Source organism: Piliocolobus tephrosceles, chromosome 11 (assembly GCF_002776525.5).
Source record: "Piliocolobus tephrosceles isolate RC106 chromosome 11, ASM277652v3, whole genome shotgun sequence".
NCBI lineage: Eukaryota > Metazoa > Chordata > Mammalia > Primates > Cercopithecidae > Piliocolobus > Piliocolobus tephrosceles.
In genome coordinates, this window is record NC_045444.1 from 116,491,021 (window position 1) to 116,563,109 (window position 72,089).

At 43.2% G+C, this 72,089-nt stretch overlaps 1 protein-coding gene across 3 annotated transcripts; it reads right to left on the bottom strand.

Moving 5' to 3' along the window:
• Window positions 1-2,909: 2,909 nt before the first annotated feature.
• On the bottom strand, window positions 2,910-39,094 carry SLC16A14 (solute carrier family 16 member 14). 3 transcript variants are annotated; one of them, XM_023193928.2, is made up of 5 exons: window positions 38,649-39,094; window positions 28,902-29,174; window positions 18,275-18,418; window positions 13,954-14,931; window positions 2,910-5,917 (listed from the first exon to the last, which is right to left on the bottom strand). In XM_023193928.2, exons 2-5 carry the CDS (start codon window positions 29,158-29,160, stop codon window positions 5,766-5,768), a joined length of 1,533 nt encoding a protein of 510 aa, XP_023049696.1. In that variant the 5' UTR covers window positions 29,161-29,174; window positions 38,649-39,094; the 3' UTR covers window positions 2,910-5,765. The 3 variants fall into 3 exon arrangements, with proteins under 3 accessions (XP_023049696.1, XP_023049697.1, XP_023049698.1); XM_023193929.2 differs by lacking the exon at window positions 38,649-39,094 and adding an exon at window positions 37,138-37,274; XM_023193930.2 differs by lacking the exon at window positions 38,649-39,094 and having other exon boundaries at window positions 28,843-29,022.
• Window positions 39,095-72,089: the final 32,995 nt, after the last annotated feature.

Sequence of the window (72,089 nt, forward strand, 5' to 3'; positions counted from 1 at the left end):
ATAGCAAACATTCCTGTTTCCTGGTTTTTTCTTTCTGAAATTCATACCAATGGTGGGGCATATTTGTTTATTAGAGGTCTAGGGGAATCACTATTTAAAACTGTTTGTGTTTGAAACCCAAGTTTCAGAACTGTAACACTAGCACTTGTAGTCTGTATCTTTCATTTGACAAGTGGTCATTCCTAGTGAAAGTTCTTTAGTTCTTTTTTTTTTTTTTTTTTGAGACGGAGTCTCGCTCTGTCGCCCAGGCTGGAGTGTAGTGGCCGGATCTCAGCTCACTGCAAGCTCTGCCTCGGGTTTACGCCATTCTCCTGCCTCAGCCTCCCAAGTAGCTGGGACTACAGGCGCCCGCCACCTCGCCCGGCTAGTTTTTTGTATTTTTTTTAGTAGAGACGGGGTTTCACCGTGTTAGCCAGGATGGTCTCGATCTCCTGACCTCGTGATCCGCCCGTCTCGGCCTCCCAAAGTGCTGGGATTACAGGCTTGAGCCACCGCGCCCGGCCAGTTCTTTAGTTCTTTAATTGTTTTATTGAACTTTTCTACTTATTTTTTTTTAGATGGAGTCTCACTCTGTCACTCAGGCAGGAGTGCAGCGATGCGATCCCAGCTCATGAACTGCAGCTTTGAACTCCTGGACTCAGGTAGTTCTCCCACCTCAGCCTCCAAAGTAGCTGGGACTACAGGTGCACACCACAACACCCAGCTAACTTTTTAAACTTTTTCGTAGAGACAGAGTCTCACCATGTTACCTGGGCTGGTCTCAAACTCCTGGGCTCAAGCCTCTGCCTCCCAAAGTGCTGATATTACAGGCATGAGTCACCACACCCAGCCCTCCTTCTTTCATGTTATTTATTACATCTTTTTTTGTTTGTTTTTGAGATGGAGTCTCGCTCTGTCGCCCAGGCTGGACTGCATTGGCATGATCTCGGCTCACTGCAGCCTCTGCCTCCTGGGTTCCAGCGACTCCCCTGCCTCAGCCTTCCAGGTAGCTGGGATTACAGTCACACGCCAACATGCCTGGCTATTTGTTGTATTTTTAGTAGAGATGAGGTTTCATCATGTTGACCAAGCTGGTCTTGAACTCCTGACTTCAGGTGATCCAGCCACCTTGGCCAGGGGATCCAGCCACCTCAGCCTCCCAAAGTGCTGGGATTATAGGCGTGAGCCACCACGCCCGGCTATAGTTTCATTTAAACACATCAGGATTCATTTCCCTTGGCTTTGTTATCATTCTTCCTGTGCTGGAGTATTGGTTACTTGTTCATGCAGGCTGCTTGAGGGCAGGGGCTCTGCATTAGCCTGCCTTGCTCCTATAGAGCCCCAGTCCACATTTGCTGATTGGAAAAGGACCGAGTAAAAGATTATACACTGTGAAGGCTTCATAGATAGTAATTGACCAGAATGCTGTATAAAAGGAAATAACGAGAGAGGTTCAGGACAAGTATTTGAAATTCATTGGAATATTTTGCCCTTAAATATGTTAAGAATGGGTGTGCAATTTTAATATGCACAAGAATTAACTGAGAAGCATATCTAAAAGGAAGATTTACTGGTCCCATTCCTAATTCTCCAGGTTTTAAGTAGGCCCAGGAATCTGCATTCAAAATAATTTTGGATACAAGTTTTAAATTGAAAAAGCATTATGGATATAAGAAAAAAAAAAATCAGACCTACCTTAGTCCACAGATTTTCTTTCCTGGAGCCAACAACTGCTAATGTTTTCTTATGCTTCTTTATGTTTCTTCCCAGCAATTGAAAAAAATTTTCAATTCATGTCTAAGCCTATTATATATATGAATGACTTTTTTTTTTGGTAATGAAAATATATAATTGGGGGCATATTAAACACATTGCTTTATCTTGCCTTTTTTGTTCTCTCGAGACAGAGTCTTGCTCTGTCGCCCAGGCTGGAGTGCAATGGTGCAATCCACCTCCTGGGTTCAAACGATTCTTCTGCCTCAGCCTCCTGAGTAGCTGGGATTACCGGTGCCCACCATCATGTCCAGCTAATTTTTGTATTTTTAATAGAGACGGGGTTTTGCTATGTTGCCCAGGCTGGTCTCGAACTCCTGAGCTCAAAGTGATCTGTCCCCCTTGGCCTCCCAAAGTGCTGGGATTACAGGTGTGAGCCACCACGCCCAGCCTATCTTGCTTTTTTTTTTTTTTTTTAAGCACTATATCTTCAGACTGTTTCCAAATTCTACATATAGATATGCCTTTTTTGTTTAATAATTCTACAAATTCTACTGTATTATTATAGGTCTATACTTTAAAATACTTTATACTGTACTTTAACAGTTATACTATACTTTAATGGTTATCTACTGGTAGACATTTACATTATTTCCAGTCTTTTATTTTTTCATTTTTTAAAATTTGAGACAGAGTCTTGCTCTGTTGCCAGGCTGGAGTGCAGTGGCGCAATCTCAGCTCACTGCAACCTCCACCTCCCGGGTTCAAGCGATTCCCTTGCCTCAGCCTCCCGAGTAGCTGGGACAACAGGTGCATGCCACCATGCCCCTCTAATTTTTTGTATTTTAGTAGAGACGGGGTTTCACCATATTGGCCAGGATGGTCTCGATCTCCTGATCTCATGAACCGCCTGCACCCAGCCCAGTCTTTTATATAACAAATGATAAACAAAAAATCCTTACATATTAGTCTGTGTTCATATGTAGAAAATGATGTTAGAAATGCAATTGCTGGATTCAAAGATGTGTGCATTTTAAATTTAATACTTAGACTCAGCACTTTTCACAATCATTCTAAGTGATTCTGTCCACGTGGTTTGTGAACACACCTAGAGAAATAGTTTTTCAGGGGAAAGAATGAAACAAATAATTACCACCTACATTTTAGGAGTGTTCTCTGCGAGGCCAACAAAATAGAAATGTTATACAAAAACTCACTGACCGTCTTCAAAGAGGACAACATTTATTTAGTTGTATGTAAATAAAAATTACTTGGATACATGAGGGGAAAATGATAAAGCACATGATATAAATATACAATTAACCTTTTATAATATCTTCAAAGAACGGCAAATAACAAACAGGAAATATTTGCAGTAATTCTTTACAATATTCTCTTTTACTCTGTTGTCAACATGAATACTGCAAGCAGGTCTCTTTTTTTTTTGACAATGGGAACTTCTACTCATTTGGTAGAAGTCGCCACTTTCAAAAACATAGTAATGTCTTGTTTTTCTAAGACCACCAGAGCGAGCAAAAGAACCAGCAAGTAGGCAAAGGTCAGGCGCAAAACTGCACATTTATTTTGGTAACCTAAGGTGTGCGGGAGAAGTCTGTCGGCCTCCGGCGAAGGAGGCCGGCAGAGTCCCCCCGTGGGGCTCTGGGACGGACTTCCCACAGTCCCGACATCCCGACAGGACTGCGGCTGTGAGAGGACCGCGTGGCTCAGTGGCGGAGAGTGGCTTTTCTAGGAGTGGGAGGGCAATAGGTGGGGCATGGGCGTGTCAGGGGCGTTCCGCAGGTGCGACCAGGTAAATCTTGGTCTCTTCAGATTGACGTCACCTGGCGCATGCCCAGTTGGTCTGCACCCTCCCTGGGCGCCGGCTGCATTTTCGCGCGCGGGGGAAGAGTTGGGGGCGGGGATGAAGAACCCGGAAGTGCACCGTCTTGCCTCGGTTCGTCCAAACAAGTAAGTCAACACACAACTGTACAAACTGAACGTGAGCAAGTCTAACTTAGATGTAATTAAAGTCGAGTCATTGGATAAAATGTTTATATTGATGATACACAACCAGCAGTGCAAGCATCCAAATACATTGGCTATAGCACCATTTAAAATATTTAACACTGCCTCTTGTTAATTTGATGTTGTCGGAAAATGAAAGTAATGAAGCAATGTAGTTTTTAAAACATATAACATGTGTTTCAATCTAATCATCATAATTCTATGGCAAATTACATAGAGAGAGATAGAGGAGGGAGCAATGCCTCAGCTTTAAGACTGTCTTTATCAAAATAGAGAGCTGGATTCTTTAATAGCAGCCAAAGCTGTAATGGTAACACATAGGTTGTTGTGTTGAACCAAATGGACTATGACATGCAATCTGTTGTCTATAAGAATGTGCAGGCAATTCCCGAGTCATTGGAGGTAATATTGAGTGTATATATTAACCATGTTTTTGTTTCTCCTTTCCATTAGCTGCCTTTTATTATTTTGGTGGTCCTTTCATGATACGACCCCTCCCACTAGACATCAGAGCAGGAATAATGGAGATGGAACAAAAAGAGAACTTGTCCATTGAATGCCTTGTTAACAGCTCAGAAGGGTATGGTTGAGTATAACTGAAACTGCTGGCTACAATTACGCTTGGGCTGACATTGTTTGCTTGCAATTCCTAGTAGCATTCCTGCCTCTAATTGTCAATGATAATTGAGAATGGGCTATATTCACTTTAGATAAATTTGACCTAAGACACTGGCAATGATATTCAAGGATTTGTGTGGGTGTGATGATCAAATTGTGAGTAGAAATTTAAATAGATTTAAACTATCTGTAAACAACTAAGGCAGTCGGAAATTTCAAACGATCTGGGAAGAACATTCTACAGTCTGAAAAAGTTTGGCTTAGAAAAATAGACATCTCAGATAAAGAAAGGGTATTATTAGATGTCATGGATCACAGTCATCTTCTGTATGAAATCAATCAAGAGAACTATTTTTAAAACTGTGCCACGCTCAGGCAAATGAATGGTCTATATAACAACATGAGAGTCTACAGATAGGCTATTTGTTATCACTCCTCCAATGTCAGGTGTGGCACAGACATCTACACTAAGGGCATTCCATTTATTACCCTCACATATTTTGGATTAGCAACATTCCTTGGAGATGATTTAACTATTAACTTTATTTGTCAGTTAGCAATTAGTTCTATATTACATTTTTTGGGCAGAAGAAACTCAGAAAAAATATTACAGGCCCCAGATCATGTTTATCATCTAGGAGGCCAATGATATGAATAAAAGTGCTTGAATTGTAGCCCTTTATTTAATGTTGTGCGTACAAATCCGGCTTCTGCTAAGGAAATCATTACTGTTATTTCTTTGTTAAGGTTTTATCTCAAGATTTCATTTATAACTGGATAACAGTGAATTAAGATTAATGGCAAATGTCTTCTTTTAGAGGAGGATTTATGAAGCCCGATCCCTAGCTGCAGAATTCCCTCATAAAAATACAAGCTGTGTTTCTTTAATTGTACTAAATTGTATTACCTGTGGAATTAGAGCTTGCCTTTGTTTGATGCTAGTAGATCAATAGCTCCCTGTAATAATTAATTTCTGAAATCTAGTCATATTCTTGTGCTTGAAACCCATTTATCTGGAAGCTTTCTGGAAGCACACAGATACTTCGGTTTTGTCTTACAAAGAAGTGGTTGAGTTGAAAAGCTTTTATTCCCTGTGTTTGTTTTAAAAGCTATATTTAAAAACCTAGTTCCAGTAGATGACAAGAGAATGATTTTGATAAGGGTATTTCTACCAATTATTTACTAGGCTGTCTTTGAACAACACTGTCATCTCTAGAATGTATGTAGTCCTTAATACCTTCCAGCATTGCATCTCCCCAAACAGGGAGGCAGTGCTGCTTACAAATGAGGCTGTGACAATGGCATTTACAAATGACAGTGCCAGTTACTATACAAAATGCTTTCCCACGTCCTGTCATAGGTGCCTCACAGCAACCATGTGAGGTAGGCATGAGTATTACAATGAAACCTACGCGGAACATTACATGATACTAAACATGTGCACCATCCATGTATTTTCTTCTGGATTGTTCTATAATTCGAATGCACGGCTGAATAAGTAAAAAGAGTATTCCTATCATGTAAAGCAAACCACATATGTAGAAGGAAAAATCATATTTTTGCGTGATGTCATAGATCCACCCTACAAAACAAAAAAGAATATATTCACTGTTATGGAGTTGATACAATAAAAGTCAAGACTATAAAGCAGGCATTTATTGCTGCTATAAATGTTTCTAAAATAATTTATATGTCATTTCATACCAATAAAATGTTTCATTTATCCATTTCTTTTCCTTTTTTTTGTTGTTGTTTTTTATATTTTTTGGTTCTCATTTAGCAATTTTTAAGGGTGTGCTATACACCAGCGTTCCCCGTGCCTGGGGAGGGCTGCATTCATAAAGCCATTTGGTTGCTTTGGAAGGCATTTGAAGCAATTCCTGGCTGACTCATGGGGAGAAACTTCTGGTTCACTCGAAGGCCCTCACAAGGCCAGTAGTGAAAAGCGAATCCAATGATTTTCTTTTTTCACAAGTGCAAACACAAATTTTTCTAAAACCTACAAAAATGATTCTAAAGTTTTCAGTGTGTATCAAAAGAGGCTGGGCAGAAGACATTTGATCTTTCATTCATTCTGAAGTATTTGAGGGCACACATCTGTTCTAGAAAGAATCAAAATCTTCAGGTGTTATAAAATTCACATTTATAGTCACAAAACTTTAATATTTATATTTATAAAACTCTAAGTTGCCAAAGATACTGCCATAGATGCTGACTAAATTATGTTATTTTCAAATAATAATTTAATATTATAATTTAACAGCTTAATATAATCATCTTATTAGGACATTCTGTAAAATACCACTATATTTCATGAATTCTAAGACACTGATGTGCCATTATGTTATATATCAGTAAAAAATAAATATTCTTGTGAATTCAAATATGACTCAGTATTTCCTCAGGACTTTGTAAAAGGCATTCTAATTTCAGACGTGAAATATGAGAAAAACATGTCTCAGAATCTATGAAATCTGTTTCCTATATTTCAATGATTAATTCTAAGAATGGGTCACAAGTCATGGTTCCCACATAGTCAACTACGCAAACTGAGTGGATTGAGCTACATACAAGAGTTTTATTTATGGTAAAAATGCCACATTTTCCCCTTTTAGTAAGCACATTAGCAAAGACTTAAAATATAAATGATTTAATGGCCAGGCTCAGTGACTCACACCTGTAATCCCAGCATTTTGGGAGATCAAGGCGGGCAGATCACATGAAGCCAGGAGTTCGAGACCAGCCTGGCCAACATGGCAAAACCCCCGTCTCTAAAAAATACAAAAATTAGCTGGGTGTAGTGGTGCATGTCTGTAATCCCAGCTACCCAGGAGGCTGAGGCATGAGAATTGCTTGAATCCAGGAGGCAGAGGTTGCAGAGGAGCCAAGATCGTGCACTCCAGCCTGGGCAACAGAGCAAGACTCCATCTCAAAAAATAAAATGAAATAAAAAAAATAAGATTTTATGATCAAACATAGTATTCCGTGGCCACTTTTCAGAAACATCTTTAAAAAAACTAATTGGCAAATGAGTGCATAAATGCAACTTAAACTTCTCCTATCAAGAAACAGCCACACAAAAGCAACTAGGAAAGGTGTAAACCAGTCCTTCCGACTTCCTGGTTGTTATCTGTTATCTCTTTGTTTATTGTATCTAGTGTGTGATGACTATGCCTGGATTATCTATTTACAGGGATCAGTCAAGGCATTCATAAAGAAAAACAAACAATAGCATACAAATTTATAATGCTTTTTTACAAAAGCAACAAGTTAAACGGTATGAATTTTGGATCTACTTTAAAAGGAAACCAAGTTTCTGAATTTGTTATTTTATGTAAAAAACAGAAATGAAAAAAAAATCTGACTCTTTAGAAGTGGCTCAGTAAAATGCTCTATCATCTTTTCTTAATCTATAATTGGAGACAAGAGGGACAAAAAAGATTAAACATAATCCAAAAGTAATGCTTCAGCTTCAGAATTGAATGGAAAGGCAATTGACACTGACCTACAAACAAAACACACCCAACTTCTACTCAGTGTTACCAGTTGGCAACTGTGGACAATTGTGAATTAGGACAAAATGAGCAATTCACTTGCAGATAATGCAGAGTGATCTGTATCAACAGAGTACGTGATGGGAATAACTGTAATCTACAATTTTTAAAAAATCAGTAAATACAAATGAGGTTCCCATAGTCCACTTATCTCCATATGAAAGTTGACCAGGTCATTTTAACGGCTAAATCCTCGCTTTCCACATGATCAAGTGATTGAGAGCAGGAATGATGACTCTAAGTAACAAACACCTGAATGCTTTGTTTCAAATGGCTGAAACAAGTCGAACTATTATTGCTGCCTAACATGGACCTCAGAAATGGGACAAAATCCTACGTGGCTAGAAAATTAAGCTGTATTTCATTCAGACTATTTATTTGCTTTTTGGTGGAAGTGGTTGATTATAAGCTCCAGGTTCTGTGATGTGGCCCCTGCCTAGCTTTCTCCCAGCACAAGCCATGCTGAATTTGTTAGCATCTCAAACACATTTCTCTTGGCTCTTTGAACATGTCCTGTTCCCCCTTCTGGGTGGAATTATTATTATTATTATTATTACTATTATTTGGGACATAGTCTCACTCTGTCACCCAGGCTGGAGTGCAGTGGCACAATCTTGGCTGACTGCAGCCTTCACCCCCTGGGTTGAAGAATTCTCCTGCCTCAGCCTCCTGAGTAGCTGGGATTACAGGCATGTGCCACCACGCCCGGCTAATTTTTGTATTTTTAATAGAGACAGGGTTTCCCCATGTTGGCAAGGCTGATCTCAAACTCCTGACCTCAGGTAATCCACCCACCTCAGCCTTCCAAAGTGCTGGGATTACAGGCGTGAGCCACCGCACCTGGCCAAATTCATTATTATTATTATTTTTAATGGCCCTTTTTCCTCTAAAAATATAAACATTTGTAAAAGCATCTCCACATGCCCAAGCTTCAAGTGTAACTCATGTCAGTTTTTTTTTTTAAAAAAAGCACACCCAACTTTACTGAACAATTTAACATAGCAGAAACTGTAGGAGTAGTCCTAACTTTCATGTTAAGTTAATCCCATAGGTTTTCTCCAATCTTAGGATTTATTTATAAATAACTCTGGATCCTGCCATCTCCCTTTGGTGCCTGTTTTAATATTTCTGCTAGTTTGAATTCAAACCCAGTGAGATGTAAAGCAGGTCAAGAGAGACAGGACTCTACCAGGAGCTTTGACCCTCAGCACATATTGACACAACTTTTTCAGAGAGAAGACAGTTCCCACAAGCTGCCTTCCTCATGCATCCTTCACCACCCCTCCTGGAGGTCTGACCTCAGTTCCTGGGTTTGGAACCTGGGATTCTTGGCAACCCAGGATTCTTGGCAACCCTCATCCAAGCACCAATTCAAACCTATAGCTTCAAAGTAAAATCTGGTTCCCTATTAAAGTACATTTTCTTTTCATTTGAGTCTGTCAAATAAGTAATGCTGTTTTTCTTATTAATTAAATAAGGGCCCCGGCTTTTGGTGGAGAACATTGCAAATTATTAAGGTGTTAGATTTTATGTGACTGGAAGAGATGTGTGTGGAATATTGGTCAGTCAAATCTGATGGCTGAGGTTTTGCCATATTATACACTGAAACATCTAGGAAAGTATGTACTACTATTACATAATTTTGTATTTTATTTTATTTTAATTTTGAGACAGAGTCTTGCTCTTGACATCCAGGCTGGAGTGCAGTGGCGTGATCTTGACTCACTGTAACCTCCGTCTCCCAGATTCAAGCAATTCTACTGCCTCAGCCTCTCACGTAGCTGGGATTACAGGTGCCTAATTTTTGTATTTTTGTAGAGATGAGGTTTCACCATGTTGGCCAGGCTGTCTCCAACTCCTGACCTCAGGTGATCCGCCCACCTCAGCCTCTCAAAGTGCTGGGATTACAGGCATGAGCCACCGCACCCGGCCTATATTATATCTTTAAAGGGATTGAACAAAACGCCCAACAATATTATAAATAAATTAGATCAAGAAGTCCATGCTGCTGAAGGACATGGTTGAAATGTCTGTTCAATATCTCTGATTGTACATTCTTGAAACTTTTTTTTTTTAAAAAAAGGAAATGTGAACAGTAATTTTCCTTGCAGCAAACCCAGCTAAGCAATAATTTCTAGTGCACTTCGAATTTCTAGCAAGAGTGTAATGTGGTCATTTAGTCACTCATGTTGCCAGTCGCTCTGAGCCTACAGTGCACATAAATGGTGGCTTGCATCTCATTGCAATGTTGGCTCCTTGGTCTGGAAAGTCAATAATGAAACATCATGCAGGTAGCCAACGAATGTTGTTCATCATTCCTTAGTGCATGGATTCAATGGAAGATGAAGAAACCAACAAATGCAAATAAAGAAAGTCCCCTTTAGCTTGCTGGCCTAGACAGGCACATCCGAATGTTGATTTTGGGGTTTCCATAGCACCATATGATACGCATCATAGAAGGCTCCCAACCATTAACACAACGATTTCTGTCATCCATGGTGGATCCCATTCCACTACAGAACCCACCTCTAGGGAGGAACCTCGAAGCAGTCAAGAGATAAGACCTGATGACTGAGGGGTGGGTATAACTCCCTGTCCCCTACTTGTCATTCCTCCCTCTTCCACTCAAGAAAGCTCACTAGAATGCAGATGAATGGACAGCACAGGACCACAGGGATGGGATAAGGAAACTATCCTGGCAAACTCTGGTGCTTTGACTAACATTGATTACGAGAATTACTCAGGCCACACCTCACAGTTGTGTCGTGACGCTGCCATTGAAATCTGATGGATCAAGACAAAACAACCCTAGCCTGCCCATTTGAAGAAAGTACCCCTGGATTATGCAAAGAACCATCAGTGACAGAGTCCATTTATGCGTATAATGGATCTGAAGGACCTCCAATAAGAGGGCGGAGGAGCAACTACTAGGTCCCCATACCTCCAATGGATATTTAACATCTCTAGCAGGCACCATTGGCTGACTGATTGAACTGCCAATCCCAATTCTTTTCTCCTTTCCTTCTTCTAGTACAGAGACTGGAAAGCAAAATACTCCATTCACAGCTCCCCTTGAAGCTTGAACTAGCTGTGTGATATAGTTCTGGCCAATCAGATGTAAGTGGAATTCTGATGGGACTGAGCCTTTCCCCACTTCCTTCTCCCTGCTATAAATGATGATGCAGTGACTGGAGATACAGCAACCATTATGTCACCATGAGGCAGTTAATATGAGGAAAGGGCTAACAGGATCTCTGAGACATTGCCCCAACACCCTCCAGTCCCTGAACTCTGTATTTCTGGTTATGTGACAGAAATATGCTTAAACCATCATTGTCAGGACGTTATAATCAAATGCATTCTGACCTGACAGAGAATTTTACATAATGAGATCAGTGAGCAATTTTAGACCTTTCAACTGCCAATATAGTTTGCTCCGTTGCTGTAGCCATTTTTACTTAAAAATGCTGCATCTGCATCTCTGTGCACAGGCAGACACCAGGAGCAGCTTGCTCCAGGAGGAGCCCTATATGTAGCCCTGGGGATTCCTAAGGGGACTCTTGTACCTTAAACCTTTAGTCAGCCGACTGCCGGTGTTGTCTGCTGCATAGGCAAAAATCTATGATTTCTTGTACTTTAGATTTCAAGGGGATTTAAAAGCGTGTTTGTTGGCACAAGCTCTCTGCCAGTGGGGGTCTTAAGGGAGGAGGTGACTTTATGACTTATAGAAAGACTGGGAAAAAAGGGGCAGGGAGGGCTTTGTCCTGTACCCATGGGATTCCTTCACCCACTGGGGAGAGATACTCCGGCCAGAGGATATGAGAATAAAGAGCCTGTAGGGCCCAGACAGGAGGGTGCTTGGGGGTGGCTGGGGGAGGGGACATCTGAACAGGTGAGGCTCCACTGGGTTAGCTCGAGGCTCTGCACAAAACCTCTAGCAGCTCTGACAATCACTACCAGCCCTGGCTGGCTGGCTGAGGGCCACCACCAGAGAGCACCTTTGTATTGGCATTCTTCCCCAGCCTTTGCCATGCTATGCAGACTCCTATCTCCAGTTCTTGGAGAGAAGATAGACCTTGTTATCTTCACCCAGCAGCTGGTGTCTTGGGGCATGAGTCTACCTGCCCAAACCTGACTTGCCTTTCCACAAAGGCACTGGCCCAGACACAAGATTCCCTGATGCCCAAGGCTTCTGGTATGCCCGAATACCAAGTTCTCTGGTGAATTTGCCTCTTGTAAATGAAGGGAATACATGACAGAGATCGTATCCTAGATGTTGCCAGCTAGTGGCCTTCAGGCCTGTGGTAGGCAGAATGCTCCTATCCCTAATTTCTCGACCCCATGAATATGTGACCTAATTAGGGCAAAAGGGACATTGCAGGCGTGATTAATTCAGGACCCGGGCTGGGGAGATGATCCTGGATCATCTCCCCAGGTGAGCCCAGTGTAATCATAGGCACCCTTATAAGTGAAAGGAGGTGGCCGGGCATGGTGGCTCACGCCTGTAATCCCAGCACTTCAGGGGGCCGAGGTGGGAGGGATCGCAAGGTCAGGAGTTCGAGACCAGCCTGGCCAATATGGTGAAACCCCATCTCTACTAAAAATACAAAAAAATTTAGCCAGGCGTGGTGGCGCATGCCTGTAATCCCAACTACTCAGGGGGCTGAGGCAGGAGACTTGCTTGAACCCAGAAGGTGGAGGTTGCAGTGAGCTGAGATCATGCCACTGCACTCCAGCTTGGGTGACAGAGGGAGATTCCGTCTCAAAAAAAAAAAAAAAAAAAAAAAAAGTGAAAGGAGGTGGCAGGAAGTTCGAATCAGAGAGAGGTGGGAAGACATTACACTGTTGGCTTAGAAGATGGAGCAAGAGGGTACATGCCAAAGAATGAAAGTGGCCTCCAGATGCTGGAAAAGACAAGGAAACAAATTCCCCCCTAAAGCCTCAAGAAGGAATTCAGCTCTGCTGACATCCAGAACAGTAAGATAATAAATCTGTATTTGTGTGTGTGTGTGTGTGTGTGTGTGCGTGCTTGTGTGTATGCATGCATGTGTGTGTGTCTGTGTGGAGATGGGGTCTCACTTGGCCAGGCTGGTCTCGAACTCCTGGGTTCAAGTGATCCTCCTGCCTCGGCCTCCCAAAGTACTGGAATTACAGGTGTGAGCTACCACGTCTGGCCAATCTGTATTGTTTTAAGCCACCATAAGTTTCTGGCAACTTATTACAGCAACAATAGGAAGCGAAGGTAGGGCTGGATTGAGTCCATGGATGTGTTTTGTCACCTGCCACATGGTGTTTTGGAAATCTGTTAGTGCTACCTAATAGTACAGATTCTTAGCTTCCCTTTGGGGAGAAACAACACCCAGAAGATCTGGCAACAATTCTCAGTATTTCTTGGTGACAGAAATCAGCTGGAACTGCCCAGAGGCCACCTTCTTCAAATGGGTAAGGAGCCCAGCAGTATTCCATCAACCCATCCGCTTTATTTCCTCACTCTACCAGCCTGACTGCCTTATCATGTGGATAGGATCAAAAGTTCATCTACATTTCATCTACATTCTACATAAAAGAATGGCCTTGGCTGGGCACGGTGGCTCACGCCTGTAATCCCAGCACTTTGGGAGGCCGAGGTGGGTGGATCACTTGAGGTCAGAAGTTCGAGGCCAGCCTGGCCAACATGGTGAAACCCCATCTCTACCAAAAACATAAAAAATTAGCCGGGCATGGTGGTGTGCACCTGTAATTCCAGCTACTTGGGAGGCTGAGGCAGGAGAATCGCTTGGACCTGGGAGGCAGAGGTTGCAGTGAGCTGAGATAGCACCACTGCACTCCAGTTGGGGCGATAGAGCAAGACTCCATCTCAAAAAAAAAAGAAAAGAAAAAAAGAAAAGAAAAGAAAGAATAGCCTTTAACTTGCTCAAATGTATAAATCAGAAATTAGGGGGCAGGAATGGGAAGATAAAAGGAGCATGTGCACAAATGGAAACCTCCTTCTTATCTTGGACTTTATAACGGAACACACCATATCCACATGCACTCTGAGCTCTTAAAACCTCACACAGTTTACCTGCAAAAGGTGGTCCCAGCAACGCAGAGATGCCATTAGCACAGATGATGATGCCGTAGGCATTGGCCAGGTGTTCAATGCCAACCAAGTCTTCAGTCACTACAGGCATTAGGGAGAAATAACCACTGGAAAACCCTATCAGTGCGCAGATGACCGCCAGGCCAGCGTACGTGTGCATCAGCGGCAGAATAAAAATACTGAGGACAAGGGTGAAGTTGGCCAACAGGAAGACGTTCCAAACACTGATGCAAGGTAAGTCGGCTATGACGCCCAGGATCACTTTTCCGAAGATGTGAACTATTGCTATAATTGACGTCAGAGGGAAAATGTCGTTTTGCTCCGATAAGTTATACAAATTGACGATTTCTGGGAGGTGAATGAAGGGGATGACAAAGCTGCTGTATGCAAACAAAGCCCAGAAAATAAAGGCTACAAACATTCGATTGGTAAATAGAGAGGCTGTCCCAAAGTAGCCCGAGTACCAGTCCTCGAAGCCCTTCCTGACTCTCATGGTGAGCCAGCTGACCGTCTTCAGAATCCGGAGAGCCCACATATTCTTCCTGTGCCCGGCCCGATCGGGGCACTCCTGGGCTTGCAGGTCGCCGAGGGTCTCCTCGTTCCCGGGCCCACCATCCTTCTCTTCTGTTCTTCCCTGCTGTCCAGCTGACTTCACAGATTCCGTGGAGTGCGCCGGCAGGACGCGCAGATCTTTCTCTCCTGGGTCGTTTGGGTTTCTCCCAGGAGAGAGGGGCCTCATGAGCGCCCCACACACACACAGGTTTAAGGAAACGGCACCTTGGATCAGCATGGCATTCCTCCAGCCGTACTCTGCGCACAGGTACTTCAGCAGCACAGTCATCAGGAACGTACCGAATCCGGTTCCCGTGGTGCTGAGGCCCTGGGCGAGGGCGCGTCTCTTCTGGAAATACCTGCCCACCATGACCACCGCTGGCAGGTAGGCCATCCCGCTGCCCAGGCCTGCACAGGCCGACAGGGGAAGAAAAGACACGGTGCAACGTCAGTGGCCATATCCAGAATTTGCAGCAAAGATCACTTGCATTTCCTTAATTAGCATCTATTTACGCTTGTTTATTTCTGACAAAGCTGTAACAGTGATTATTTAAAAAGCAGCCCCCAGGGATAAGCGGCAGAAAGACCATCCAGCCAAGCAGGTTTCTAGCCCGCCATTTTTCCCAACAGGCTTTGCGGCACAAGTTCCTCCAATAACAAAATGGAGCCGCATTCTCACATCAGAAAAATATAAGCTTCAGGCAGGCAAGACAATGTATTTTCACCACTGGTATGCCCAGGACTGCCCAGAACAGACAGCATGTGTTTAGCAAGTTGCTGGGAGAATGAATGGCTTCTCTGAGGATCTCTGCCGTCTTAAGCCTCCCCTGATTGCACTATGTGTCCAGAGACCCCAACCTGGCTCCTTAGTCTCAGCAAAAGGAGTGTTTATTTCCTCACCTATAACACAAAAACCCCAGTGCTAGCCCTATTCATTGGACGATTATAGGGAAGAGTTTCTAATGTACTCAGGGAAAATATCTGACTTTTTTTTTCTTTGAGACAGGGACTCACTCTGTTGCCCAGGCTGGAATGCAGTGGTGCAATCACAGCTCATGGCATCCTCGAACTCCGCAGGCTCAGATGATCCTCCCATCTCAGTCTCCCAAGTAGCTGGGACTCTCACCGCGTGTGGCTAATTTTTGTGTTTTTTGTAGACACGTGGTTTCACCATGTTGCCCAAGCTGGTCTCAAACACCTTGGCTCATGCGATTCACCTGCTTTGGACTCTCAACGTGCTGGGATTACAGGTGTGAGCCACCGCTCCTGGCCAACATCTGACACTTTTAAAGAACCGTTTTCACCAGAGGAATGTGTTCTAGTGATCTATTGCACAATATGGTGACTGTACTTAGTCATAATGTATTGTATATTTTTCAAATTGCTAAATGTAGATTTTCAGTGTTCTCATCACAAGCATGTGAGGTGATGGATATGTCAATTAGCCTTATTCAATCATTCTACAATATATACATGTATCAGAACATCACATTTGACTCCACAAATATTTACCATCGTCAATTATGACTAAAATAGAAATACTAAAAATGTATTATGTATAATGAGGGAAAAAAAGAACTGTTATCAGGTCCTTCAATCAATGGTTTTTAAACTATGCTTCAGAGGATACAGAAGTGCTTTATGTGTGTATGTGTATAGATATATATTATAAGAAGCAACTTGGGATTTATATGGACAGTAGGTTATTATGTTCACTTTCTCCTCCTATCAAAAGATACATACTTGAACTTATATGTTTTTTATATATGTGTGTGTGTGTATATATATATATAAAATCACATTGACCTATTAGCTAACATTTACTGAGCACTTTGCTTAGTGCTTTATACAAATTATGTCATTTAGTGGTTTCAACAACCATGTAAACTAAGCTCTTCATTATACCCATTTTGCAGATAAGGAAACTGAGGTGTAAGTAGGTTAAATAACTTGCCCAAAGTCACACAGATAATAGCAATGAAAAAAGAAAAGCCAGAATTCCAAGCTAACTTTTAACTCTTATGCTAACACATTCATTGTAGCTCTGTACTCAAAAAGAATGTCAAACTGGGCCTGGCACGGTGGCTCAAGCCTGTAATCCCAGCACTTTGGGAGGCCGAGACGGGCGGATCACGAGGTCAGGAGATGGAGACCATCCTGGCTAACCCGGTGAAACCCCGTTTCTACTAAAAAATACAAAAAACTAGCTGGGCGAGGTGGCGGGCGCCTGTAGTCCCAGCTACTCGGGAGGCTGAGGCAGGAGAATGGCGTAAACCCCGGAGGCAGAGCTTGCAGTGAGCTGAGATCCAGCCACTGCTCTCCAACCTGGGCGACAGAGCGAGACTCCACCTCAAAAAAAAAAAAAAAAAAGAATGTCAAACTGGAGATTCAGTTTATTTAAAATGCAATTGTACAAGTAATTACTCATCTGTGTGAATCACACTACCTGTTGATAAAGGAAATTGTGGCTGCGAATATATTTTGCATAATGGATATGCAGATTGTGGTACCTGGCAGCCAATATTAACCTCTTCACCGGGGAATGACAAACTAACTGTACTCTAGATTTGCTTCTTAGTCCCTACATATATGTGTGGTTTATGCTATTTTATGAATTTGAACAGGGCTAAAAGAGTAAATGATTATAAGGCCGGGTGCTGTGGCTCATGCCTGTAATCCCAGCACTTTGGGAGGCTGAGGCGGGCGGATCACCTGAGGTCGGGAGTTTGAGACCAGCCTGACCAACATGGAGAAACCCCGTCTCTACTAAAAATACAAAATTAGCTGGGCATGGTGGTGCATGCCTGTAATCCCAGTTACCTGGGAGACAGAGGCGGGAGAATTGCTTGAACCCAGGAGGTGGAGGTTGCAGTGAGCCGAGATTGTGCCATCACACTCCAGCCTGGGCAACAAGAGCGAAACTCGGTCTCAAAAAAAAAAAAAAAAGAGCAAATGATTATTAAAGAGTAAATGAATGTTATTGATTTCCTTAGTCTTTGTTTTTTTAATGTTTACTTATTTATGTTTTTTTCTTTTCTATTTTCACACAGGAGGCTTTATTATCATTATTTTTATTGAGATAGAGTCTTACTTGGTCAACCAGGCTGGAGTGCAGTGGCGAAATCTTGGCTCACAGCAACCTCTGCCTCCTGGGTTAAAACTATTCTCATACCTTAGCCTGCTGAGGAGCTGGGATTACAGGCATGTGCCACCACACTTGGCCAATTGTTTTTTTTTTTTTTTTGTATTTTTAGTAGAGACGGGGTTTCACCATGTTGGCCAGGCTGATCTTGAACTCCTGGCCTCAAGTGATCTGCCCGCCTTGGCCTTCCAAAGTGTTGGGATTACAGGCATGAGCTACTGCCCCTGGCCTATTATTTAGTTTATTTCCCACACCACACCGATGTAATTTCCTTAATCTTTGGTCTAGTCACCTAAGTCAACATTACTGCCTTCCTTTTCCTGTCCCTCACTGGAGATAGCACTGACATTTAGAACCAGGCATGGAAATATAATTTGATTCTATTAGGGAGGCCAAGTATTGTTGCTGGGTGGGCTTCCCCCACTTAAGGCATATTAAAATGTAATGTTAAAATGTATTTCCTGGAGTGTAGGGAGGGGTTGGGGTGAAGTGGGGTAGAGGAAACAGAACAGAATGTTTTAATGTGTCTCTTTTCTCCACAATTAAATCCATTGCCAAGATGTCTTATAAAACATTTAAAATCGAGTTTAGAAAAAGCCACATGCTTACCAGCTGCCACTCCAAAAGTAATGAAGAGATAATGCACGTTTGCAGCGTAGGCACTCAACACCCAGCCCAGGGAATTGACGAGCCCTCCAATGATCGCAGTCTGGCGGCACCCACAGGTGTTAATGAACAAGCCGATGAAAGGGCCTGTCACAGAGCATTGGAAAAGGAATTGACTAAAGGCGCTTCAGTTTCATTCTTTCTCATAAATCTTCATGTGAAGACAAATAGTAAAATGTTACTAGAGCTGTTAAATGAAACAAAAAGCCCCCATTGCTTTATATGCCAAACATTTGTAGCATGCAAAGATGATTTTAAGTAATTTCCTCAGAGAGCAAAGGTTCTAGGTTTTTCAAGAAAGGCAGACCTGAAATAAATAGACATTTATTCTTTCGTCTACAACAAAACCAGTGGTCTAGGAGCTATCTCTAGCCTGTGGATGCGTTTTGTCGATCCCATACAAAGTCTAAAAAATGTCTGGAATTAGTTGCTGATGTTTAAAAATTAAGAGTATTCACAAAAAGTCCAGTGGCAACACAGACTACCTTCCCACAGGACCAAATTTAGTTGGAGCTGTGCGGTGGCTAAGCCTGTTTGACTGGGACAGACCCTTTCCAGTTTGCTGCAGTCTCTGTCCTTCCCTCTGGTCTTAAACCTGGCCTCACTTACATTATTTCTTTGGCTTCTTTCAAAATAAAAAAAAAAATTCCAGTTTTTGACTAAAATAGAAATATTAAAAATGTATTATGTATAATGAGTGAAAAAAAGAACTGTTATCAGGTCCTTCAATCAATGGTTTTTAAACTGTGCTTCAAAGATACAGAAGTGCTTTATGTGTGTGTGTGTATAGATATACATTACAAGAAGCAACTTGGGGATTTATATGGACAGAAGGTTATTGTGTTCGCCTTCTCCTTCTATTGAAAGATATATACTTAAGCTTATATGTTTTATATATATATATATAACCATATTTATCTATTAGCTAACATTTACTGAGCACTTTGCTAAGTGCTTTATACAAATTATGTCATTTAATGGTTTCAACAACCATGTAAACTAAGCTGTCTTCATTATACCCATTTCGCGGATAAGGAAACTGAGACCAAAAGGGAGTACAGGAAGGGAATCTTCAGAACTCCTGTGCTTCAGGCAGAAAACTAATAGCCTGTGTTCATGAGGATACCCAGATTGAAACCAAGCTGAAAAGAACTAGTTGTCATCACTTCATACAGACTCCCGTCCCGGCTGGTGTGCACAGTCTCTGACAAGACCTATCAGGCTATGGAGATTCGGGAATCCATTTCCATTGTGTAAGTTGTGACAACACTCACAAGAGCACAGTATTTTATGAAATGCATTCTGATGGTTTCCTTTCCGCTGACTTTCTAGTTTTGTTCTGTTTTCTTGTTTTTGTTTTTGTTTTGATACAGGGTCTCACTGTGTCACCCAAGCTAGAGTTCAGTGGTGTGATCACGGCTCAGTGCAGCCTTGACCTCCCTGGGATCAAGTGATCCTCCCATCTCAGCCTTGTGAGTAGCTGGACCCACAGGCTTGTGCTATCATGTCCTGATAATTTTGTATTTTTTATAGAGATAGGGTTTCTCTGTGTTGTTCAGGCTGGTCTAGAATTTCTAGGCTCAAGCGATCTGTCTGCCTTGGCCTCCCAAAGTGCTGGGATTACAGGCTTGAGCCATGGCACCTGGCTGACTTTCTAGTTCTTAATTGTCAACCTTCTTTGTTCTCTTCCTGATTTTGTGGTAATTTCTGATGTCACTGGAACTGAATGCTTATCCTGTGATCAATGATTCCTAGTTCAAATAGGATCCTGATTTATATGAGCTAGTATTCAATATTCAGTAAGATGGCATATTTTAATCATCATCCTATTTTTGATCATTACTTTACAAAGTTATGAAACCTTATATGCAGATGAACTATGTTAAAAACTTGTTTAACTCTAAAGAGCTTCCCTTTTGGCTTAAACTAAAAGTTTCCTTTAAAGTTCTAACTATATTCATGTGTATATTTGGGTAGAGTCTGCTAATGAGTTTATTTTGTCTAGTGGTTTTGTGGGTGCCTAATCCTAAAAACTATGAAGGTAAAGACTTATTAATTTAATTAACTCTGTTGCATTACAGGAAATAATTCAGTAAATTAACTTCTTAGACTAGACTTTATATATATATATATATATATATTTTTTTTTTTTTTTTGAGACGGAGTCTCGCTCTGTCGCCCAGGCTGGAGTGTAGTGACGCGATCTCGGCTCACTGCAAGCTCCGCTCCCCGGGTTCACTCCATTCTCCTGCCTCAGCCTCCCTTGTAGCTGGGACTACAGGCACCCGCCACCACGCGTGGCTAATTTTTTTTTTTTTGTATTTTTAGTAGAGACGGGGTTTCACCATGTTAGCCAGGATGGTCTTGATCTCCTGACCTCATGATCCACCCATCTCAGCCTCCCAAAGTGCTGGGATTACAGGCGTGAGCCACCGTGCCCGGCCTAGACTTAATATATTAAACATACTTTATATAAATGTTATTTGTTATTAAATATGCACATTATAGAAATAATATATAAAATAAATGCATTGATAAAAAATCTGATGGAATGACTGGGGTTAAATGAAATTCACATACCATAAGTTAGACACACTTGTTTGATTTCTTTACACATTTTTATTTTTGATTTTTTAAACCCATGGTTACTTGACTACGCCTAGCTTGGATGAGTGGGTAAAAAAGAGAAAAATGCATGACTTGTCAGTTTGCTGTTTATAGCCCTTTGAAAGGTCAGCAGATCACAGTTCAGTAGCATAATCATGTTTTCCACTTCACAGAAAGGGCCCAGAAGCAAATTTTTCTGAGGTGCTTTATGAAACATTACATTACAAAGGCGTTTGAGAAAAAAGAAAAAAAATAGGAGAAAATTCCAAACTCAGTGCAAATATTCATGTCTGGAGGAATTTGATAAATTAAAAAAAGTATAACTATTTGACTGCTAAAAACATTAACTAAACAGCCAGACACTGTTATCAACTCAATCGACTCTCACATGCTGGGGCTTCAGTCATTTATGTTTTGCAGATGAGCATAGCGAGACCCAGAAATGCTGTGACTTCTCCATGGTTATAAAATATATGTACATTTAAAAAAAAAAAAAAAAAAAACTCAAGCTCTTTGACTCTCAGTTCCCTCCCTCCCTCCCGTCCTTCCTTCCTTCCTTCCTTCCTTCCTTCCTTCCTTCCTTCCTTCCTTCCTTCCTTCCTTCTTTTATATCTCTCTCTTTCTCTTTCTTCTTTTCTTTCCTTTCTTTTCTTTCTTTCTTTCTTTTTTGAGATGGAGTTTCACTCTTGTTGCCCAGGCTGGAATGCAATGGCACCATTTTGGCTTACTGTAACCTCTGCCTGCTGGGTTCAAGTGATTCTCCTACCTCAGCCTCCTGAGTAGCTGGGATTACAGGTGCTTGCCACCATGCCCAGCTAATTTTATTTTTTTTTGAGACGGAGTTTCGCTCTTTTTGCCCAGGCTGGAGTGAAATGGCACGACCTCTGCTCACCGCAACCTCCGCTTCCTGGGTTCAAGTGATTCTCCTGTCCCAGCCTCCCGAGTAGCTGGGATTACAGGTGTGCATGCACCACCACCCTTGCTAATTTTGTATTTTTACTAGAGACGGGGTTTCTCCATGTTGGTCAGGCTGGTCTTGAACTCCCGACCTCAGGTGATCCACGTGCCTCAGCCTCCCAAAGTGCTGGGATTACAGGTGTGAGCCACAGCGCCCAGCCAGTTTTTTGTATTTTTAATAGAGACGGGGCTTCTCCATGTTGGCCAGGCTAGTCTTGAACCCCTGACCTCAGGTGATCCACCCGCCTCAGCCTCCAAAAGTGCTGGGATTACAGGCATGAGCCACTGCGCTGGCTCAGTTTCATTTTCTACACATTGTTTACTGATGGTTCACTAGCATTGCCAAAATCAAACCATTTCAAGAAAATAAAAGAAGTTCCCACACAATCTAAGGAGAAGGGGGAATCATACAATTGAGATACAATTCTTTGACCATGACTCACACTTTTATAGAGTAATTCAGTGTTTTGGGATGAGATTATCCAGATTATCTGACTTTTTCATTTTCAGAAGGAATCTGAATCTTGGACCATTTCCCACTGTAATAAAGTGTCCCAACCGGGTGTGGTGGTTCACACCTGTCATCTTAGTACTTTGGGAGGCCGAGGCGGGTGGATCATGAGGTCAGGAGTTCAAGACCGGCCTGGAACTACAAAAATTAGCCAGGTGCAGTGGCGGGCGCCTGTAATCCCAGCTACTCATGAGGCTGAGGTAGGATAATCGCTTGAACCTGGGCAGCAGAGGTTGCAGTGAGCTGAGATTGCGCCACTGCACTCCAGCCTGGATGACAGAGTGAGACTTCATCTCAAACAAAAAGTGTCCCATTGCTGTGGGGAACACCCTCAGGAAGTTATATTTTATTGACCCATCCTGGCAGCTGATGGGGGGAAAAAGCGCCGGTGAAGAGAGGAGCAATCACAGGTGAGCCTTGGCAGTGCTCGGGGATGGAAGTAGGTAATTCTTTGAACTCCAGGTCTCTTAGGGTAACCCCTCACCAGAGTAAAGAGTTAGGAGCCTCTAAATCAATGACTGTCTGCCTTAGCTGAACAGTGGTGTCGCTAAGGAGCTTAAAATAAATCCTGATACTTGGAGCCCATCCCAGCTGCAGCCTGAGCACGGGGTGGGGGGGGGGGAGCGTAAAGCTCCCCAGGTGGATCTGATGTGCAATCAAGATGGACAATCACTGCTCTAAAATGATGTAGCAAGTAATTTATCTTGTGTAGCCTGTGGATTCCCCCAACGATAAGGCATCCACCAAGAATTATTCAGAGAGCAATCATCACAAAGGCTGCTGTAGACACTGTCAAAGGAAAATACAAACTTGGCACCCCAATTCACTCTGCCAAAAGAAAAAAATTAAGCTGAAAGCTGACTCATGCAAGCAACTGCCTTTCCTTTTATTCTTAAGCAGATGGCCACTGAGAAAGGGTTATATAGCTCCACAGGTAGCTACTCTATGTTCACCTTATTTTATGTAAAAGTGCCGATGTACTGAGTGTGCGACGAATACAAAATTGATGATTCCCTGACCTGCACCTTTTCTCTTGCAACACGTGGATTACTGTACCCTCCCTTTCCCCTCCAGCCCACTTTTCCCCTTTAAATAATGACGTCCTCAAAATCATCTTTGGAGAGAGGCACAGGTAACAGACTGTTTCTGTGATTCTGTGTTTATTTCTTTTGGGCATGTCCCTAATCTTGGCAAAATAAACTTCTGGGTTGATTGAGACCAGTCTCAGATATTTTTTGGTTTACAATACAAATGAGGTGGTTACATTTTATTAAAAGTTGGGACCTTCTGGAGGACAGTGGCAAATCCATGCTACTCATTGGGCTGAGGCAGGAGAATCACTTGAACCCAGGAGGCAGAGGTTGCAGTGAGCCGAGATCTTGTCACTGCACTCCAGCCTGGGTGACAGAGCGAGACTCCGTCTCAAAAATAAAAAGAAGGAAACAATGTATATTTATTACATTTGCCATATGCAAACCACTGCCCAAGACAGAGGACTTTCAACTACTGTCATGTAAATCATGGATTTTTTGGCTGGGCCCAATGGCTAATGCCTGCAATCCCAGAACTTTGGGAGGCCGAGGCGGGCGGATCACGAGATCAGGAGATCGAGACCATCCTGGCTAACACGGTGAAACCCCATCTCTACTAAAAATATAAAAAATTAGCCGGGTGTGGTGTTGGGCGCCTATAGTCCCAGCTATTCGGGAGGCTGATGCGGGAGAATGGTGTGAACCCGGGAGGCAGAGATTGAAGTGAGTTGAAATAGTGTCACTGCACTCCAGCCTGGATGACAGAGCGAGACTCTGTTTCAGAAAAAAAAACAAAAAAGGAAAAACAAAAAACCACGAGCCTTTTTAAATTTAAGAGGTAGCCCAAATGTGCTTACAATGATTAGAACATAAAAACTATTTGTATTATTCATTTCAAGTGGGTTTTCAGTTTTCATTTGATGTAATGGCAGGCAGTGTCATAGTAGACACAATTTTGGAGTCCCATGGACCAGGTTTAAAGCCAGCCCTACACTTACTGGCTGCTCAACCTTCAGTAAGTTACTTAATGTCTCTGAGTGTTGCGTATTCTTCTTCTGTAAGATACAGACAATGGTCTGTCCTCCAGTGTTGTTGGATCAAATGAGATCATGTACATTAACATGCATTTGGCATGCAGTAAGTGCTCAATAAAGGAGAGCTGTTACTGTTGGTTTCTGGCTTGAAAAGCTTCCCTGAGGTTGCTCAACAAATCTGCAGCCACCTGGTACCAGGAGGCTTGGGATAATGAACAGTAATTTTAGGTAAATAGATAGAATAAAAGACCTTTCATTTATATAACTATGAGGCCTGCTGTGTTATGATTTCTGAGACTCAGAGCAAAAAATGTTTATCTGGCAGGCAGCTTTCCCTGTAGAAAGATTAGTCTAAAATCTGAAATTCCACAGTCTGGAATTCAGGGACTCTCACACAAAATTCTGAACACACAGTTACCTCTCAATTAAATTAAGTGTGACCATCACATTTCACCATGAGTCAGAGATTCTTATTTTGGAAATCATCTTTAAAACCATATCCGATCATTTCAGGACTGGTTTCTGTTGCTTATTTCCATAGGACTTATGAAACATAATATCTAAGACCAACTTAGTGGATGGTTTGGAAAATATTGGGACATTTCATATCCTGGCCTTCTTCTGAGTCTTTTTTTGACATTACTGCGTGCGTACACTTCCAAGATTAAATCTACATGTGTTTTGTTTTACCCCTTACAAATATATTTTTAAAAAGGAAAGAAAGCTGGATTTTAAGTGTTATAGAAACACAGTTTTCCTTTACTAAGAAAGTAGAATTACAACTGACGTAAAACTTGAACATGCCTGACGCTGAAATAAACCTACCTGCATGTTTCCTATGACCAATAGTCCTAGTTTAACAAAACAAATGCAGATTTGAAGAAATCAGTTCAATAATGTTATAGACAAAAACGATTTATGCCACACAACTTGAGAAATAACACTTTGTCCTTGTTGTCTATCATTAGGACTACCATTGTAACTAATATTGATTGTTTTTTTGTTTTTGAGACAGAGTCTCACTCTGTTGCCCAGGCTGGAGTGCAGTGGCACCATCTTGGCTCACTGCAACCTCTGCCTCCCGAGTTCAAGCAATTCTCCTATCTCAGCCTCCCCAGTAGCTGGGACTACAGGCATTTGCCACCATGCCTGGCTAATTTTTTGTATTTTTAGTAGAGGCAAGGTTTCACCATGTTGGCTAGGCTGGTCTCGAATTCCTGACTTCAGGTGATCCACCCGCCTCAGCCTCCCAAAGTGCTGGAATTATAGACGTGAACCACCACGCCTGGCCTTAATATTGTTTGTATTATCAAAAATAACATTGCTTGGCCGGGTGCGGCGGCTCACACCTGTAATCCCAGCACTTTGGGAGGCCGAGGCAGGCGGATTACGAGGTCAGGAGATCAAGACCATCCTGGCTAACACAGTGAAACCCCGTCCCTACTAAAGAATACAAAAAATTAGCCAGGCATAGTGGCGAGCGCCTATAGTCCCAGCTACTTGGCAGGAGAAAGGCGTGAACCCAGGAGGCGTGAACCCAGGAGGCGGAGGTTGCAGTGAGCCGAGATTGTGCCACTGCACTCCAGCCTGGGCGACAGAGCAAGACTCTGTCTCAAAAACAAAACAAAACAAAACAAAACAAAACAAAAAAACATTGCTCACACCTGTAATCCCAGCACTTTGAGAGGCTGAGGCAGGAGGATCTCTTAAAACAGGAGTTTGAGATCAACCTGGGCAATATAGCAAGGCCCTATCTCTACAAAAAAGTTTTAAAAATTAGCAGGGCATGGTAGCATATGCCTGTAGTTTTAGTACTCAGGCAGCTGAGGTGGGAGGATTGCTTGAGCCCAGGTGTTCAAGGCTGCAGTGAGTTTTGATTGTGCTGCTGCACTCCACCCTGGGCAACAGAGTGACACCCTGTTTCTAAAAAAAGTAAAAAAAAAAAAAAAAAAATGAGTTGAATGCCAGCCAAGATCAACAAGTCTCTGAATTGGATTCAAGAAATTAATTACTAATTGGAAATCACTGAAAAGCACAGATTCCAATCAGACACACATTGGCCTGGCATACCTCACACAAAACCAAAAACAGATTAGAGGCCATTTATGTTTCCAGGATAAAATATATTATAAATATTTTAAATTCAAACAATTAGATATAAATATATGGCTTTCACCTTCAAGTGAAACAACTGAAAAACATCATAGTGGTGGTTACCTCAGAGCATTGTTAAGGGAAGGAAATAAAATTAAATGAGATAATATAAGGGAAAGCCCCTAGTATATAATAGATGCTTATTAAATATTAATTGACAGTAAGAGTTATTTCATTTTCAAACTGAAACACATTAGCCATCATAGCATTATATTTATAATAACTTCCCAGGTTTAGTATCTCCAGCTATATAAGACTTGACTTCATAGATTGCTGTGTGGTTAGGTTTAACTAGAAAATACAACAATAGGTAGTATATATTCAGGAAAACTTGAATCTATGCTCCCATGTTAAACAATTGTTTTAAAAAAGAAAATGCAGTCAGACACAGTGGCTCAGCCGGTAATTCCAGGATTTTGGGAGGCCAAGGTGGGCAGATCTCTTAAGGCCAGGATTTCGAGACCAGCCTGGGCCACATGGAGAAACCTCGTTTCAAAAGAAAAAAAAGAAAATACAAGAATATATTGTTATTACTTTCTGTTATCTATATATCAGTAAGCTTTCTAGAGACAGTTTAGAAGATTTTTCAATAATGAGTGATCAATAATACCTCAAATTGAAAACATCAGAATTTGGGCTGGGCACGATGGCTCACACCTGTAATCCTAGCAATTTGGGAGGCCAAGGCAGGCGATCACTTGAGGTCAGGAGTTTAAGACTAGCCTGGCCAACATGGTGAAACCTTGTCTTTACTAAAAATACAAAAAATTAATTGGGCGTGGTGGTGGGTGCCTGTAGTCCCAGCTACTAGGGAGGCTGAGGCAGGAGAATCGCTTGAACCTGGATGGCAGAGGTTGCAGTGAGCTGAGATTGTGCCATTGCACACCAGCCTCGGTGACAAAGCGAGACTCTGTCCAAAAAAAAAAAAAAAATCAGAACTCTGAAATGAGGTTGTTACTGGACTTTTATAGTGTTTTATCTAACATTTTTATTTTTAAAAATATTCATAAATGTTAAATAAGCAGATATGTATAATGGTAGATAATGAATTATAATGGTTAGGCAAACAGACTTTGGGGCTAAATAAAGTTTTTTAAATGATAGTTTTTTTTTTTTTTTTTTTTTTTGAGACGAAGTCTTGCTCTTTCGGGCTGGAGTGCAGTGGCCGGATCTCAGCTCACTACAAGCTCCGCCTCCCGGGTTTACGCCATTCTCCTGCCTCAGCCTCCCGAGTAGCTGGGACTACAGGCGCCCGCCACCTCGCCCGGCTAGTTTTTTGTATTTTTAGTAGAGACGGGGTTTCACCGCGTTAGCCAGGATGGTCTCGATCTCCTGACCTCGCGATCCGCCCGTCTCGGCCTCCCAAAGTGCTGGGATTACAGGCTTGAGCCACCGCGCCCGGCCTTTTTTGTTTTTTTTTAAAGCCAGTTAAATTTAGTAGTCAGGGGTTGTTTACCAACTTTAGTGACACCAATGTTAATAAGTTCTGATAATCCACTACCACTGGACCAGGCAAAATGATGAATTTTTAAAATACTCCAAATGTTTAAAGTATTTAAATTGTTATATCACACAAGAATCAAGAGGACAAATATTGTATGATTTCACTTACATGAGGTACCTAGAATAGTCAAATTCATAGAGACAGAAAGTAGAGTGGTGGTGGCCAGGGGTGAGGGGAGATGGGAATGGGGAATTTGTGTTTATTGAATACAGTTTCCATTTGGGAAGATGAAAAGAAGTTCTGAAGATGGATGGTGGTGATGGTTGTGCAACAATATGAGTGTACTTAATGGGATTCAAAATGCTTACAATGGTAAAAAATTTTGTTTTGAAAGGGAGTCTCGCTTTGTCTCCCAGGCTGGTGTGCAATGGCACAATCTCAGCTCACTGCAACCTCCACCTCCCAGGTTCAAGCAATTCGCCTGCTTCAGCCTCCCTAGTAGCTGGGATTACAGGCACATGCCACCACACCTGGCTAATTTTTGTATTTTTACTAGAGACAGGGTTTTGCCATGTTGGCCAGGCTGATCTTGAACATCTGACCTCAACTGATCCACCTGACTTGGCCTCCCAAAGTGCTGGGATTACAGGTGTGAGCCACCATGCGTGGCCTAAAATGGTAAATTTTATGTAATGCATATTTTATCACCATTAAAAAATAGTAGCTAGTAACATCCAATATCAAACGTTACAACAATATAAAACATTACTTACAGTGGGGAATTGTCATTTGATAATGATTCAGTTTTACAACAGGTCACACATGAACATACCCACTATCAAGGTGATGCCCATGCTGAGGGAGCTGACCCACGCGGTCAGGCCACGACTCTGGTGGAATTCTTCCAGCCATTCCACATTGAGGACACCCAGGGCCATCTGGGAGCCCATGATGAGGATGTGCACAAAGAAAGAGGAGAGCACCATCATCCAGGCCCATCCGCCATCAATGTTTGGGTGGGGCTTAAGTGTCTTTTTGTCTTTGGGGTCATCTTCAAAATCATACCCAATATCTTCATGACTGGTATACATTTTCCAAGGTTTTTCTGAAATACATACAACAAATAATTTCATGGAACATCTAAATGAAAAATATCTTCATCTTCTCTGTACAGCTCTACCTCCCCATCATGGTCAAAGTGGCTCCAGTATCACATCTGATCTTCAGGTTAATCTTTGTCACCATACAGATTTGAAGACACTCCTTACTGTTTCCCAGGATCAGGTGCTTTTATGAAACTCGTTTCATCTTACAGCCATCACATATGTAGGTATTACAATCTTGGGAATAGACTCAGAGAAGTAAGGTGATTTTCTGAGGCCTGTATTTAGTGTGGTCAGTTGGGAAACTAGGATTTGACCCCAGTTAGTCCTGACTCCAAACCCCATACCCTGTCTCCCTTACAGAGATGGATATTGACAGGTGACAAGAAAGATGTCAGATAAGGAACATCTGGCTTCCAGCAGTCTTTCAGGGTAGCTTCACCTTGGTGGGGCCCCTAGCAGAGGATCTTGTTCTCAGTTTTTGTGGGTGCAAATGTTAATTTGTTAATTTGCATCCAGAGTGGATTAGCCTCAGGGGGTCTGGCTCATGCTAACCCAACTCAGGAGAGACTGATAAGGCCAATTGATTACAATGAAAGACATAGCTTTCTAATAATGGTGGTACTTATGTCTCATTATACAAGACACGTACTTTACCGCCCTCCACCCACCCCCATTCCTAGTATTTACATGGAGAACTTAATTAGTTACTAGAAAATTACTTCAAAAATAGGGTATCAGACTAAAGGAGTTTGAATAGATACTGTGGTGACATACAGGTCACCAGGCGAGGTTACCAGGTAGGCAGGGGCTAGATCATGCAAGGCCCTTGTGAGTCAAATAAGGAGCTTGTAGTTTATCTTGTACATAATGAACAGCCATTGGCTGAATTTACATCAGGAGGAGACATAATGAGATGGGTACTTTGCATAGATCTATCTCTCAAGATGTTTGAATGAGAGGAGGGAGGCTAGATGGAGCTAGAGGATGCTAGCTCCTCTTTTGTTTGTTTGAGACAGGGTTTCGCTCTGTCACCCAGGCTGGAGTGCAGTGGTGTGATCATAGCTCACTGTGGTCTTGAACTCCTAGACTCAGGGTATCTTCCACTTCAGCCTCCTGAATAACTGGGACTACAGGTACATACCACCATGCCTGACTAATTTTCTTATGTATATATGTATGTATGTATATAGAGGCAGGGTGTCACTATGTTGCCCAGGCTGGTCTTGAACTCCTGGCTTCAAGTGATCCTCCTGCCTCCGCCTCCCAAAATGCTGGTATTACAGGTGTGAGCCACTGTGCCTGGCCTGTTTCATTGTTCATGGTTTTTTTTATTTGTATTTTTGGATGAGAATTAAGTGTGTGTACAAAGACAGGATAAGGAGCAGGAGTTGCGGGTGGAGAGACAGAGATATGATGATGATAACGACTAATCCTGGAGATGGTGAAACAGATTGGTCTTGATTAGGAAGAGAGACCCATCCTCTGAGTCTGGAGCAAGGAGCGGGTGGATGGACCTCTGATGGTAAGCAGTGGGATGGAAAGTCACATCTGATGGTTTAATTTCTTTGGTGAAGCAGGAAGTTAGGTTATAGGCTGAGAATGAGGAGGGCAGAGGTTGTGTAGGAGCCTTAATGCTCAAAATAATGGAAGAGACTGTTGCCTACAACAAGTGGAAATGATTGCTGGGCAGTTCCAAAGGTCAAGTGGAGCCCTGCAGGGTCCCACTACCCAGCTATGGCCATGGAGCACCAAGGACAGAGCCAGGGAGCACTCTGCCCTGGAGCTTGCAATAAGCTGGAGGAGTTCAAAACAACAAACAGCTAAAAGTTGGTCTGCTTTCTAAATCATCACTACATGCCAGCAATTCTAGACAATTACACTGAAAAAATGTTTAGCTGGTGTAAGTTCCAATTATGTTGAGTTTTAATTATGTATGTGTATGCTTCAAATTAGCCAGTTTTCATTTCTCATCCTTTTGTAAACATTGTATTCTACACGGAAGTTATTTCAAGAACTCCTGGTTTTACAGTTGACCCTGGCACATGTGTAGCGCCAGCTACACACATTAGTTAGGAGAGGAAGCTCCTAAGAGTTCAGAATTGTTGGTAAAACGATACCCACTTGACAAAATCCACACCCACAACCCCTGTCGCGTTACGTGTTGCCACCTTTCTCAGAACACTCTAGGTAAACTGTGCCAGCACAATTATTGTCCAGAAAAAGAACCAGATCTCGAGTCACTTCACTTCTGTCACTCTATGTACTCACTTGGAGATTCTAATTTACAATTTAAAATAGTGAAACTGAAGACTGTGAGGTACAAAACCTTGGTTTGGAAAGTGACATTTTAAATTAATACTTGAAATGTTTTCTCAATTTGAACAACATCTTTTTTTTTTTTTTTTGAGATAGAGTGTTGCTCTGTCACCCAGGCTGGAGGGCAGTGGCGTAATCTTGACTCACTGCAACCTCTGCATCCTGGGTTCAAGCAATTCTCGTGTTTCAGCCTCCTGAGTAGCTGGGACTACAGGCATGCGCCCCCGACACCAGGCTAATTTTTGTATTCTTATTAGAGACAGGGTTTCGCCATGATGGCCAGGCTGGTCTTGAACTCCTGACCTCAAGTGATCCTCCTGCCTCGGCTTTCAAAGTGGTGAAACACCACACCCAGCTTAATGTCTTTAAAATTAAAATATATTCTTCTTTTAAACAGAAGAACAATAACATAATGAGTATTACTGACCATTACATGATTATTACTGAAAATCATTTTGTTGTCCTGGCGGAGGGTGATGCAAAAAAACCGATCCATTCTGGGTGTCAAAGTCACTAAGAAGTCTCGAATTGTAGGGCTCTTCTCAGGAGTGTTCTGATGTGGACGGGTAGGAGAGAGGAGCAGATTGTGGCAAATTGCACAGTGCCTACAGCCTACTTCTCTCCACACCTGAGTTAAGAATTTTTTGTTTGTTTTTACCGTTTTTTTTTTTTTGAGACAGTCTTGTTCTGTCACCCAGGCTGGAGTGCAGTGGTGTAATCTTAGCGCACTGCAGCCTTGAACTAGCAGGCTCCAGTGATCCTTCTGCCTCAGCCTCCCGAGTAGCAGGTACTAACGGCACACACCACCACAACTGGCTAATTTAAAACTTTTTTGTAGAAATGGACTTTCACCATGTTGCCCAGCCTAGTCTCAAGCAATCCTCCTGCTTTGCAATCCCAAAGTGCTCGATTACTTTACCTTTTTAAAGGCTATGTTTCCCCAAAACCCTAAAATACTCTGACCCCTTAGAGGAAAAGTTTGCTGACCTCTGGACTAGAGCAGTGGTTCTGGCTAAGGGTTTATTGGGGGAAAAATTGAGTGTAGGGGAACCAAGCGTACCAGTGGAGGAGCAACTTAGTGGATCTGTCTGGGGCTTATCTTCTTTCTTTTTGTCACACCTTGTTCTCATTATTACTTTTACCTTTTAAGTTATTCCATCTCCTCAACAGCTGTCCAGTCCTCAGCCACTACAGCACCTATGTGCAGTGCTGCTCTTGGCCTGGGTCCTTCCTCCTTCACACATCTAGCTACCTCCCATTATCCAGATTGCTGGGAGTGATAAAATGTTTATCTCAGAAGCCAATTTCCAGGCCAGGTGCAGTGGCTCACGCCTGTAATCCCAGCACTTTGGGAGGCTGAGGTGGGTGGATCACCTAAGGTCAGGAGTTCGAGACCAGCCTGGCCAACATGGTGAAACCCCATCTCTACTAAAAAGAGAAAAATTAGTTGGGCATGGTGGCAGGCGCCTAAAATCCCAGCTACTCGGGAGGCTGAGGTAGGAGAATTGCTTGAAGCTGTGGGAGCGAAGGTTGCAGTAGTGAGGCAAGATCACATCGCTGCACTCCAGCCTGGGTTAAAGAGCGAAACTCCGTCTCAAAACAAAACAAAACAAAACAAAGCAAAAGCCAATTTCTTCATCCCTTCGAGTTATCATTAGGATGGGGGTCCCTTCAGCACCTTCTCCCAGCTATTGTGTGTGATTTTCTCTCCTTCCCCTCCTCTCTCCTTCCAGCCTCCTCACCCTCTTCTGCTCATCCTTCAAGAGTCAGCTAATTTTTAATAGTGAAACCCTGAAACAGTGAAAAAAGACCCTGAAAACATCTTTACTATTCCAACATCAGAATATTTGTTAAATCAATTGATTGTAGCATAGTTAGACAATGTAGGTCTGTCATCAATAATAAAGTTCACACTTTAGCGTGACCCTCTACGTTTTCAAAGAGCCCTAGACAGCTTTATATTTGACATATGTAATAACCTCTTTGTTATTTCTAGCAAGACATGTATCCATAGGAAAAAAGACTGGAGCAAAACAAAGAAAAATGTTGATGGAGATTATTCTTTGAACCATAGTCTTACCAGGAATTTCCCCCTTCTTTCTACATATCTTAGTGGTGAGAAATTTCCTCAATATGCCAGGTGTGGTAGCTCATGCCTGTAATCCCAGCAATCTGGGAGGCTGAGGCAGGAGGATTAGTTGAGCTCAGGAGTTTAAGACCAGCCTGGACAACTGTGAGACCTCGTCTCCGTAAATAAAAATTAGCTAGGCACATGTGGTGACGCATGCTTGTGGTTCCAGCTACCTGGAGGCAGAGGTGGGAGAATTGCTTGAGCTTGGGAAGTTGAGGCTGCAGTGAGTCATGATCATGCCACTGCACTACAGCCTGGGAGACAGAGTGAGACCCTGTCTCAAAAAAAAAAAAAAAAAAAAAAAAATTCCTTAATAGATACATATTACCTGTATTATAAGAAAATAAAAGCCTATCTTTTAAATATTGTCTGGATCAGCCTCTTACCTCCAGGTAAATTAGTGGCTGACTTGTAAAAGAGAAAACAAAACAAAATGACCTCTATTGGGAAGTCTTCCAGTTTGTCTTGGGTTTCAGGCTTGTGTGTGTGTGTGTGTGTGTGTGTGTGTGTCTGTGTGTCTGTGTGTATCTGTCACCCTCCCAATGTCTGAGCCTGCTTGGGGCTAGAAAGGGATGGGGCAGCCCTTGCTCTCCAAAGCTCACAGTGCAGGGCAGAGTTGCACTGTCAAAGGGCCAGTGGATGAGCCAAAAGAGAGTTCAGAAGGGATGGCTGGTGGTTGTCTTCCCTCTGCCTCTGTTGTGTGCAGAATCCTGAGGAGCCAGAAAGAGGAGAACCAGGCAGCTTGACACAAGGTGTGAACGGCTCATAGAAATATCATTTTGCTAACCATGGGACAATGCTCAGCTATGTTTAATATGATGAAACAACAACACATGGCATTTTCCTGAAGTTCATTTACAACAAGAAAGGCTTTGAAGTAATACAAATTTAAAAGTTAGAGTTTTTTAGGCTGGGCGCCATGGCTCATGCCTGTAATCCTAGCACTTTGGGAGGCCGAGGTAGGCAGATCACCTGATGCTGGGAGTGTGAGACCAACCTGACCAACATGGAGAAACCCTGTCTCTACTAAAAATACAAAATTAGCCGGGTGTGGTGGCTCATGCCTTTAATCCCAGCTACTCGGGAGGCTGAGGCAGGAGAATCGCTTGCACCCAGGAGGCAGAGGTTGCAGTGAGCCAAGATCGTGCCATTGCACTCCAGCCTGGGCAACAAGAGCGAAACTCCATCTCAAAACTAACGAATAACAACAACAAAAATACAAAAGTTATAGTTTTTCAGCCCATGGGTTGAAATATTAAGCACTTTTCTAAATCAATGTTAAGAACTTTATATTCTTACTGAATTATTCATGGGTGAAGAGATATAGGTGCCATCAAACTGCTCTTGATATTTCCAGTTTGTTCATAAATAAGTGACACTGAATAGCATTTAATGGACAAATTTTATTCAAGAGGCACAAGGGTGCATGTAGAATATAGTGTCAAATGTAGAGCAGTGGCGGCAGGCGGGGGGGGGGAGCAAAAAGTTCTCCTATTTTTTTGAGACGAAGTCTCACTCTGTTGCCCAGGATGGAGTGCAGTGGCACGATCTCGGCTCATTGCAACCTCTACCTTCCAGGTTTAAGCGATTCTCCTGCCTCAGCCTCCTGAGTAGCTGGGACGACAGATGCACACCACCATGCCAGATAATTTTTGTATTTTTGTAGCGATGGAGTTTCACCATGTTGGTCAGGCTGGTCTCGAACTCCTAACCTCAAGTGATCCACCTGCCTTGGCCTCTCAAAGTGCTGGGATTACAGGCATGAGCCAGCATGCCTGGCCCAAAAAGTTCTTTTGGATCCTCAAGAGGCCCCTATAGATGTGCTGAGCAATGGAGTCATTTGTATTTCACACTGAAATCTCTCCAAAAGTAATTGCTGTTTTGACTATTCATGGTTAACTTCTTTTCCAACTAGTTAATGAAAACAAAAGACAACAGAAAAACAAATGTCTATCCCTCCAACTCCAAGATTGCTTTTAGCATTCATATAATTATATATGTATTTATATAAGATATAAGAATAATTTTAATATTATAATCCTACTCCACACCTGGCGAGAGGGAGAACTTAGAGGGTGTATCTGTACCCCCAGGCTCCATATCCTTGTCCACCATAGGGCCTTCGAGCTCCCTTACATTTTCTATATCCCGACATACAAGTAGAAGGACAATATGCATGTGGCACACTGACGCAGTGAATGTGGGGCTTCTGCTAAGGATTAATATGTAAAATGTGGCAGAACATGCTGGCTCACGCCTGTAATCACAGCACTTTGGGAGGCTAAGGGGGTTGGATCACTTGAGATCAGGAGTCTGAGACCAGCCTGGCCAACATGGTGAAACCCCTTCTCTACTAAAAATACAAAAATTAGCCGGTGTGGTGGTGTACACCTATAGTCCCAGCTATTCGGGAGGCTGAGGCAGGAGAATTGCTTGAACCTGGGAGATGGAGGTTGCAGTGAGCTGAGATGGTGCCACTGCACTCTAGCCTGGATGACAGAAGGAGACTCTGCCTCAAGAAAAAAGTAAACGGTAACCCACTCTAAGCAAGCTTGCTATTAGAAGCTTGGCAAAAAATACTAGGGCCTCGTTCTGAAGAGGGTGAAATAAGAAAATGGGAAGATTACGGGAGCAATAGTCAGCCTTCCATTCTCCCCAAATGAGTTCATAGACGATGAAAAATAAATTGTAAATGGGGGATAACATATGTAGGCTATGAAATTGGGTCAGCTACATATTTACATGATAATAGGCAGAAATGAAAATAACAGATCCTTCTAGGGTGTATCAGATATTAGAACAAAATTAAATTTTCTACAGCTGTGTAGAAAGTTTTACAAGCAAGTCTTTTTTTTTTCTTTTTGATGGAGTATGGCTTTGTCGCCCAGGCTGGAGTGCACTGGTGAGATCTTGGCTCACTGCAACCTCTGCTTCCCGAGTTCAAGCGATTCTCCTGTCTCAGCCTCCTGAGTAGCTGGGACTACAGGTGTGTGCCACCACACCTGGCTAATTTTTGTATGTTTAGTAGAGAAAGGGTTTCGCTATGTTAGCCAGGCTGGTCTCGAACTCCTGACCTCGGATGATCCACCCGCCTCGGCCTCCCAAAGTGCTGGGATTACAGGCGTGAGCCACCGCGCCTGGCCAAGTCATTCGTTTTTAATTTGGCTATTGTTATTACATTGCATGTGGTGAACTCATTACACATAAGGAAAGCGGGAAGCACCAAGCTAAAATTAAAATTACCGTCTTCCCCAAAGTTACGCAGAGCGTGGTGGTAGCGGCTCTGCATCCCATGCAGGTGAGTGCAGGGTTCACCCTTAATTCAGCTCTGCAGGCCCTTCCGCGCTCTGCACCTGGTGTGTACAGGGCATTTGGGGCCTTTAGAGGGCGCACTTGCAGCCAGCAGGCTGAAGAGGCTGCCGCGGAGAAGGCTGGGGAGCTGAGCTGGTGCAGAGAGCACAGGCGAAAAACAAAACCGAAAAAATCACACCGAATAAGGAGGACTCAACACATACATGCTTCTGGGTCACGGGCTGTGCTTGGTGGCTTCTCCAACGCAATCCAGTCCAATTGGCATGAATGTCCCCATTTTACAGATGAAGAATCTGAGCCATCAAATGGGAGCAATGAAGCCTAGAGGGGTTAAACTAGCAGGCGGTGGAAACCAAATCGGAAACCAGGCCTGCAGGATCCCAAGCCTGTTTTACCTCCTCCCACCCCCAACACTCCCTCTCTCCCCTTTCCTCTCTCTCTCTCTCTCACACACACGCACACACGCACACACACACACACACAGCCGCACACACACACACACACACACACACACAGCCGCACACGCACACACACACACACACACACAGCCGCACACACACACACACAGCCGCACACGCACACACACAGCCGCACACGCACACACACACAGCCGCACACGCACACACACACACACACACAGCCGCACACGCACGCACACACACACACACACACAGCCGCACACGCACGCACACACACACACACACACAGCCGCACACGCACGCACACACACACACACACACACACACAGCCGCACACGCACGCACACGCAAACAAAGAAGCCAGTCAAGGCAAGGGAGAATCTCTCTAATCCCCAATAATGGCCCTCAGTCATCCTTGTTAACGAGCCCGAATCAACTTTTCCTCAGGCAAAACACGGCTTAATTGGAAAGCAGAGTTGAGCTCCTAAAACATCGTCATGGCCTTGGCAGCGTTTAGCCCCGAAATGGCCGTCCCCGGTCCCTCATCCCATTTCAGCCTGTCTAGAGGAGCCTCGATCAGAAGCGCTAAGGGGGCCCAGCCTCTGCGCGCCCTGGGCGTGGGATCGTGCCCGCGGGGTATGGCCTCCGCGCCCCACCCTCCGAGCTCCCTCCCCCACCCGCGCTTGGTGCTCCCCCTCCCTCGGCACCCCGAGATCACATCCCCACTTCGGGCACCCCGCATCCCTCGGCGCGTTCGGAAGCCAGCAGCCCCGCGGGGAAGCCGGGCAGGCTGCAGCACCACAGCCTGTACAGAGAGGCATCCGCAACCTCCGATGTCCCTAGGCGCAGCCCGGGGTCCTCCGCTCTCCGCCTCATCACTGTCCAGTTCGAGTCCCAAACCGGCCTGGAGAGCAGACGGGCAGCGAGGCTGGGCTCCGGGCACAGCGCGCCTCTCCGGCCAGACGGGGGTGCCCTGGATGACGCTTGCGGGGCCCCGGCCGGCTTCAGCAGCAAGGCGCGCTTCCCCAAGCTCCGCCTGGCGGTCTGCCCTGAGCCGCCGGTTACCCTGCCCGCCCGCAGTTCCCGGGCCCCCGCGGCGGCCTTTGCACTACCACCCGCCCCGGCACAGCCTCGCCCTCCACCGCCCGGGCAGCCTTTCCGGAGCCTGCCTTGGGCTGGAGCTGCCCCTTCCCGGGGGTTCCTGGGGTGCAGCGGCCATCCGAATTCCAGGCTCCGATGCCCCCAGCGCCGCTCCATTCCCCAGGCCCGCGGCGCGCGCGGCCTCGGATACTCACCGCCCGAGGCCCGCTGGGCTGCGGCCTCACTCGGCTCCACGCCCGGATCCTCGAACTTGCTGCTCTGCTTGGAGCCCCCTGAGCTGCTGGGTGTAGATATTTGTTGCAATGTCGCCTATCATCCTGGAGATGCGGGTGCCTGCGACTCAGCTCTCCGCCCGGCTCGGTGCGCTCTGTGCGGGGCTCCCGGGCTCTTCCGCCTCTCGCTGCCAGGCCAGATGAGCGTTTGGTGGAGCTAAAAGCTCGACGCCGCAGTCCAGGTGGCTTTAAAAAGGGTGCGTTTGGAGGTGCCCAAACCTAACCTGGGCTTCCTTCCAATCGGAGCAATTTCAAATCTTCATGCTCGTTCATTCCTATACCGGCTAATTCTGGTTTGGCAGGGAAAAAAAAATGTAGTCACCTCACATGCACACTCTTGTGGCCGGTTGAAGTTTATAGCTTTGGCTGAGGTTCCGCTAAGGCGCTGCACATTTATCACTGGAGGAAAGGTCCTGAAACCTAATCCAGGATGCAAGTGTGACTAGCAGTAGCCTCCATTTCTCTGAGATGCTAGAGAAGGGATGAAACAGACCCTCACTGCAATATTTTTGGTCAAAGAGGAGTCTTTGTCAAATATTTTGTCAAAGTCCCTTACTCTCTTTTTTAGAGATATGGGTTTCACTATTTTGCCAGGCTGGTCCGTCCGACACTTGGTTTCAAGGGATCCTCTGACCTTGGCCTTCCAAAGTGCTGGGATCACAAGCTGAGCCACCATGACCGGCCAGTCCCTCATTCTTGGTTCCACTCTGGGTCCCACCTCTCCTTGCTCTTTCTGCACGTCCATTACCTACCTTCGTGGGCACCAGGCACAACTTTCATCTCAATGCCTCCCTACCTCATTCCCAGCAGGGCACACAACACAGTGCTTTGCCTTGGACAGTTTTCTGTATTATTGAAGTGAATGCGTGAGTCGATGAAGGCTGTGCTGTTTTTTTCCCACCTGAAGGTTTTGCAGTAGTTCTCTACTGCTGTTGTGATAAACTGCGATATTACTGTGATAAACACAGTAATAGCAGAGGAAAACCACACAAATTCACTATTTTATAGTTCTGGAGGTCAGAAGTTTGAAATGGGTCATACTGGGCTAAGACCATGGTGTTGGCACCTTGAAGGCTGTGTTCCTTCTTATGGCTGTAGGGGAGAGCCACCAGCTTCTGCAGGCCGCCCACATTCCTTGGCTAGTGGCTCTTCCTCCATCTTCAAAGCTAGCACTGCTGCCTCCTTCTGTCTTCTTTCCATATTCACATTGCCTTGTCTCCTCTTTTCTGCCCCTACCCCTTTCCACTTTTAAGGACCCTGGGGATTACATTGAGTGTAATGAGATAATTCAGATAATCTCTCTATTTTAGGCCAGCTGATTAGCAACCTTAATTCCATCTGCAACCTTAATTCCCCTTTTGCCAGGTAAGGTAACAAATTCAGAGGTTCCAGGGATTAGGATGTGGACATCTTTGGGAGACCATTATTCTGCCTACCACAGATTTCCTTCTTTCTTCCTTTCCTTTTTCTTTTCTTCCTTCTTTTTGTTTCTTTGAAAAAAAATTCACATGTATTTCATATTGCCTTTTTGTTTGTTTGTTTGTTTGAGACAGGGTCTCACTCGGTCACCCAAGCTGGAATACAGTAGCATGATCACAGCTCACCGCAGCCTTAACCTCCTGGGCTCAGGCGATCCTCCCACCTCAGCCTCCTGAGTAGCAGGTACTACAGGCGCACGCCACCATGCCTGGCTAATTTTTTTTGACTTTTTATAGAGACGGAGTCTCATTATGTTGCCCAGGCTGGTCTTGACCTTTTGGACTCAAGTGATCTGGCTGCCTCAGCCTCCCAAAGTGCTGGGATTGCAGGCATGAGCCACTGCACAGGCCTATATTGCTATTTCTTATATCAACTCTCTCTCTCTTTTTTTTTTTTTTTTTGAGATGGAATCTCATTCTATCACCCAGGCTAGAGTGCAGTGGCAATCTTGGCTCACTACAACCTCTGCCTCCCAGGTTCAAGCCATTCTCCTGCCTCAGCATCCTGAGTAGCTGGGGTTATAGGAGCATGCCACCATGCCCAGCTAATTTTATATCAACTCTTGGTTTAAAAATAATTGAGTCTGGGCACAGTGGCTCACGCCTGTAATCCCAGCACTTTGGGAGGCCAAGGCAGGTGGACCATTTGAGGCTAGGAGTTCAAGACCCGCTTGGCCAACATGGTGAAACCCCGTCTCTACTAAAAATACGAAAATTAGCTGGGTGTGGTGGCGCCTGCCTGTAATTCCAGCTGCTTGGGAGGGTAAGGCATGATAATGCTTGAATCTGGGAGGCAAGAATCGCTTGAACCTGGGAGGTGAGCTGAGATCACGCCACTGCATTCTAGCCTGGGTGACAGAGTGAGACTCGGTCTCCAAAAAAAAAAAAAAAAAAAAAAAAAAAAAACAAATTTTAAGAAAATTGTAAGAAATTGTGGCCAAGTGAGGGCATTTTGATGAGGTGCTAGGCTGCAGTGGCTTACATATCTTACTCTTGCTGATAAGAACACGGGCAACTGGATGGTTAGTGTTCCCTTGGGTGGTGCCTCTCATAGCCACTCATTTCAAGCAGGCTTTTGACAGCAAGATTAGGGTTCCTGACAAGCACTTCAATTCCCGATGATCCATGTTGTTTGAAAAGAAGTCTGTAAGATTTTTAAGTGTGTTTTTTTTTCTCTGAAAACTTGCCCACTTACGGAAGTATGATGGATCTCATATGAACTGTGCATATTTAGTGTCCAGGTTGATGAATTTCAGCATATGGAGGTAGGATGGATCTGGTATGAACTATGCATATTTAGTGTCCAGTTTGATGAGTTACAGCACGTCTATGGAACTACCACCTCAATCAAATGACTCCAAAATTTTCCTTGTGCTGCTTTGTAATCCTCATCCCACCTTCACACACCCAGGCAGTCTTTAACTGGTTCTCTGAGAAGCTTCTCCTCTGGACCATGAAGGCTTTTCTGATCAATTATTTTGTCTTCATAAGTTTCATTGCTCTTAGCTGTCTGTTGGTCTCTCAGTGACACAGGTGGATTGAGAACAGGCCCAAAGCAAAGAGGACTGTGACCCATACGTTGGTATGTCTGGGTTAAATAAATAGAAATCCACTATCAGGCTGGGCGCAGTGGCTCACGCCTGTAATCCCAGCACTTTGGGAGGCTGAGGTGGGTGGATCGCTTGAGGCTGGGAGCTCGAGACCAGCCTGGCCAACACGGTGAAACCCTGTCTCTACTAAAAACACAAAAATTAGCTGGGTGTAGTGGCGGATGCCCGTAATCCCAGCTACTCAGGAGGCTGAGGCAGGTGAATCGCTTGAACCCAGGATACGGAGGTTGCAGTGAGCCAGGATCGCACCATTGCACTCCAGCCTGGGTGACACAGCAAGACTCTGTCTCAAAAAAAAAAAAAAAAAGGAAATCCACCTTCAATTAAGATGTAAAATATAAGCGCTAAACTCTTTTCATGTTTATCTGAAGTAGAGAAACCTGACATTCTCTCTTGATTTTTAGGCAAATTATATGTTTTCTCTCAATAACAATCTTACCTTTAATTGAATTGCATTAGTTAACAACCTTGCCTCTTAAGAATGTAAACCAATTCACATGCTGCCTGTAAAAGCCTCTTCTCTTAGTTCTAATCATGTACTCAATTGATTTCAAAATCCCACATTGGAGTTGGGGTAAAACTAAGAATCTGGACAATCTGTTACTTAATTTCGGTGGTTTAATGGTGTAGAATAGGCACAGAGGGGGATAGAATTAGCTTTTGAGGGAGTTGCTAGCACAGAACATTGAAGGGGTGAGAGAAATGCCTTAAAGTGTCACCATGACTGCCTCACTGTTATAACCAGCCCAGATGTAAAGATCACCCGCAGCCCACATGGTCACCAAGAACATCCTCTGTCTCTCAGTGCAGCCCTCTTCCCCACTCCTCTGAGTTTAATGTGGGGAGATCAAAGACTAGAACCCAGAACACATGTGCCTGAAATGCAAGTGTGCTCAGAAACCACAGGGCTAGCCACGCACTGCACAGCCAGATGAAGCTTTATGAAGGAGGAAGGAAATGCTTTCTCTTACACAGGGCCAGAAACCCAGTGCAGTGCCCAAATCCTTCCCACCTCTTGGCTTGGTGGGTCAGTCTGTGCCCACCCAGCATTCTCCCTGTGACTGGATTTATCTTTCTTTAAGTGCAGATGTTTTTACCAAGTGGGGACCTTGGTTACATGTGGTCTTGGCAGGTATCTTCAGTCTTTGCCTGCTGCCAAACCAGCCTCCAGGGATTTCGGACTTCAGCATGGCTTGTGGGGACAGAAGGAGGTTGCAGGGTTGATAGCGGCCTTCAGCATCCTGGAGCTTCACGACAACCACCACACTGAGATAACATCGGTCGTGGCTTCTGGGTGCCTTATAAATTTACTTTCAGATTTCAGGAAGGCCTCATTTTTATGCTTTATCCATGAACTGTATGTGCTACTAGTTACTTTTCAGCTATTCATTTATTTTTTCATTCAACAAATATTTGTTGAACTTGTATGGTGTGATTTTATGAAGTGCTGGGGATACAGCAATGAAAAAAACCAACACAAATGCTTTTCTGCACTAAGTATATGTTCCAGTGAGCAAGACAAACAAGTTATATATATGTAATGCATATATGTGTATGTGTATTTATTTCTCTATATGTATGTATAAACATACATATATATACAATTAGTAATAAGCAGTAAGAAAAAAATTAGGCAAGGACAGGGAAATTGAAGGGTTGTTGTGATGGGAAATTTTAGAAGGGAGAGAAAGCATCAACAAGAAGTGCAGGAATGAGCCATGAGAATGACAGGAGGAAGCTCATCCTAGTAGTAAGAGTAGCAGGTGCAAAGGCCACAAGGCAGAGGCAAGTGTCTGTAGGTCACCCTAAGACCTTGAAAATCATAGAAAAGAAATTGGCTTTTATTCAGAAACAGGAAGCCACTGGAGACTTGAGCAGAGGGGGCCGGGCACGGTGCATCACACTTGTAATTCCAGCACTTTGGGAGGCCGAGGTGGGTGGATCACTTGAAGCCAGGAGTTTGAGATCAGCCTGGCCCACATGGTGAAACCCCATCTCTACTAAAAATTCTAAAGTTAGCTGGGCGTAGTCGTGCATGCCTGTAATCCCAGCTACTTGGGAGGCTGAGGCATGAGAATCGCTTGAACACAGGAGGTGGAGGTTGTAGTGACCTGAGGTGGCACCACTGCACTCCAGCAACAGAGCAACAGAGAGAGACTCTGTCTCTAAAAAAAGAAAAAACAAACAGTTGAGTTGAGTAGAGGGGTGACATGACACTTACCAAGATATGTCTGGCTACTAGATTGGAAAGAGGATGCAGGACAACAGAGCAGAAGCAGAAAAATCAGTTAGGAGATGACTACAATAATCCAAGGGAGAGACAATGGCTATTGGGACCTTAGAAGTGGCAATGAAGGTCGTAAAACGAAATTGGATCTGAATATACTTTGGAGGAAGAGTTGTAGGATTTGCTTTCAGATTGAATGTGTGAGAGAAAGAGGAGTCAAGGATGACTCCAAGGTTTTGACCTAAGTGATTGGAAGAATGGAACTGACATTAACAAAGATGGGAAGACTGCAGGAGGAGCTTGTTTGGGGGAGATATTAGGAGTTCAGATTTGGACCTGTTACTATTTCAATATGGCATACATAGTTGCTCTTTTAGTAGTTACTATTTTTAATAGTTACATGGGATACATAGTTAAGGCTTACATAATTACTATTTTAATGTGGCATACATAGTAGTCACACAATGGAATATTATACAGCAATCAAAAGGATCAATTCCATTAACACACCATATGTTTGAATCTTAGAAATTACATATTAAGTAGAAAAAAGCATAATACTCTTTATGCAAAATTACAAAACTTAAACGAAATATGTGTGGAATGCATCTAGGTGCAGTGCAACTGTCCAAAAAGGGAAGCAAAGAAAGATGAACGTAAGATTTAGGTCAGGGCTGACAGGGAGAAGGGATGGGTATGATTAGATGTGCCTTATTGTCATGCTGGTTTCATGGACACTTATTTAATTATTAAAAACAATTAGCCACGACCAATGTTATCTCAGTGTGGTTGTTGTCGTGAAGCTCCAGGCTGCTGAAGGCCGCTATCAGCCCTGCAACCTCCTTCTGTCCCCACAAGCCATGCTGAAGTCTGAAATCCCTGGAGGCTGGTTTGGCAGCAGGCTGAAGTGCAGTGGCGTGATCTCAGTTCGCTGCAACCTCCGCTTTCTGGGTTGAAGCGATTCTCCTGCCTCAGCCTCTTGAGTAGCTGGGACTACAGGCATGTGCCACTGCACCTGCCTGGATAATTTTTGTATTTTTAGTAGAGACAGGGTTTCACCATGTTGGCCAGGCTGGCCTTGAACTCCTGACCTCAAGTGATCCGCCTGCCTTGGCCTCCCAAAGTGCTGGGATTACAGGTGTGAGCCACTACACCAGGCTGTTTTTTTTGTTTGTTTGTTTTTTGTTTAGATCTTGCTCTTTCACACAGGCTAGAGTGCAGTGGTAGGATCAAAACTCACTACAGCCTCAAGCAATCCTCCCACCGCATCCTCCTAAGTCGCTGGGCATTGTGGCACATGTCTGTGGTTCTAGCTACAAGGGAGGCTGAGGCAGGAGGATCACCAGAGTCCAGGAGGTTGAGGCTGCAGTGAGCCACTGCACTCTAGCCTGTGCAATAAAGCGAGACTCTGTCTCAAATAAAAAGAGTATATGAAGTCCATGGACCTGTATCTCCTGATGAGATATATACTAAGAGGAACACAGCAGCCCTTCTGTGAGATTGCTGACCAAAAATACATAAGTCTAATCATGAGGAAACATCAGACAAAGTTGAATTAAGGGACATTCTACAAAATAACTAGCCTATCCTTCCCAAGAAGGTTGGCATCACCAAGGGTAAGCAAAGATTCATGAAGAGTCCAGTTTAAAGGAGACATGAGAGAAATGACAAATAAATGCAACACATGATCCAGAGTTGCTTTTACCGGTTGTGGTGGGACCATTGGCTAAATCTGATTAAGGTCTTGAGATTAGGTAATAACACCATAAGCCTATTCATTTTTTTAGATTTTAACAATTACAGTACTGTGGTTATGTAAGAGAATGTCTTTTTTTTAAAAAAAGGAAATGCTCGCTGAAGTATTTAGAAGTAAAAAACAATTTTTTAAAGCATGTAAAGTTCTTAGAATGATCCTTGGCACATAGCACCCATGGGTGTTAGCTGTTATTTTCTAGCTGAATTTTTGCAGTGCTGAATTCCATTTAGTATCCAACAGTGCTATTGTGACCTTCATGAACAATGCTGCAGGAAACTGGCTAATCTAACTGCTTTTTCTTTTCCTGTTTCCCAGCGTTTGGTTTCCGATCTTATGCAGTTCCAGAAAATATGTATCCCATAAATATACACATCCTCTAAGTACGCACAATTTGTTTTTAATTAAAAAAGTAAAAAAAAAAAAAAAAAAAAAAAGAAAAAGAAAAAAGAAAACATAAAAGAAAATATAGAAAAGCTACAAGGACTCTCATTTTCTCACACTTAACACCTCTCTATTCCTCTTGGTTCCTTCTGCCCTCCCTACCTCTCTCCACTCCCCTTTTATGGGTCTCAGTTTATTGGTGGAGGCTGAGCCAGCCCACCTGTGGCTCCCAGGGCAGGGAGGACTAGGTGGATCAGGCTCCTCTGCCTCAGCAGGGAAGCCTGCTGCTGAGCATGGAGAGGGTTGCTCAGCAGAGAGGAGTGGGACATTTGCAGAGAAGTGGATCTCCCAAAGAAGGCTTTTATATAGTTCTCTATGATCTCCTCTCCCATGTGGGATTGGATAATCAGGTAAGACATGGGGGAGGGGTGGTGTCACATAAAAATGCCTACCTAAGCCGTGTGCTGTTTCCCAATTTATTGTGTGACTAGCTCCCTAGGGACCAGGATGGCCAGACAAGGGCAAGATAACTTAGGTTTAGTTAGTTGGGGTTAGTTTCCTCAAAACTCTTGTCATGCATGGATGGCTAAATCCTGAACCCAGTCTTCAGTGACTGTTACCTTGGGATGAGAGGACCAAATTATTGTGTTTGTTGGTGACTTGACAGCTCCTAATAAAACATAGTCATCTGGATTCATTGTAAGGAAGGCCAGCATTGATATTGATGTGTAACTAGCCTAGACTCCCACACACTTGAACCACAGTGGGGCCTTCAGGATACTTGGGGTAAAACAAAAACCATAATCAAACGCAGTTCATGGGGTTTTAAACCTCCATGGAAAGAGGTCTGCCAATGGGAAGAATGAAAAAAAAGGTTTGATCCTCCTCAATACGTATAGAGGTGAGAGGATGGAGAAGGACATCGTTCATAGAGGTTATACTCGTTGCAAAAATAGGAGGGTATGGTTCTTGGGTATCAGGACTGTCAGAATGATTTGAGGCAGTATCTTCTGGAGGGTGAACTGGGAGCATTGGTAATTTTAGACCCACACTGACTAGCAGTAACAAACACTAGGTCTCCTTCAGGCATTTTAAAAGAGTACTGAGCTCCTACAAGGTGCCAGACACCAGGTGTCTGGATGCTGACACATCAGTAATAAACATGTGCATGTGCAATTCTTTTTCAGTTCATTGAATACTCAAGGAGGAAGTCAGGGTGGAGTCTTTAACAACTATAATTTATTTTATTTTATTTATTTATTTTTTATTATTATACTTTAAGTTCTAGGGTACATGTGCATAACGTGCAGGTTTGTTACATATGTATACTTGTGCCATGTTGGTGTGCTGCACCCATCAACTCGTCAGCACCCATCAATTCCTCATTTATATCAGGTATAACTCCCAATGCAATCCCTCCCCCTCCCCCCCCCCATGATAGGCCCCGATGTGTGATGTTCCCCTTCCCGAGTCCAAGTGATGTCATTGTTCAGTTCCCACCTATGAGTGAGAACATGCGGTGTTTGGTTTTCTGTTCTTGTGATAGTTTGCTAAGAATGATGGTTTCCAGCTGCATCCATGTCCCTACAAAGGACGCAAACTCATCCTTTTTTATGGCTGCATAATATTCCATGGTGTATATGTGCCACATTTTCTTAATCCAGTCCGTCACAGATGGACATTTGGGTTGATTCCAAGACTTTGCTATATTGCGGCACTACTCACAATAGCAAACACCTGTAATTTATTAAGGGAGAGAGCAGTGTTCAGATTCGGAATCATCAACAAATAGCCCCCCTACCTAGTTGGAATTTAATAACCATATGTTGTTTTTAGGTACTTATTTGTGGTTTCTCTTATTAATTTATTTAACAATAGTTATTGAGGGCCAGGTGAGTCTTGGATGATGGAGAATACTATATTGGACAAGCTGACAGGAGTTCCTGTTATGGAATATGCATTCTAAGGGAGAGTGAAACAGGCAATACTTCAGGTGCTAAGCATTATAAAATAAAACAAAGCAGGGTGAGGGGAGTGAGGAGGAGATTTTTTGCTCTTTCACAAATTTACAAGTGGTAGACTTGCTTTCCATTTACACAAATGATATGACACTTCTTATCAAAGTAAAAAAGTTAAAACTGATTTCATTTAAAGAAAGTGATAAATAAATAATTGTGCAGCAAGATGGTAGGCAAATAACTGACATGTGGCAAGCATTGCTTTAAGGCAATTGTTCCCTGCCTTGGCTACACATTAGAACACCTGGGTCAGGCCAAACTCCAGACCAATTGCATCAGAAGAATTAGCCAAGAAATCCTCAACCCCTAGCCTCACAGGGTGTTTATTTTCTGGAGAAATTGAACCAGAGAGGGTCCAGATTCTGGTATCAGGCAGGGCAGAAGGTGGAGCTGAGGATCCAGAGAGCTGTGGGGTTGGGTGACATCTGTGCACTAAGTGGTGGGACACCCCAACCCTAGTACCTTTCACCTCTCCTGTTCCCAGGAGGGTAGCCTGGCTTATTTTCCCTAAAAGGAGACTAGAAGATTCTTCCCTGGAGAAACTGAATAGGCTCAAAAAGGTTGAGTTGAAAATAATGATGTTTGGGGGTACCCAATGACAAAGTAGGCTTTCCACCCAATAATAAGTAGTAAAATATAAGCATTGGTATACCCTTCCCTGCCCAAGAACACACAGCTTCTAATTAGCTATAGGATGGAGGTCTAAATCTATGCCCACTAAGCTAGTTGGGTTTTTTAAAATTGGTTACGGCGGTGGAATTGGAAGGATGGTCCATGCTTAGAGTGTGGGCACTGACCGATCCCATCCTGAGCGAAGTAGGTTACACAGAGGTACCAGCCGTCTGGGGGTGCCTCTCCACTGCCCCACCACTGGTGTGTGCTTGTTAAGAAGAGTCATTTACCATGCTTACAATGAGCCTGGCTGGATTCTCACATCTTTATGAATTATTTTGTTCAATCTTCACAATACCTCCATGAAGGAGAGGCTATTATTTTCTCATTTACAGGTGAGAAAATGGGGCATAGACGGGTTAAGGAACTTGCCCCAGTTCATGAAGCTAGTAAGTGGCTGAGCTGGAATGTGAATCAGGCAGTCCAGCTCTACAGTCCCTGCATCAACCATGAAAGCATGCTGCCTTTGTCGAGTACACATCTTAAGGGGGTGAAAAAATCTTGAGAGACATGTCCCCTGGTTCTTGCAGGCTACAACTGGTTTAAGGAACAGGTGTCCCTGTCTCCCTAACCAGGTGCTGAAAGGCTTCCTTGACCTGACCCAGCTCACGTTTCAAGTGTCCTCTTCTGCTACACCTGTGTTGTCACTGTTCCAGGCTGAAGTTGATTGCCCTCAATTTCCAGAAGACATTCATGCTTTGTGTTTCCATGTGCTTTTTCCTTGGCTTGGGATCTCCTTTTACTGTACTTTTTAATTTATCATAATCCTTTCTTTTTTCTTCCCTTTTTTTTTTTTTTTTTTGGTCATGATTCAATTCAAGCTAGCTCCTTCATGGTCACATCTCTCAGATCAAATATATATATATATATAGAGAGAGAGAGAGAGAGAGAGAGAAAGAGAGAGAGAGACAGACAGACAGAGTCTTGCTCTGTTGTCCAGGCTGGAGTGCAGTGATGTGATCTTGGCTCACTGCAACCTCTACCTCCCAGGTTCAAGTGATTCTCCTGCCTCAGCCTCCTGAGTAGCTGAGATTACAGATGCCTGCCACCACACCTGGCTAATTTTTCTGTATTTTTAGTAGAGATGGGTTTTTGTGATGTTGGCCAAGCTGGTCTCGAACTCCTGTCCTCAAGAGATCCACCTGTCTTGGCCTCCCAAAGTGTTGGGTTTACAGGCATGAGCCACTGTGCCCAGCTCAGGTAAAAACGAACAGGACCTCTTTTATGAACCCATGAGATTTGTCTGGTACTCTGTGGAGCGCCTTCTGCTGTTATTGTCTGTCCAGCCCACGTCTTCTTTTCTTCTCTAACAGCAGCCTGGTTTTCCCCATGGTGAGCATCTCTGGTAAGGGCTGAGCTGCCTTTTTGTTTGTTTGTTTTGGTTTGTTTCTTGTTTGTTTTTTGTTGTTGTTGTTGAGACAGAGTTCCACTCTATCACCCAGGCTGGAGTGCAGTGGCATGATCTTGGCTCACTGCAACCTCTGCCTCCCGGGTTCAAGCAATTCTCCTGTCTCAGCCTCCCAAGTAGTGAGGATTACAGGCATGTACCACCAAATTCGGCTAATTTTTATATTTTTAATAGAGATGGGGTTTCACCATGTCGGCCATACTGGTCTCAAACTCCTGACCTCAGGTGATCCACCTGCCTCGGCCTCCCAAAGTGCTGGGATTACAGGCATGAGCCACCGTGCCAGGCTGGGTTGAGCTGCTTTTACAGGATCCCAGGCCCATCTTGTCAGGGCATTCTTTTTTTTCTGACTATAGAAATTGGCTTGGGAATAGACCTGTGACCCAAACCAAGCCAATTGTACCTCAGATCTCAGCTCTTTGACTGTAACTGTTGGGAAAGAGGCATCGTCTGCTCGGCTTGCCAACCTGATAGAAACTAAGCCTTGAACTGCTGGGGGAAACTTTTGCTGCCTTATGGGAGCACAGCCCTATCAGTGAAAACAGAACAGAGCCAAAGATTGGAGAGACGAAGAAATCATAGCCTCATTTAAGCTGCTGGGTCCAGCCTTGCTTTTGGGAATCTCTGTCTGTGTTTTTCTGTTAGTTGAACCGTATGTACTCTTGAGTCAGCGTGAGTTGCAGTTCATCCTATGCAAGTGCAAGAATCCTGATGCACACACGGCCTGTGTGCCTTAGATTAGGATGATTCGTGGTTCTCAGTTCTAGGGGGAAAGGATACACATGTGATTCTCTGTGCAGCACAGGGCATAGAGTAGATATCTTGTCATCCATGCGGACTTATTGGGCAACTCACACTCACTGCTGTTGGGTGTGTTTGAGGCTCCCATGGTGTTCCTAGGGCCCTTGGAGAGCGTTCTCTGGTTTGCTGATCTTGTTCTCTACTTCCTTCTCTGGAAATCAAACTTTCCCTAGTTGCCGATGGCAAAACCAAGTTGCTGTGGGAAAGCACCTTTTTACTTGTTCAGCCCGGAACCACCGCTCCTCTGTTCCCTTTTCCTTAGAAACTCCACCTTGGCAATGAGAAGGGTGTGTTCTTCTCTCGAAGTTTCTCTCAGGGCATTTGAGATTATGGTAAAAATCTCTATTTTTTGTTTAAATTTAGCAGGAAACCCAAAGGTTGTGAGAGGATGGGATTTGGAGGGAGCCACTTCCTGATCAGGAAAGGAGAAGTCTTAACATAAAGGACTGAAGTTCAGAACCTCAGGATGGTCTGTAGACAAGGACAGTCCACAGCAATGTTGTAAAGTAAGTTAAGTGTCTTTGGAGCCCAGTCAGTTCCCAAGGCAGTGGCCCATCTTTTCCCTCCTGAAGTTCCTCTCCAGGTGGTTTCTTGCCCATCAAGCCTCTGAGGTCAGTTGACCCCCTACTCCTGTCCAGCTGGCTCTCCCACACCCTTTACCTTAGATGGTTGAAAATTACCGAGCTAGAACAGATGGGCATTTCAGAAGTAAGGGTCAGATAATGTCACACCCCTGTGGCCCACACTGTTGAATCAAGTCCTCCCATTTGAAGCACTCTTCACCCCTGCACGTCCTGGGCTCCGGTCCTGGGATCTTCATACACTGGGAAAATAATACTTAAGGACAATATTCTCAATCCCCTGTGATCGGTCCCAAACTGTCTTCTAGTCTGTTTTGAGGACAGCAGGACTGATGCCCAGCTGGAATTTCCATTATGGCCATACAGGGTATGAAAATGTTGACGTATTACTAACATGACTGGTCAGTAGGTAAATAGCTGCTTCCTGGTTCCTTGCTACACCTTACCTGCCTCCTGCCAAGACTGGGTTCATTCTGATTGGTTGGTGATCTTGCCTTACCAGATATGAAATATTTTGAATATCACTCCTGGCCTCGGCCTCCCAAATTGCTGTACAAAATAGTTGTAATTCTATGTTGTACATTTGTATTTTATTATCTTTTTAAACTTTTTTTTTCTCTTTTTTTAAATATAGAGATGAGGTCTCACTATGTTGCTCAGGCTGGTCTAAAACTCCTAGGTTCAAGCAATCCTCTTGCCTTGCCTCCCCAAAGTGCTGAGATTACAGGTGTGAGCCACCATGCCTGGTCTATTAGACATCTAGACATTTAAATGTACTGAGTTAAATCATTTGCTGCAAGGCCAGGCATGGTGGCTCATGCCTGTAATCCCAGCACTTTGGAAGCCTGAGGTGGGAGGATCACCTGAGGTCAGGAGTTCAAGACCAGCTTGGCCAACATGGCGAAACCCTGTCTGTACTGAAAATACCAAAATTAGCCAGGCATGGTGGTGCGTGCCTGTGGTCCCAGCTACTCGGTACTCGGGAGGCTGAGCCAGGAGAATCACTTGAACCGGGGAGGTGGAGTTTGCAGTGAGCTGAGATTGAGCCACTGCACTTCAGCCTAGGTGACAGAGAGACTCCACCTCAAAAAAAAAAAAAAAAAATACATTTGGTGCAAATATATAGTTTTTGAGTGTCTGCTATGTGTAAACTTTCTACGGTCTACTTGCTGAACCTAACGAAATGCAGGAGAGAGCTATGCGTCCCCACAGGGATGTCCTGTATCCCACATGGATGCACTACACCCCACAAAAGCCCAGATGCTTGCATGCCCCTAGTCTCTCATTTCCTGTGGTTCAGAGAAACAGGAACAGAGAAGACAAAATGCGAATACCATGATGGAGAGGCCACTGGACAGATTTCTCGGAGTCTGGTGGATGACTGGAGGCTACGGGAGCTGGACAGCTGCATGGCAGAATCTGCCGGGTGACATCGCAGGGAAGAGGCTGTGCAATTTGGGAAGAGCTTCCTAACATCCATGGAATTTGGGAACAAAAATCTCAAGTTTCTGACCATGGATAATATCTTTGCAGTGAAGGCTCTCTCCTGCCCCCAATTTTTTATTTTCCTTAAAATGCACGTGTTATCCTTAGATGATTCCTATGCTACTGACTCAGTTTGGAATGGCATAAAATAAAGCTAGTAGATGGAAAGAATTTTTAAAAAGCCAAAGGGAAAAAAATGCTGATGTGCTCAGTTTTTCTCCTTGTTATTAACCCTTTGAGAGCTGGTTTGTTCCTCTGCAGGACCCCAGGCTCCACCTCAGTGGCCCTTAGAGTGCCAGCTCTCCTCGTTGAATGCACACCCAAGTAAATCTACACGGTGTAAAGGTTCTTACTCTAGGGGTTAGCAGGCTTTGGCTTTCAACTTGCCTTACTACTGGGATGATGAAATTGGCCTTTCCTCTGCTCTTGCTGTGAACATGCATCTGTGTCATTTATTTCAACATACAGGGTGGTAGAAGCAAATAGCACTCTTCTTGTTTCTGAACTGCATCTGGGGGTGGGGAGTGGGTGGCAGTGGGCAGTGGGGAGATTGGCTGGAACAGAAGCTGGGCACACAAAGATTATCTCTGTTTTTAAGACATGTACAGTCTGTTAGTCAAGCAGGACCAGAGTTTCCAGCAACTCTTTCTCTTCATCTGCACACTGACTCTCCCCAGTGGGCCCCCCCCACCCGTGTCCATTCTCGAGGGCCTGGATTGCAAACTAATTCCAGGCTAGTGTTCAAATTGTTAAGGGACCAGCACTGGGGGGTGCTGGTATTCTAAAAGTTCATTTACCAGTATCCAAGGGTCGAAAGAGATGTTGGAGATTATCTAAACCGGGAGTCAGCAAATTGGGCCAAATCCAGCTTGATACCCATTTGGGGGAAATACAGTTTTAGTAGAATACAGTGTCCACTTATGTATTGTCTAGGGCTGCTTTTGCAGTATGCAAAGCTGAAAATAGTTATTATTTTCTCCTTTTCAGACAAAGTTTGTCAACACCTCATCCAGTCTAACCCTGTTTACCTCCCCATACAAGAGATTGCTCAATTATGGAACACCTGTGATAGCTCCTTTCCTAATACTCACCAGTTCTTTAATTCTAGAAGATTCCTTCTCATGTTAAGCTGTATTTGCTTCTTTCTTTTTCCTGCTACTTTATTGGAACACTAGAGTCAGATAATCCCAAAGAGCTTTCTCTTTCTCTCTCTCTCTCTCTCTCTCTTTGAGATGGGGTCTCACTCTGCTGTTACCCAGGCTGGAGTACAGTGATGTGATCATGGCTCACTGCAGCCTGGACCTCCTCCTAGCTCAAGTCATCTTCCCACCTTAGCCTCCCGAGTAGCTGGGACGTAAACTTGTGCCACCGTGTCTGGCTAATTTTTTTTTTTTTTTGTAGAGACAGGGTTTTATCTCTTGCCCAGGATGGTCTCAGACTCCTGGACTCAAGCGATCTGCCTGCCTTGGCTTCCCAAAACACTGGGATTACAGGCATGAGCCACCGTACCTGGCCCAAAGATTAATTATTTTATTTTCTTCTCACCAGTGATCTCTTCCACCAATCTGTGAAGATGTTTGTAATTCCACCATTAGATCATTGGCAAGAAGGAAATGAAATAACTGCCTTTCAGACAACCTGACATAGGTAGTTGCCTTTTTTCTTCACACTTCAAGGTTTACCCTTGTGCTGAAAATTTGGAGATTCAGCTTTGTTCTAAGCTGAACCAAATCGACCTTTGAAAGTGGGGTTAACCACACACCAGCATTCTCTTTTTAGCCCTTTGAAAGTGGTCAGCTCATAATATTATCATGATTCACACATGCACAGAGTATGGATTTCAGATCTTTCTCCAAGAAAAGGAAAAATACTAAAATAGAAATAATTATGCAGGGAAGAAAACAGTCTGAGATTTTGTAATTTCAGGGTTTCAGTTAGATACTATTGCATTTACTAGTGCTATGTGACAAATCACACCAAAACTTAGCAGCTTAAAATAACCATTTAATTTTGGCCAGGCCCGGTGGCTCATGCCTGTAATTTCAGCAGTCTGAGAGGCCAAGGCAGGAGGATTGCTTGAACCCAGGAGATTGGGATCAGCCTGGGCAACATAGTGAGACCTCATCTTTACAAAAACAAAAACAAAGTAAGCCAGAGGTGATGGTGTGCACCTGTAGTCCCAGCTACACAACAGGCTGAGCTGTAGGGATCACTTGAGCCTGAATATCCAGGCTGCAGTGAGCTGTAAATGAGCCACTACACTCCAGCCTGGGTGAGAGAGTGAAACCCTGCATCAGAAAAGAAAACAAACAAACATTTAATTTTGCTTACAATTTAGTGGATCAGGAACTTGGGAAGGGCTCGGTTGGGCCATTCTGATTCAAGGCTCCTCATGCGGACAGTCAGATGTCAGCTGGTCTCGACCTGCAAGGTGGTGCACTCTGATGGCTGGCAGCAGATGCTTTTTGTCAGCTGGGTGCTCAACTGTGATGTTGGCTGGAGGGCCTACACGTGGCCTCTCCAGCATGGCAGCCTCAGTGTCATCGGACTACTGACATGGCAACTCAGGGCTCCAAGTGCGCGTGCTCCGGAGCATGGCAGGCACATTAATGATTGGTTGAAGCAGCCACTAGCCCATTCAGATGCAAGGGGAAGGGGGCTAGAATTCCACCTTTCAATGTTAGGAATGGCAAAGTCACGCTGGAGAAGAGCAGGTGGGGTGGGAGATATTCTTGTGACCATCTTTGGAAAATGGGGTTTATCACAGGTACTGTCCTGAAATTGTATTTTCTATTTCTTCAGGAACCATGGCACACCCAAAATATGACCCAACTGAGAGGAGCTATAAAATAAGTTTTCTCCACTTTCTATTCATTAATTCTTCTCTTCTCAATTGCTTCCCACCCTCCATCCATAACAATGGTACAAATGAACTATCCTCAGGCTGGATTGCCTATAATATTAGTTTTGGACATCAATGGCAGTGTCATCCAGTCACACTCTACCTTGATACTAAATTTATGACTTTGCACAATCATTTTGTCTATTGCAAGTTGCTCAGCAGTTTTGTTTTCCTGACGTTTACATCAGGATTGGTGGACAGTAGAGGGTAATTGATCGTTTTCTGGAAGGGGTTTTGGAAAATTTCCAGAAGGGTGAGAGGACCTATTCTCCACCTGCCCCAAGAAGGCCACCTGACTCTGGTACTCAACGTAGCATATCTTATGCTGTCTTGCCCCTGCAACACTGCAAGCCACACATCTGCCCTTCTTCTCTCTCTCCCTTTTCCTTATGCCTCACAACTATCCTCTTGGTTCTTAGAATTTTTGCATGGTAGTGTTGGGGGAAAAATTTTTATGCAAAATATATAAACACATGAATCACTTTTAATTATTTCCTGTTCCAGCAATTCTAGTGTTTGCCAAGTTATTTAGGAGAAACAGGTAAGAACCTGTGGGGGAAAAGTGGACTAATTCCTGACAAGTATTTTATTCCTCATTTGTGTATGACTGTCTTAGTCTGTTTTCTGCTGCTATAGCAGAATACCACAGACTGGGTAGTTTACAAAGAAAAGATATTTAGTCGGCTCATGATTCTCGAGGCTGGCTGGGAAGTCCAAGGGCGTGACACTCAGCCATCTGGTGAGAGCCTTCTTGTTGCATCTTCCCATGGAGGAAATTGGAAAGTTATGTAAGTACTCAAGACAGAGAAAGAGAGGACCAAACTTATCCTTTTTGTCAGGAGCCCATTTCCATGATAACTAACCCACTCCTGAGATAAAGACATTAACCCATTCATGACAGCTGACCCTCACTTGTGGTGACCTAATCCCCTCCCAAGGGCGCTATCTCTTAATACCATCACAAAGACAATTACATTCCAACATGAGTTTTGAAGCAAACATTCCAACCATGGCAATAACTAAACTGTTTTGTAACTTGGTATAATTCAGGTCTGTATAAAAATTAAAGGGAGAGGGTCCCCGCAAAAAATAAAGTTTGCATCTTTTTTTTTTAGACAGGGTCTCACTTTATCATCCAGGCTGAAGTGCAGTGGCACAATCACGGCTCACTGCAGCCTTGACCTCCTGGGCTCAAGTGATTCTCCCACTTCCGCCCCCTGAGTAGCTAGGACTACAAATATGTGCCACCACGCCTGGTTAATTTTTTATTTGAAGACATGGTGTCTCATTATGTTGTCCAGGCTGGTCTTGAACTCCTGGGCTCAAGAGATCCTCCCTCTTTGGCCTCCCAAAATACTGGGATTACAGGCATGAACCACTGTGGCTGGCAGTTTGCAATATTTTATGAAGGCATTAGGCAAATGTGTGTGTGCGTGTGTGTGTGTGTGTGTGTGTGTGTGTGTATGTATACCCATTCTATGAAATCACATGGCTTAGGAATAATTTCAATCCCCTAATTGTTGGGAACTCACTATGTGTTAGTATTTATGCTTGCTATGTTACCAGCTAGTCCACCTCTACTTGTTTTTCATCCAACAGCACATCTTCCCTTAAAGTCATGTACTAGTACTTGCTGGTGTTCAAACAATCTAGGCAGCAGGTAGAAGATATAGTTTGGGAGTTTGTAATGCCCAATATCTAATTTTTCCATCCTAGAATTGAAGAGCTATTTTCTTATGCTATAAATGCACACAAACTTTATTTGCATGAAAATCACTGCAGGTGTTTGTTCAATCACAGCTTCCTGAGCCCCATGTCTGAAGATTCTAATTTAGTAGTCTGAGGTGTGTCCAAGGGATCATTTACCATAAATGTTTCTGCTGATCCAAGCTCTCCCAACCTACTGTCGCACTGACTCTCATATACTCCTTCTCCCCTTATCCCAAGCTTCTACTTTCTGCTAGGTTATGCCCTAGTTATGTTAAACCATCAGAGAATGGGGGGGGGGAGAGAGAGAGAGAGAGAGAGAAAGAGAGAGAGAGAGAGGGAGACCAGATCTGAGGGGCAAAGACATAAACATTCTTCTCTATGGCCTTCATTTAGTTGAGAATAAACCTGATTTCTTAGCCTGAAGGGCATCTGGCCAGGGGTGGAATTGGACCAAAATAAGCAGTTTATCAAATGATATGGGTTGGATATTTGTCTTGTTGAAATGTAATCCCCAGTGTTGGTTGGAGCTAGAGCCTGGTGGGAGGTATTGGATCATGGAGGGCAGAGCCTTCGTAAATGGCTTAGCATCATCCTCTCAGTGACGGGTGGGTTCTCACTCTTGAGTTTTTGTGAGATCTGGTTGTTTAAAAGTGTGCGGCACCTCCCCACGCTTGCCTCCTCTCTCACCATGTTCATGTTGTCTCCCCATCACCCTCTACCATGATTGGAAGCTCCCTGAGGCTCTCGCCAGAAGCGGATGCTGGCACTATGCCTCCTGTATAGCTGAAAGAACCATGAGCCAATTAAACCTCTTTTCTTTATAAATTATCCAGCCTCAGGTATTTCTTTATAGCAATACAAGAACAGCCTAATACATCAAATGAGCCTTTCTCTTCATTCTCCCTCCAGTCTCTTGCAGAGCAGGCTTTGAGGTATCTGTGAAATGACCTGGCAGTGAAAAGAGCCATTTCAGGGGCACATCCAAAAGGTGAGAGGAAGTAGAGCTCTCTTTCCCAAAGCTCGGGAGGTGAGAAGATTTTTCTACTCTTCTGAATTCAAGGGGGAATCGGGGTCATCCTAACAAAAATCTCAGTAGTCTCCAGAGCCGTGCTATTTAGACTTCAATATGTCTATAAATCATCTGGGTCTTGTTAAAACGCAGAACATGACTCAGCAGGTCTGGGGTGGGGCTGGAGAGTCTGATGTTCTCATAAGCCCCCAGGTGATTACCATGCTTCTGTTCTTGGACCATACTTTGAAGCAGGAATAAATGCCAGAGTCTCATTAGAAGAAAGCACCATGTTCACTTCAGGAAGCCATGTCACCAATGGACTGTTTATGGGGTGGAGTTGGTAATTAAATAAGTTATGGAACTGCCGTTTCTTAAGAAATAAGGCAGGTGAGGGTTGTCAGAGGACCCAAGATAAGAACAGGCAAAGAGAAGCAGGATGAAATGGAGGAAATAGTCTGTGATAGGAGAGGGCTAGCTTGTAAAGAGGGCTTTTTACCAGCTCCATTTGAAGGGCTCATGATGGAATGCAGGCACCACTCTCCTGTGGACCCTTCTCCTAGGGGCGGCGATGAAAGATTTAGCAAATAAAACATAGAGTATCCAGAAATAATGATAACCATCATAAACTATTATGAACACCTCCACACACATGCACTGGAAAACCTACAAGAGATGGACAAATTCCTGGACACATACACCCTCCAAAACTGAACCAGGAAGAAATTGGTTCCCCAAACAGGCCAATAACAAGCTCCAAAATTGAATCAGTAATAAATAGCCTACCAACCAAAAAAAAGCCCAGGACCAGATGGATTTACAACCAAATTCTTCCAGGTGTACAGAAACGAGCTGGAACTATTCCTACTGAAACTATTCCAAAACACTGAGGAGGAGGGACTCCTCCCCAACTCACTCTACGAGGCCTGCATCATCCTGATACCAAATCCTGGCAGAGACACAACAACAACAACAAAATAAAACTTCAGGCCAGTATCTTTGATGAACATTGATGCAAAAATCCTCAACAAAATACTTGCAAATTGAATTCAGCAGCACATAAAAAAGCAAATCCACCACAATCAAGTAGGCTTCATCCCTGAGATGCAAGGTTGGTTCAACAAACACAAATCAATAAATGTGATGCATCACATAAACAGAACTAAAGACAAAAACCATGATTATCTCAATAGATGCAGAAAAGGTTTTCAATAAAATTGAACACCTCTTTATATTAAAAACTCTCAATAAACCAAGTATTGAAGGGGCATACCTCAAAATAGTAAGAGCCATCTATGACAGCCATAGCCAACATCATATGAAATGGAGAAAAGCTGGAAACATTCTCCTTGAAAACTGGTACAAGACAAGGATGCCCTTTCTCACCACTCCTCTTCAACAGAGCTTTGGAAGACTTAGAGCAATCAGGGAAGAGAAAGAAATAAAGGGCATTCAAATAGAGAGTTCCCCTTCCTTACACCACATGCAAAAATCAACTCAAGATGGATTAAAGACTTAAATGCAAAACTCAAAACTATAAAGTCAAACTATCTCTGTTTGCAGATGACATGATTCTATATCTAGAAAATGCCTTAAAAACTCCTGCAGCTGATAAACAACTTCAGCAAAGTTCAGGATAGAAAATCGTGTACAAAAATTACTAACGTTCTTATAAAACAACAATAGCCAAGCCAAGAGTCAAATCAGGAAGGCAATCCCATTCACAATTTCCACAAAAAGAATAAAACACTTAGGAAACAGCTAACCAGGGGGGTGAAAGATCTCTACAATGAGAATTGCAAAACACTGCTGAAAGAAATCAGAGATGACACAAACAAATGGAAAAACACACATACAATGCTCATGGAATAGGAAAAATCAATATCATTAAAATGGCCATAATGTCCAAAGCAATGTATAGATTCAATGCTATTTCTATCAAACTACCAATGTCATTCTTTACAGAACTAGAAAAAACTATTTTAAAATTCATATGGAATCCACAAAGAGCCTGAATATCCAAGCAATCTTAAGCAAAAGGAACAAAGCTGGAGGCATCACACTATCTGACTTCAAACTATACTACAGGGCTACAGTAACCAAAACAGCATGGTACTGGTACAAAAACAGACACATAGAACAGTGAAACAGAATAGAGAAACCAGAAACAAGGCCACACACCTATGACCATCTGATCTTTGACAAAGCTGAAAAAAACAAGCAATGGGGAAAAGACTCCCTATGCAGTAAATGGTTCCAGAGTAACTGGCTAGCCATATGCAGAATATTGAAACCAGAACCCTTCCTTATACCATATACAAAAATCAACTCAAGATGAATTTAAATGTAAAATCCAAAACTATGAAAACCCTGGATGACAACCTAGGCAATACCATCCTGGACATAGGAACAGGCAAAGATTTCATGATGAAGATGCTCAAAGTAATCATTATAAAAGCAAAAATTGATGAATGGGACCTAATTAAACTTAAGAGATTCTGCACAGCAAAAGAAACTATCAACAGAGTAAACAGACAACCTACAGAATGGGAGAAAATATTTGCAAGCTATGCGTTTAACAAAGGTCTAATATCCAGCATTTATGAGGAACTTAAATTTACAAGGGAAAGACAAACAACCCTGTTAAAAAGTGGGCAAAGGACATAAACAGACACTTTTCAAAAAAAGACATACATGCAGCCAAAAAACATGAAATTTTTTCATCACTGATCATTAGAGAAATGCAAATCAAAACCACGATGGAATACCATCTCACACCAGTCAGAATGGCTATCATAAAAACCTAAAAAAATAACAGATGCTGGTGAGGTTGTGGAGAAAAGGGAAGACTTACACACTGTTGGTGGCAGTGTAAATTAGTTCAACCACTGTGGAAAGCAGTATGGGGATTCCTCAAAGAACTGAAAGCAGAACTACCATTTGACCCAGCAACCCCATTATGGGGTATATACCTAGAGGAATATAAATCATTCTACCATAAAGACGCATGTACATGAATATACACTGCAGTACTGTTCACAATAGCAAAGGCCTGGATTCAACCTAAATGCCCATCAATGACAGATTGAATAAAATGTGATACATATACACCATGGAATACTATGCAGCCATAAAAAAGAGACCATGGCTTTTTAATATTATTATTATACTTTAAGTTCTAGGGTACATATGCACAACATGCAGGTTTGTTACATATGTATACATGTGCCATGTTGGTGTGCTGTACCCATTAACTCGTCATTTACATTAGATATATCTCCTAATGCTATCCCTCCCCCCTCCCGCCACCCCATGACAGGCCCTGGTGCGTGATATTCCCCTTCCTGTGTCCAAGTGATCTCATTGTTCAGTTCCCACCTATGAGTGAGAGCATGTGGTGTTTGGTTTTCTGTTCTTGAGATAGTTTGCTGAGAATGATGGTTTCCAGCTTCATCTATGTCCCTACAAAGGACACGAACTCATCCCTTTTTATGGCTACATAGTATTCCATGATGTATATGTACCACATTTTCTTTATCCAGTCTGTCACTGATGGACGTTTGGGTTGGTTCCAAGTCTTTGCTATTGTGAATAGTGCCACAATAAACATACGTGTGCATGTGTCTTTATAGCAGCATGATTTATAATCTTTTGGGTATATACCCAGTAATGGGATGGCTGGGTCAAATGGTATTTCTAGTTCTAGATCCTTGAGGAATCACCACACTGTCTTCCACAATGGTTGAACTAGTTTACAGTCCCACCAACAGTGTAAAAGTGTTCCTATTTCTCCACATCCTCTCCAGCAGCTGGTGTTTCCTGACTTTTTAATGAATGCCATTCTAACTGGTGTGAGATGGCACCTCATTGTGGTTTTGATTTGCATTTCTCTGATGGCCAGTGATGATGAGCATTTTTTCATGTGTCTGTTGGCTGCATAAATGTCTTCTTTTGAGAAGTGTCTCTTCATATCCTTTGCCCACTTTTTGATGGGGTTGTTTGTTTTTTTCTTGTAAATTTGTTTGAGTTCTTTGTAGGTTCTGGATACTAGCCCTTTGTCAGATGAGTAGATTGCCAAAATTTTCTTCCATTCTGTAGGTTGCCTGTTCACTCTGATGGTAGTTTCTTTTGCTGTGCAGAAGCTCTTTAGTTTAATTAGATCCCATTTGTCAATTTTGGCTTTTGTTGCCATTGCTTTTGTTGTTTTAGACATGAAGTCCTTGCCCATGCCTATGTCCTGAATGGTATTGCCTAGGTTGTCTTCTAGGGTTTTTATGGTTTTAGATCTAACATTTAAGTCTCTAATCCATCTTGAATTAATTTTTGTTTAAGGAGTAAGGAAGGGATCCAGTTTCAGCTTTCTACTTATGGCTAGCCAGTTTTCCCAGCACCATTTATTAAATAGGGAATCCTTTCCCCATTTCTTGTTTTTGTCAGGTTTGTCAAAGATCAGATGGCTGTAGATGTGTGGTATTATTTCTGAGGGCTCCGTTCTGTTCCATTGGAGATGACGGCTTTTGTGGGAACATGGATGTAGCTGGACATCAGTATCCTTAGCAAACTAACACAGGAACAGAAAACCAAATACCACATGTTCTCACTTATATGTGGGAGGTAAATAATGAGAACTTACAGACGTGAAGAAGGAAACAGCAGACACTGGGGCCTACTTGAAGGTGGAGGGTGGGAGGAGAAATAGGAGCAAAAAAAAATAACTATTAGATACTAGGCTTAGTACCTGGGTGGTGAAATAATCTGTACAACAAACCCCTGTGGCATGAGTCTACCTAGGTAACAAACCTGTACATGTACCCTTGAACCTAAAATAAAAGTTTAAAAAAGAGTGCCCAGTTAAATTTGAGTCTGAGGTAAACAATGAATACTTTTTTTAGTATAAGTATGCCCCCAAATAGTGCATGGGACATACTTATATTTCTATTTGTTTATTAGGGGAAATTCAATTTTTTCTTTTTTTGGAGACCGAGCCTCACTATGTCACCCAGGCTGGAATGCAGTGGTACAGTCTGGGCTCATTGCAACGTCCGTCTCCCAAGTTCAAGTGTTTCTCCTACCTCAGCCTCCCAAGTAGCTGGGATCACAGGCACCACCACAAACAACTAATATCTAATATCTAATTTTTTTGTATTTTTAGCAGAGATGGGGTTTTGCTATGCTGGCCAGGCTGGTCTCGAACTCCTGGCTTCAAGTGATCCCCTCACCTCAGCCTCCCCCCAAAGTGCTGGGATTACAAGGCATGAGCCACCACGCTCAGCCTGAAATTCAAATTTATTAGGTTGGTGCAAAAGTAATAGCTGTTTTTGCCATTAAATGTAATAGCAAAACATTCTGTATTTTTATTTGCTAAATCTGGCAACCCTTCCCTAACCCCATATTCTATTTCCTCCTAATACTGAATCAAGTGCCCATTGCCTGTGCCCCCAGAGTAACGTGTACATCCATCTCTTCTAGCACCATAGCACCATATTAAACAGAGTCACTGCTTCACTACCAGTGAAGTGGGTAGTCAGTGCTCTCCCACTACCCCACAGACTTCTAATATTGACAGTGTTTTGAAAATTGATTCAGTATCATTAAAATATAATGGTGAAATGTATTTGACATTTGTAGTTGCACAGAATATGGCTGTGTTTGAGCATTGCTTTTATTTGCTTCAAAGAAGTTTTTTTTTTTTTGGTCTTGGACTTCTTTGTTTAAGGTATAAAAACGGATGGGCTCTGAGTCACATTTATACTAAAGATGAATGTTATTGATCTGATATAGAAATGATATGCTTATTAGTGCTTTTGGCAGCCTATTAGTTGTTGGTCTTAAAACAATCAGTAAGACTGGACACATTTAAACATGACCACAGTACCAAACATTATATGAAAGAAAAAACACAAATTACTTTGCTTTTGTGATAAACTATCTTTTCAGAGATTTCTCTGGGTTATCGTGTTGTACCCACCCAGGTTAGAGCCCAGAACTGAGAACAAGACTCTGTTGAAAGGCGCAGGCTGAGTCACTGGCATTCAAAGAAAAGATCTAGACAGAGCTCTAAACTTTTCTTTCCTTCCTTCCTTCCTTCCTTCCTTCCTTCCTTCCTTCCTTCCTTCCTTCCTTCCTTCCTTCCTTCCTTTCTCTCTCTCTCTCTCTCTCCCCACCTCTTTTTTTTTTTTTCCTGTCGTCCAGGCTGGAGTGCAGTGGAGCGATCTCAGCTCACCACAACCTCCACCTGTTGGGTTCAAGTGATTCTCCTGCCTCAGCCTCCCGAGTAGCTGGGACTACAGCTGCCACCACACCTGGCTAAATTTTGTATGCTTTGTAGAGATGGGGTTTCGCCATGTTGGCCAGGCTGGTCTCCAACTTATCCTGGCCTCAAGTGATCTGCCTGCCTCTGCCTCCCAAAGTGCTGGGATTACAGGCGTGAGCCACCACGCCTGACCTCTTTTCTAACATTTTCTGCACATCGTTATACTCTGGTAAAGATGCTAATGAATACTCTGAATCCCATATCTCTTTTCAAAGCAGCTGAACAATTCTTTAAATACAATATACGAAGAGCCCTGGGCTGGGCATCAGAGGAGATCAGACAGTGCCTTGGGATCTCAAGAAGGTGACCACTCAGTTATTAGAGATTATCTTCGTACAAGACCGGCCCCAGGGGGTTCTTTTCTTTCTCTAACTGCCCCCACACATCACATCTTTTATTAGCAGTTGGAGCTCAAAAGCTCACTCTGGATCTGTCCACTGCTCTCTTTCTTTCATGGTCCTTGCCTGCATGTCAACAGTGGTGGTCAATGATCTCCTCAGTTCCATTCCTGGCCCCTGTAGTCAGTTGAATAATGTCTCCAAAATGTATCAAGTCCTAGTCTCTGGAACCTGTAAATGAGGCTTTGTTTGAGAGAAAGGTCTTTGCAGATGTAATTAAGTATCTTGAGATGGGAGATAATCCTGGATTATCAAGGTGGGCCCTAAATGCAATCACAAATGTCCTTAGTAGAGGGAAATAGCCCAGGTGCAATGGCTCACACCTGTAATCCCAACACTTTGGGAGGCCAAGATGGGAGAATTTCTTGAGGCCCAGGAGCTCAAGACCGGCCTGGGCAATATAGTGAGACCCCATTTCTAAAAAAAAAAAAAAAAAAAAACATTAGCCAGGCATGATGGTGCATCCCTGTAGTCCCAGCTACTTGGGATGCTGAGGTGGGAGGATCGCTTGAGCCCAGGAGTTCCAGGCTGCAGTGAGCTCTGATTGTGTCACTATACCCCAGCCTAGGCAACAGAGCAAGACCCTATCTCAAAAAAAAGAGGAAAGTAGAGGGAACTTTGCCATACAGAGAACAGGAGAAGGCAATGTCATGACAGAGGCAGAGACTGGACTGGTGCAGCCACAAGGCGGGAATACTGACGGCCACAGGAAGCTGGAAGAGGCAAGAAAAAAAGTTCTCCCGTCTAGGCTTGGAGTGAGTGTGACCCAGCCAACACCTGGATTATGGCTCAGTGATAACTGATTTTTTTCCCCTGGTCTCCAGTATCATGAGAAAATAAATCCCTGTCATTTTAAGCCACCAAGTTTGTGATAATTTGTTACAGCAGATAGCTCATCAATCCATTCTCCATGCAGAAGCCAGAGTGAACTTTGGAAGGTGAAAATCAGACCATATCAGTTTCTTGCTTAAAACATATTCACGATTATCATTGCAATTAAAATAAATCCAAACACTCAGAGAGACACTTGTTGAACAACTGGGAAATCTGAATGTGGGCTGGACATTAGAGGGTGTTGTGGGAGTTATTGTCAGTTTTCTCAGATGTGGTAATGCTATGGTGGTTTTGTAGGTCAAAGTCCCTATTCTTGGGAGTTGCATGCTGAAGTTCTTAAAGATGGTGTCCTGACGCCTGCAACTTACTTTCAAGCAGTTTATGAAGACAGTAGATGTTTTTTGGAGTAACCTGGTTGAGTGGTTCCAGCTCAGAGTCTGCCAGGCAGAGGCTGGCTGGGGCTGCAGTCATCGCAAGGCTTTTCTAAAGCTGGAAGACCGCTTCCAAAGTAGCTCATTTTGTTGCTGAAGAGTTGCTGCTGGGAAGTGTGTTTCTCTCCACATAGGCCTCTCTAAGGGGTAGTTGAGTGTACTCACAATGCGGCGCTGGCTTCCCCCAAAGCAAGTGCTGGGGTTCGAATATTTGTCCCCTCCAAAACTCAGGTTGAAACATAACCCCAATGTGGCAGTGTTGAAAACTGGGCCGTTTAAGAGACGCTGCATTACATTAATCCTTGTTCATGGATGAATGAATTACCGGGTTAATGGATTAAAAGGGGCTACCCTGGGAATGGGACTGGTGGCTTTAGATGAAGAGGAAGAGACCTGAGGTGGACACTCAGCCCCTTCACCACGTGATGCCCTGCAGCACCTCGGAACTCGGCAGAGAGTCCCCTGTGGCAAGAAGGCCCTCACCAGCTGTGATCTCTTGACCTTGGTCTTCCCAGCTTCTAGAATTATAAGAAATAAATTTCATACATTTGTAAATTTTCTTTATAAATTACCCAGTTTCAGGTATTCTGTCAAAAGCAACAGAAAACAGACTGAGATAGCATGCAATCCTGAAGGCAGAGACAGAGGCTGCCGTCTTTATGGCTTTCCCCTGGAAATCATGCGTCATCGCTTCTGCTTTATTCCACTGTTCATGTAGCCAGCCCAAGTGAGTGTGGGAGGGGGCTACACACAGGTGTGAACACAAGGAGGTTAGGGTCACTGGGACCCATGTGGGACGCTAGCTATCATATTGGGAAAAAACAAAACCAAACGAAATCATAATCAAACACTTTAATTTACAAAGTCCTGCATGATCTGGCTCCTCTTCTACATCTTTTCAAACAATTTTTCTCCTTGTCCACTCTGTTGTAGCCACAACCGTCTTCTTTCAGTTCCTTGAGATTGCCAAATATGCTCAAGTCTCAAGAACCTACACCACCTGTTCCCTTCATCAGGTTTGCTCTCTCTCCTCCTCATTACATGGCTGAAGTCAGTCAAATCTTCGCTTAAATGTCACCTCCTCAGAGAGGTCCTCCTTCACCATTTGGTCCAAAGTAGTAACCTCATTCCTTGCTATGACTCCACTTCTTTTAATTCTCTATAAAGGAGCTCCTGCTATTTGATATATTTCATATATATATATGATATATATATATATACACACACACACACACATACATATATATAATTTTGAAATATTTTAAATTTCAATAGCTTTAGGGGTACAAGTGGCTTTTCATTACACGGATGAAGTGTATAGTGGTGAAGTCTGGGATTTTAGTATATGGTCACCCAAATAGTGCATCTTGTACCCATCAGGTAGGTTTCCTTCCTTCACTTCCCTCCCACCTCCCCACTTCGGAGTCTCCATTGTCCATTGACCACTCTGTATGCCTTTGTGTACCTATAGCTTAGCTCCTACTTATAAGTGAGAATATGTGGTATTTGATTTCCCATTCCTGAGTTACTTGACTTAGGAGAATGGCCTCCAGTTCCCTCCAAATTGCTGCAAAAGATATTGTTTCAGTCTTTCTTTATGGCTGAGTAGTATTCCATGGTGTGCGTGGTGTGTGTATATATATGTGTGTGTATATATATAATTATATATGTATATATATCATGGTATATATCTCACACTTCAAGAAAATGATATATGTATATATATTATACATATCTCACATTTTCTTTATGCACTGATCAGTTGATGGTGGATTGAGTCAACTTAGGTTGACTCCATATCTTTGCAATTGTGAATTGTGCTGTGATAAATATAGTGTGCAGGTGTCTTTTTGATATAATGACTACTTTTCCTTTGGGTCGATACCCAGTAGTGTGATTGAAGGATTGAATGGTAGATCTACTTTTAGTTTGAGAAATCTCCATTCTATTTACCATAAAGTTTGTACTAATTTACATTCCCACCTGCAATGTGTAAGTATTCCCTTTTTATCACATCTGCACCAGTGTCAATTGCTTTGGACATTTTAATAACAGCCATTCTGGCTGGGGTAAATTGGTATCCCCTTTTGGTCTTAATTTGCATTTGCCTGATGATGAGTGATGTTGAGCATTTTTTCAGGTGTGTGTTGGCCATTTGTATATCTTCTTTTAAGAAATGTCTGTTCATGTAATTGCCCACTTTTTAATGGGATTATGTTTTTCTTGTTGATTTGAGTTTCTTGTAGATTCTGGACATTAATTCTCTGTTGGATGCATAGTTTGCAAATATTTTTTCCCATTCTGTAGGTTATCAATTTACTCTGTTAATTTTTTTCTGGTGTGCAGAAGCTTTTTAGTTTAATTAGGTTCCATCTATTTATTTTTGTTTTTGTCATAAAGTCTTTGCCTAAGCCAATGTCCAGATGAGTTTTTCCTAGGTTTTCTTTTAGAAATTTCCCCTAGTTTATGTTTTTGTTTGCTTTGTTGAAGATCAGTTGGTTCTAAGTATTTGGCTTCATTTTCAGGTTCTATAGTCTGTTTCATTTATCTATGTGTCTAATTTTATACCGGTGCCATGCTGTTTTGGTTACTATGGTCTTGTAGTATAATTTGGAGTTGGGTAATGTGATGCTTCCAGATTTGTTCTTTTTGTTTAGGATTGCTTTGGCTATTTGGGCTCTTTTTTGATTCCATATGAATTTTAGGATTGTTTTTTCTAATTCTGTGAAAAATGATGTTGGTATTTTGGCAGGAATTGCATTGACTCTGTAGATTGCTTTGGGCAGTGCAGTTATTTTCATGATACTGATTCTTTCAATCCATGAACATGGGATGTATTTCCATATGTTTGTGCCATCTATGATTTCTTTCAGCAGTGTTTTGAAGTTCTCCTTGTAGGGATCTTCCTTCTCCTTGGTTAAGTATATTCCTAGGGTTTTTTTTTGTAGCTGTTGTAAAAGAGATTGAGTTCTTGATCTGATTCTCAGTTTGGACTTTGTTGGTGTCTAGAAGTGCTACTGATTTATGTACATTAGTGTCATAATCTGAGACTTTACTGATTTTTTAAAAACCAAATCTAGGAGTCTTTTGAGGAATCTTTAGGGTTTTCTAGGTATAAGTCATATCATCAGCAGAGACAGTTTGACTTCTTTTCCAATTTGGAGGCCTTTTCTTTCTTTCTCTTGCCTGATTGGTTTGGCTAGGACTGCCTAGGATTTCTTATATATTTGTTGGTTTGCTTGTTGTTTGTCTTTCCCACATAGCATACACATTCTGCAAAAATGCTTCTGTATTGATTATCGGTGTATCTAAAACATCACCTAGAACAAATTGGCACTCAATGAATATTTATTGAATGACAATGAGGAAGAGAAATAGTATTCTAGCAGTAATTTTAAAGGGAGCTGTGGAAGCACAGAGGAAAGGACATTTTCTAGTCTCATCACTTTGATACTCTACAAGGTAATTGCTTCCTGGAGCTGTCATTGTGGACTTAGATGGACGAACTGTGTTTAGGTGCTCTGTGACACGGTCTGTGACAAAACAATCTCCTGGCAGAGCCGAAAGACAACACAGGCTTCCTGCCAGCAACTGCCAGTTGCCAGTTGCCACCAGAATTCCTTTTTTATTTTTAATGTGGTTTAAAATCCACCTTGATTCTCCAGCTAAAAGGCACGGCAGCATCCCTCACTGTGTTCATGGCTCCCAGGCCCCTCACACTGCCTTCTCCCACAGCTCAAAGACAGGTTGCAAATCACTGCCGCTCAGTAGTCAGGGAGGCAGGTATTTCTTATACTTTTCAGCCCACAAGCACACCTCCATCACAAGATGCCACCTAGGATCATCTGAGGTCAGGAGTTCGAGACCAGCCTGGCCAATACGGTGAAACCCTGTCTCTATTAAAAATACAAAAATTAGCCCGGCGTGGTGGCACACACCTATAATTCCAGCTACTCAGGAGGCTGAGGCAGGAGAATTGCTTGAACCCAGGAGGCGGAGGTTGCAGTGAGCAGTGAGATTGTAGCACTGCACTCCAGCCTGGGTGACAAGAGTAAAACTCTTACCACCTAAACTCCTAAATTTTAGGGCACCTCTGGAACATTTGGAGATAAAAGGACTTTGACAGCCTGCCTGTGGAACCACATCTCATCCAGGATATCCCTGGGGTTTTTACTCTTGCCCTACTAGACAAAGAAGCCTGACGTCTTTGGCTAGGTCCTGCAGAGAGCTCTGAAAACAAGAGACCCTTGCTGCTTATAATGGAGTCTGCAGATGGGCAGCATTGGCATCATCTCAGAACTTATTAGAAGTGGAGACTCTCAGATCTCATGTATCAGCATCTGCATTTGAACTTAATCCCCAGACAATTCATATGAACATTAAAGTGTGAGAAACACTGGTGTGAAATATACCCTGGAGCTGTCTTCATCAATGGCGAGGGAGCTGAGATATTTATACTCCTGTATTTGCCAGTCACTAGTTAAGGCCTGCTCCCAAGAGGAGTGAATTCTTCCCAGGAACATTTGGGTTACCAAGTGTAGCAGGGAGGTGGATTCTGGCAGCCTGATGGTGGTCCTCCAACAAAGAGAAGCAGATGTTGAATTCTGGGAGGGAATGCACATGACTAGGAGAGATGGAAAGGGATCAGAAAAAGTGTGGGCAGAGCGCACATCTACCAGTCACACTTTGAAGGTGAGCAGACTGGATCCAATTTGATCTCTCCTGATTTTATCCACTAGTGCCCACAGCAACCCACTCTGAGAGGAAGTGAAAACACTTGAAAGCATTCAACCAGCAGCCAGGCTGCCAGCCTTAAAATAAGTGTGACTAGGCTGGAGGAACATGATAAAGACAATCTTAGCAAAGCTAACTTCTTTTTCAAAAAAGTAAGTAGTCTGTTGTTAAACATTTTTGCAAAGTGGGTGATGTGTGAATGTTTATAGGTGCTTAATTGTGTTTTGGAAAATGAGAAATGTAAGTTTTTGAAGGAGTAAACATACCTAGTTTTTCTTTCCCCTTTTTTTAAAAGTTTCCCAAAATTTTGTTTTTTGTGTGCTAAGTCTTTGAGGTTTTTTTTTTTTTTGGTTGTTGTTGTTGTTGTTTAACTTGTATTTTAGGTTCAAGGGTAAATGTGAAAGTTTGTTACGTAGGTAAACTCATGTCATGGGGGTTTGTTGTACAGATGATTTCACCACCCAGGTATTAAGCCCAGTACCCAGTAGTCATCTTTTCTGCGCCTCTCCCTCCTCCAACCCTCCACCCTCAAGTAGCCCCCAGTGTTTTTTGTTTCCTTCTTTGTGTTCATAAGTTCTCATCATTTAGCTCTCACTTATAAATGAGAACATGTGA

Coding starts and splice junctions, on each gene's coding strand:
- SLC16A14 (XM_023193928.2), bottom strand. CDS start 29,160: ATGTATACCAGTCATGAAGATATTGGGTATGATTTTGAAGATGACCCC. Junction 14,932..18,274: donor TACTTTTGGAGTGGCAGCTG/GTAAGCATGTGG, acceptor CGGCCTGTGCAG/GCCTGGGCAGCGGGATGGCC. Junction 5,918..13,953: donor GCTGGGACCACCTTTTGCAG/GTAAACTGTGTG, acceptor TTTGTTTTGTAG/GGTGGATCTATGACATCACG.